This window comes from Temnothorax nylanderi, unplaced genomic scaffold (genome assembly GCF_030848795.1).
Source record: "Temnothorax nylanderi isolate EJ_2023f unplaced genomic scaffold, tnyl_v1.0 TNYL_tig0640_pilon, whole genome shotgun sequence".
NCBI lineage: Eukaryota > Metazoa > Arthropoda > Insecta > Hymenoptera > Formicidae > Temnothorax > Temnothorax nylanderi.
The window spans coordinates 32,631-91,630 of NW_027249702.1; the positions used below are offsets into that span (position 1 = coordinate 32,631).

General features: G+C 36.9%; 3 protein-coding genes and 1 long non-coding RNA gene across 8 annotated transcripts; 2 read left to right on the plus strand and 2 right to left on the minus strand.

The window, feature by feature from the left end:
- The first annotated feature begins 4,523 nt into the window (after positions 1-4,523).
- LOC139784527 (uncharacterized) lies at positions 4,524-15,071 on the plus strand. 3 transcript variants are annotated; one of them, XM_071723707.1, is made up of 13 exons: positions 4,524-4,585; positions 4,680-4,839; positions 8,564-8,640; positions 8,730-8,839; positions 8,916-9,130; positions 9,221-9,329; positions 9,407-9,504; positions 11,025-11,088; positions 11,161-11,239; positions 11,330-11,557; positions 11,737-11,842; positions 11,923-12,151; positions 12,509-15,071. In XM_071723707.1, the coding sequence occupies exons 2-13, from the start codon at positions 4,784-4,786 to the stop codon at positions 12,647-12,649; spliced, it is 1,512 nt and encodes a 503-aa protein (XP_071579808.1). In that variant the 5' UTR covers positions 4,524-4,585; positions 4,680-4,783; the 3' UTR covers positions 12,650-15,071. The 3 variants fall into 3 exon arrangements, with proteins under 3 accessions (XP_071579808.1, XP_071579810.1, XP_071579809.1); XM_071723709.1 differs by having other exon boundaries at positions 11,330-11,467; XM_071723708.1 differs by lacking the exon at positions 4,524-4,585 and adding an exon at positions 5,048-5,151 and having other exon boundaries at positions 4,802-4,839.
- On the minus strand, positions 14,405-57,635 carry LOC139784528 (GPI transamidase component PIG-S-like). The gene is made up of 5 exons (XM_071723710.1): positions 57,337-57,635; positions 57,144-57,282; positions 56,779-56,926; positions 33,184-33,530; positions 14,405-15,007 (listed from the first exon to the last, which is right to left on the minus strand). Exons 1-5 carry the CDS (start codon positions 57,518-57,520, stop codon positions 14,845-14,847), a joined length of 981 nt encoding a protein of 326 aa, XP_071579811.1. The 5' UTR covers positions 57,521-57,635; the 3' UTR covers positions 14,405-14,844.
- Positions 15,391-22,022, minus strand: LOC139784529 (uncharacterized). 2 transcript variants are annotated; one of them, XR_011721599.1, is made up of 4 exons: positions 18,066-22,022; positions 17,770-17,961; positions 16,992-17,672; positions 15,391-16,847 (listed from the first exon to the last, which is right to left on the minus strand). XR_011721599.1 is itself a non-coding variant. In XM_071723711.1 (3 exons), exons 1-3 carry the CDS (start codon positions 18,130-18,132, stop codon positions 17,134-17,136), a joined length of 798 nt encoding a protein of 265 aa, XP_071579812.1. In that variant the 5' UTR covers positions 18,133-22,022; the 3' UTR covers positions 15,391-17,133. The 2 variants fall into 2 exon arrangements, 1 of the variants encoding a protein (XP_071579812.1); XM_071723711.1 differs by having other exon boundaries at positions 15,391-17,672.
- LOC139784530 (uncharacterized) lies at positions 26,279-28,368 on the plus strand. Of its 2 annotated transcripts, XR_011721601.1 has the most exons (4): positions 26,279-26,860; positions 27,145-27,242; positions 27,524-27,766; positions 27,852-28,368. It is a non-coding gene; the product is annotated as an uncharacterized lncRNA (long non-coding RNA). The 2 variants fall into 2 exon arrangements; XR_011721600.1 differs by having other exon boundaries at positions 27,145-27,766.
- Positions 57,636-59,000: the final 1,365 nt, after the last annotated feature.

Consider the following 59,000-nt stretch of genomic DNA (forward strand, 5'->3'; position numbering starts at 1 on the left):
GTGTGTGAATTACTACGTTTACGCGAGCTTTACTTCTGTAGTAACTTACGATAATTCCTTCGCGTAAACAGGATTTTTCTTCGCGTAACGGGATTTTGTAGTAACTTACGATAATTTACTTCGCGTAAACGAGTGATTTATCGTAAGTACTACAGAAGTAACACTCGCGGTAAACGTAGTATATGTGTGTGTGTGGTGTGTGTGTGTGTGTGTGTGTGTGGTGTGTGTTGTGTGTGTGTGTGTGTGCATATGATCTAGTCACCACGAAAATCAGGTTCCGAAGGCGCGCGTGCGCAGCATGCGCGAGTGTGTGTGGAGCGGAGCGGCGCAACGGTTCGAGGAGTTCGTGCGAACTTCACCGTGTGTCGTGTGTGACATCACGCTTCATTGTTGGAGGTTTACGTCATTCCCCTAGTCCGCCGGCGCTTTGAGACGACGGACGAGTGCACGCACGCACGCACGCACGCACGCACGCACGCACGCTTGTACGCATGCACGCATGCAGAGACAATCTCTCCTCGTCGTGGGAAAGACAACAAGCGATAAAATGTCACCCACCCTGTCGTTGCTGATTTGAGTGTGAATCGAATCGCTCGCACAGCTCGCTCCAGTGCCCGTCGTATGTAAAACGGAAAGAAGGCGTTCCGCGTTTACGGAGGTGTCACGTACGAACGTTTGTTCGCGACTGCTGCCCGAAAAAGATCAAAAAGATCACTTGGTGTCTTCGTAAAAAAAAGAAACGTTATTCTCGTTCGGGAATGTCAGCGCTCGACGTGTCGAAGTCGAAATAACTGCTCGAGTTCCTCGCTCGGTGCCGTGGAGATACGGAGATTTTTGATATTCGAGAGCGAGATCCGCAATCCGCGCGCGCGGCGTCGAATGACTTCCGCGCAATTTGACGCCGCGTGACTTCGTCATTGCTCGCATCGCGTCGCGCATCGTCGACGGCGTGCTAGCCCAGTGAAGAATGTGATAGATCATCGTCCACCATCTCTTCTAGCGTCAGACAGTGCTCACACGACGACGACGACGACGGCGGCGGCGGCCACCGACGCGCCTCTCTTTCATTTTAAATATAACAGTGTATAAATAAGTATGAGCAATAGCGAGAGTGCGCGGCGAGGCTCCTCGCGTCGCCACCGCCGTTGATTTTTCTCCCGTCCGCGGCGCGTTGTTTATCTACGCGCTCTGCGCGTCAGACAGAGATAGATGTATGTAGGGGAATGAGAGCGAGAGCGAGATAACGAGTGGTGCGGGTCGTCTCGTCGGATGCACTTGGAAATTCGTGACTTTTTTTCACTGTACGTACGTGTTCGCTCCACGGGGTCATTGCGCGAGGACACGCGACATCGAACACCATAAAGGTTAGTGTACGCGACATTCGTTTCGACACTTCGTCCCGACACTCGATCCCGCGCGATTTCTCTCCATTGCCGAGTCGTCAACATGGGCTACGTTCCGATATTTACCGTCAGTACTGAAAATCTATAATTTACGTCGCGTACACTATATATTTTCAGTATTGGCAGTGAATATCGGAACGCAGCCGAGGACGATAAAACGGAGGACGATAAGTGACAGAAAACATGACAGGGAAGGAAGGCAGATGCCCGTTTAATGAATATCGCTAGTTCGATAGAGTTTCTCCGATTGAGAGTTCGTAGTGTTGAAAGTGACTCAAAATAGGTTTCGTTCGATTAAACAATGCTGTTCGAGATTTGTGAGTTTGGGCATTGTGACTCGACGTGCGTCGACGTTCACGCCTATTACCTTCCTTTTTCTACCTATCGCTAAGAAAAAAAAGTGATAGACGTGAATACTAGCCACTAGCGAATTCGATTGGATGCACTCAGTGCGCAGTGGTGCACATTAAAGCCGTCGTACATAACAAATCAACGTAAAATGTACGTTTAATATAAACGGGTTAAATCACAAAATTCTCAATATTCTTTATTGTACTATTTGGTAAAATATGTGTTGGACATTTTTTCGTACAACCCACTGAATATATACATATTTCATACATATTATATACATATTGGACGCGCGCTGGCGTTGAAACGCGAGGGAAGAATAGATGCTGTCAAAGGGGCCACCTATCCTTGGCTGCGGTTCGATTCACGCTCACAGCGTGAACCGGACCGCAGCCCTTGTCGTACACTGGCATGCGTACCAAAGTTAGAAAAAGACAGGTGGAAGCGTTGAATAAAGCCTTGTGTCCACGATGCTAGAAAATCACTCCGAGATCTCGGACGGAGAAAGAATTAACCAATCGCATTGGTTAATTGCCGAATTGTTTAAATATGAGTGGCCAATTTTTTCTTCGTCCATAAGACAGTATGTGGCGTTTAGGGCCTGAGCAGAATAGCTAACTAATTATTAAGACAATGTTGTATGCTTTATATCTTTGTTTTTAGCAACGCACAATACTGTCTCGTGTCTCAAGTCTTAAACGAGTGTACGAAGTGTCAACATTTGTAAGACTTTTGAGACACAAGACAGTATTATGCGTTACTAAAAACAAAGGTTTAAAGTATAAAACATTGTTTTAAAATTATAAGTCAGCCAAGCCCATTCTGCTCAGGCTTTAAGAGTCTATCCTTCCCTCGTTTTCCGCTTAGCTGTAGCATAGGCAGTGCGCGTTCCAGTATGTATATTTCAGTGGTGCAACGGCTTTAATATGTACCAGTGCGCACTGAGTGCATCCAATCGAATTGCTATAATACACATCGAGTCAATGCTCAGAATTACAATCTTGGTCAGCACTAGATTAAAAGATTATGAGCCAACTTTATCTGCATCCATAATCTTAAATAATTCTGATATTGAATTTCTGAGAAAAATAGATTAATCGTTCGACGACGACGAGCTCATGTGATATCCGATTTTTCTACCCCTTTCGTAAAGAAAACGACAAGGAGGTGACACGAGATGTGGTTGGTAGTATGTATGTATACACAAGCGTCCGTCAGTCATTATATATGTTCTGTGCCGTCAGTCGCGATTTTGAGAGGACGGTGGCACTGGTGATCTGCTGACAGGGGCATTCGACCTTTTACAATTCTCTGTGACGCGGAGAGAAGATTGTCACTTTTTTTTTCACATAAAACAAGTTATTCGTATGACTCTGGCTGCGGTCCACTTGGACGCTACAAATGCTTCGAAGCGTTCTCTTCTCCTTCTTTCTTTATTGAAAGAAAGGAGAAGAGGAATGCTTCGAAGCATTGTAGCATCAAGTGGACCGCAGCCTCTTGGCCGCGTTCAGCAGACACAACTGTTGAGTTCGTCTTATCACACACTCTACGTTGATTGGTTGGTACTAAAAGTAAGAGCCAATCACGTTCGACTGCTACTGAGCGGCTTGGTCTGCTGAACGCGACCAATGAATCATTTGTTATTAATTAGGAATTACGTGAGATATGATTCTGTATAGACGGTGTGCGTTTCTCGAGAATTTAGTGAGTAATCGCGATATTGTGATTTGACAGTGAGAACATCAATACAACTATTAACCTTTCTCACTCCCTCTACCTCTCCCCTTCTCTATTTCTACCTCTTTCTATTTCTATTTCTCTCTCTCCCCCCTCTCTCCCCTCTCCTTCCCCTCCTCCCTCACCCTCTCTCTCTCTCACTCATAAATAAATATAGGTAGATATGTTAAGGTAATTTGTTGTGACAATACTGTCAAAAAGTTAATGACAGACAAATGACACGTAGTATTTGGCTAGGATTGTCCGCGTTATGCATGTGTGTGTAAGAATCTCATGTGTATGTACATATATAGAAACTAATGGTGTTATTAGATTAGGATCACTTCAAAATTAACTTCAAAGGTTAGCTGTCATATGCGTCCACCGCTAAGAATCAATTACTTCGAAACTAACGGTCAAAGGTCTTGTATTTTTACAAGTCTCTTGTATCGTCTTCTTGTTTTTCATAAAAGTTGCCAGAGTAGTTTGATACTACAATTAGAAACGTGGTGTCGGAAGCCGTTTTCATACCTGTAATACATGTAAAAAGTACTAACTTTGATTTCAATTATCTCAACTCGGTACGGTCAATTTTTTTCTAATTGCACAGGTGTGTAAATCGTGTTTACATTAATATACTGTTCAAATTTTATGAGGTTCCCAGAAAATGAGTTTACGGACTAACTACCTTAAACATTTTCTTTGTATTGTATTCACAGATGAGCTTGATGAACCATTTTTAACGAGAAGAGGCCAGAATAAATTTTTATTCTTGATAGGAAGCATTTAATGCACTGGCATGTCTAACCAAAATGTCATCAAGGTTAATTATAATTATATATTTAAAATTGAAGATAATTGTTAATATTTATTATATTGTATATTATATACTATAAAGTATATTCTTACTTAACAAAATTGTTTTGTTTGCCTCAGTTACACAATCCTAATTTATATATATTTTTTATAGGAAAAGCTTGAAAATCCCTATGAGAGGAACATAAATACGTATTTCCAGAAGTAGGCATTTAAATCACCGCATAGTTTAATGATGAGGAATATTTATCGCCAGATATTAATTGAGCATAAACTTAACGATCACCAGTATCTCCAGTGTAAGGGTGATACATTTTTTTCTTATCTGCATTTAATTGTTATTTAATCAACGATGCCGAAACAGAGAGAAAGGAGAATCACTTGCTGTTTCAGATACAAGAAATATACGTGATGCTGTTACTTCCAAACTGCTTGCAGCTGTGCAACAAGCTGCGGCTGATGCTGACGATTGTCCTGATTATACCGATGCCTGTATAATGTTAGAAGAATTCTGCATATTTGCCGCAGAACTGGCACGTCTGTGCGAGCGAGGGTAACATAAAAACTTTAAATATATTGACAGGTTTGACTTTGTTAGGTACTTCTCAGCATTTTTGAAGACATCACATATAATTTTCTTATGCAATAACTTCCATTCCTTGCAAGCTAAGTTATTATTTGCGCTAAAATAAATCAAAGTTTTTTTCTATGTATCTTTGATTAATCCATTATCAGGTTGAACGGAAATCTATATGTTTCAGGCAAAAATATTGAACATTTAATCATGATTATAGTAGGGATATTTAAAAGCAATGATGAAACGCAACGCGATGTCTGTCGTTACAAAATTATTTGATATTTGGAAGTACGTTCAGTTACAAAACGATTAATCCATGCTACTATTTATAACATACTATTTAGTATGTTATATTATCACACTCTGATGAAATTTTATGATATTTACCATTGATATTATTGATGCTTTTTTGCTGTTATATAGACTGATACATTTTTATGATTTGGAATAACTGTCATTTTTATTACCATAAAAAATTATCAAATATTTATTGCATAGCTTTGAATAATAAATTTTCATTAACCCTTAAAGTGCGTACGTTTTTTCGGTACCTTCTAAGTGCATGCGTGAGTCTGTCACGTTCAACGCTATTTTTCTTTACCTTAAAGTATTTTAAAAAATCTAAAAAAATTCATGAAACATCTGTCTACATTGTAGTTGACGATTTTATAGTCATTTTGATAAACATCGTTTATTTAATATCTTCTGACAGGCTTGCAAGTTTTACAGTTACGAGCAGATATCACTTTGGTTCGGACGCCGTAGACCCACGTATGCACCTTAAGGGTTAATAATATTGTTAACGTACTTATCTTCCGAAGCATTATGATAACCGTTTACAGGATATTTATTCAAATTGTAGAAACAACTTTTCTTATTTTCCAGGCATTTTCGTTCAAATTTTCAGGCAAAATTCAAACATATTTTTATATTAAATTTTAAAATTTGATTATCTAGAATGCTTAGTTATTTCTTATTCATGCAGAATATTCATATAATTCATGTGGAAAAGACTAGAATTATTTGTTTCAAATATCTAAGGACCTAAGATTTATGCATTTAAAAATGCCTGATTATGCTTGAAATTTTATTGAAATTATGCAAAATTATGCGGTCTAAAATAAGCTTAATTTTAGTGTGTATGATCTTGTTTCTTAGTATGTACTTAAATACCATTATTGCTTTGGGACAAACCACTGTCTAGCAGTAGAGATGGAGTTTAATGAGTACAATTTTTCGATGTACTTTGCACTCTCCAGAAGACACGAATTGGCACAATATACGTCGCGCTTTTTAATAGATTACGACCGTTACGAGATCCCTCCGTTTTCTACCGAAGAGCACACCAATGGATGCATCCAGAGCACCGCCGCTCACGGTGGCGCTCCTGGATGCACCCAATAGGGTGTCTGTGAAGTTGGCATATCATTTTCCAGCAGATCAAAAATAAAAGGGAGTTCTTGTCGCATGCAGTCGAGTTCTATAGTTCCTGATACTAGTGATACTTTTTAGTAATAGTTCTGGTGATTTTATCCAAAAAACAGTCGATCGAAAAAATGATCTGCTAACTTCCCGTATTAATTTATAAAAAAAATCATACAACATTGCCAGTGTCGGGAACTCTTTAGAAAATGCTCTAGTATGTTCAGAACTATTCGAAAAAATTTTAGATAAACCGGAACTGCGCCATTTCGTACAGTATATCACCCTATTCTCTCTAAATACTCGGCTTTCGGGCGGTATTAATTTATAAAAAAATTATACAACATTGCTAGTGTCGGGAACTCTGTAGAAAATGCTTCAGTACGCTCAGAACTATTCGAAAAATATTTTAGATAAACCGGAACTGTTACATTTCGTACAGCATATCACTCTTTTCTCTCTAAGTACTCGGTTTTTGGGCGGTATTAATTTTTTAAACAATCATACAACATTGCTAGTGTCGGGAACTCTTTAGAAAATGCTTCAGTATGCTCAGAACTATTCGAAAAATATTTTAAATAAACCGGAACTCCGAGATTTCAGAAAACTAGCAGATAATTTTTTCAATGGACTTTTTTTTGGCAAAATCAACAGAACTATTACTAAAAATTATCAGGAACTATAGAACTCGACTGCATGCGACAAGAACTCTTTTTTATTTTTGATCTGCTAGAAAATGATCTGCTACGGGAAGTTAGCAGATCATTTTTTCGATTGACTGTTTTTTGGGTAAAATCACCAGAACATTACTAAAAAGTATCAGGAACTATAGAACTCGACTGCGACAAGAACTTCCTTTTATTTTTGATCTGCTGGAAAATGATATGTCAACTTCACAGACATCCCAATAGGTTCACGGCGCGAAATTTGAATGTATATCGATTAAGTGTGATTAAACTCGTGAAATTATGATATGTTATGATGAAAGACGGTGTTTTGGCAACATTATGCGAAATTATGCGGGAAAATGACATTATGCTGCGAAAGGTCTCAATTATGCGTTATTGTGCGCATAAATAATCGGGTTCTACTGGTGTCCCAACACTTAGAATAGTGAAAAGAGTTTGTTTCAATAGGTTTTTACAAATTATGCGATTATACGCGAAGCATAAATCTTAGGTCCTTACAAATATCAAAATAATAAGAAGAAATAGAGAAAAACGAGCAAAAACGATAATTTGGGTTTATTTTATTTTTCGAAATCTGCAATCTTTTGTATTGATATATTTCGATATATCGATGCCACATCCTTTATTTGTAGCATTTATTTGAAATAAATCATTGCAAAGAATGTGAGATAATGACGTGAAATAATAACAAAGCATTTTCTTATAATATTACATTTTTAGATTTTTATGTAGCTTTTTCTTGGAAAATACTAAATTTTTTTTATAATCTCTTCAGGAATAAATGGACTATTTGATTGTTTGATTTTTAAAAATTATAATTTTATAAAAAATTATAAGCAAAGTTGCAAAAAAAAGAATACACTAGTGGAAATGGAAAATAGAATATCAAGAACACTTTATGATACTCGATATGTCAATCGTACGGTCGAGCACGGTGCATGATAAAAAAGACAAGATCGTACAACATATGGAAATCTTTATTGTATTGGGGGTACCTTACATGTACGTTAGTAGTGAATACATCAGCCCATCATGGTGTTCTTTTTTCCATTTCCACCAGTGTAGATTACTTTCCAAATTAAATATTATTATTTATTTAGATTATTTCATAATTATAAAATTTAAGAAGAGTTGATTTAAAAAAGAACATTAATCGAAATGTAACCAATTATTTTGGAAAAAAGAATAAATAAAAAGCTGATAAAAAGGAATATAAAAACGGATAGTTTGGCTTATGATAGGTTTGCAATTACATCTTCTTCTCAAATGTTTTTCCAGGTAGTAGATATCTTGATATATGTTTTCATACAAAAAATTGTAAAATGTATTTATAATGGTTATGTGCGGTCAACGTAGTGATGGTTGCAAAACTGAAAAAGTTTATTCCTAATCATAGAATTTCGTGAGTCAGTGTATATACACAGGCTTATATGCACAGTCGAATGGAATAATCATTTAAATATTATCATTTAAACATAGTCCTGCAAATTTAAGTCATTATATATATGTCGAGTGTGATAATACTGGATCGGTATATGAATTAAAAGATTGAGATTATACTACATACATTTATTCATATTCACCTGTAGAACAGCAGCTGTTCCTATGAACGCCTCTTGCTCATTACACGGTGATGGAAAAGGCATTAATCACAAAACTGGCTCAAGTAAGTCAACAAAGAATGTTCGCGGAACACCGTTCAATTGTGTCGATGAGGCAACTTCATTATTACTTATTTATCGATTAATTGCTTAGAGAGGATGGCATATGAGGTATTTTTGGGCGGGTCTTGTAATCCAACTACCTGGAGATCAGACATAGCGATACCGACTCTTCAGAACCTTGGCATTACTTATTATAATCCTGTAAGTAGTTTATCTTCCTTGTTTTTTTTTGTTCATAATTGCATGTGAGATATCGTAATTGGATTATGTATCGCAGCAAGTGTCACAATGGGGTCCGGAATTAATAGCTCAAGAGTACGAGGCAAAGCAGACGGCGCGAGTCTTGTTGTTTGTCATTGACAACCAAACACGCAATAGCGCGGGCATCATCGAAGCAGCTCAACTGGCAGCTACGCGTAGCGAGTCCTTGGTTCTTGTCATTTATCCATATCGTCAGGGACAGACTATACTCGGAGAGACTGTTTCCACGCAGTACGTGTTGTTTCAAACAGATTAATTGATTTAATGCTTTCATTTGATTGCTATGTTTTTTCTCTTATCAGTACATATTTTATTTTTCAGGGAATATTATGATTTGATGAATGGCTTGTTAGTGCTTCAGTACCTAATGGAAAGGCAAAGGATACCAATATTCGAGAGCGTATCAGTTGCTCTTCACTGTACGTCCAAGGTAATGACTCTAATTAATAACAAATGCATCAAAATTAATGATTAATATACATATATATATATACTATGTACACATAGATGTTACGTGAAAAGATCAACGTGCAGGATTGCATGAGCACTGAGGATGGCATTAGACCTATAAGAATCTCGCTTACTCAGAATGGAATGGATGCAGTGTAAGTTTCTAATTGCCTGTCTATATTATATGTAAATATGTGTAAGATAATTTAACAATATCTTGATATAAACAGTAAGATGTAATAAGAATTAAAACAAACAATTGTTGCTCAATAATATATTCGGAAATGTTTAATTTCGGAAATATCACGTCGTGTTTGATGTCTGAAAGTTATGAAATTAAAATCATATTAAATAGATTAATAAACAATGCTAGTTTTTATTTGTAATAATTTAATAAAAAAAACAGTTTAATAAGATATTTGGAAAGAGTAACACAAATTGCATTCTTTGGGATTGTTCATGTTTAAGGGGTCATTCTACTTTGACGGCCCAAAAACTAAGGCTATTTTTAACAATTTTTTTCACAGTAAATACACCATATAATGAAATGAATCTTTTTGGGATTTATTAGGGCACTCTTAAATAACACCAAAAATTTTTGTCATAATTAAAAAAATTTTTTACTTTATCGTTTTTACAGCGTCAAAATGGCGTGTCAAAAAAGATGCAAGTCCGCTGCGTTGATCAGTTTTTTATTCAGGCTTACCTGAAACAAAAAGTCAAAAAGATTCTTAATCTGTATGAGTGTCGCTATGTCCCGAACCTCAATTAATAATTTTTGTTTAAAAGTAACAAAATGGCGCCGGTTTGAAGAAAAGTTTGAAAAAATCACCTTTTTTGGGGGGTATTTTTTAATGTAAAAAGTAAGATAAAATAAACATTTTGACCTGATTTTAGTTCGGGACATAGCGACACTCATACAGATTAAGAATCTTTTTGACTTTTTGTTTCAGGTAAGCCTGAATGAAAAAACTGATCAACGCAGCGGACTTGCATCTCTTTTTTTTGATGCTGTAAAAACGATAAAGTAAAAAATTTTTTAAATTATGACAAAAATTTTTTGGTGTTATTTAAGAGTGCCCTAATAAATCCCCAAAAGATTTATTTCATTATATGGTGTATTTACTGTGAAAAAAATGGTTAAAAATAGCCTTAGTTTTTGGGCCGTCAAAGTAGAATGACCCCTTAAGCGATTACTTAGTAACAAGTAATAATTTGACATTACAGCCATCAACTCTGATACACAGATTGATGTGTTTCTATAGCACTTATTCTCAATGTTTAGTCACTAAGGCGTCTAAAGAAGTCGGCTATAGGAGACGGTAATTTCTGAGCTTTAGTAATAAGATGTATTCGGTAAATAACGTGGCATTTAAATAAGTTTGCTGATCAGATTCTTGAAAGTTTGAATGAGGACATTGTGTTGATCAAAGTGCTGCGTAAGATATGCGAGATATATGTGTAAGAATATTTCATATATTTTTTTATTTGATATCTAGGTATTCCGAACAAGAATATAGTTAAGCAAGAATTGTTTGTTTTAGTTCTTTTTATCTCCTCTCCAAAAGTTTCTCGAATGTTTCTAAATCGGCATGTGCAAAAATATCATATCATGTAGGAATAACATAAAGAGCATTTACAAATGATTTATAAGGAAATTTTATTTACATGTTAGAAAATTGCGGGAAATTTTCAAATCTATGGACGTTGATGATAGTGGCACAGTAAAGTTAGGGGAAGTATGTACATTTTATCACATCAAATATTTTGAAAAATTCATCAAAGTCAATACAATTTCTTTTTATTTCCAGGCCTGGATAATGTTGCAGTCGAACACAATGTGCAACAATGTGTCTCTTTCGGATCTGCTCAACACGGTGAATAAGTCCGGTAATGTTCGCGTATCATATCTCATGGCGTTTAACAGATTTGTGTTTTGACAAAAATAAACTATTAAAGTACGATGTGTTCGCCACGCAGAAATCTACAGGACATTGATAGACGGATTCCCGGCGAAAGGTGACCCAACTGAATTGCGAATCAATTTCGAGCAGTTTTGCGTTCTAGCCAGCGAGTCATTGTGGACGCGGACGAAGAGTAATGGCATCTCTTGTGAAAGTGAGATACCTTCAGTATGGAATATATTATGTAGGAAGACCTCAAATTTCTTGCGACGAGTTATCGTACATCCTTTTAATCACTTCCTAGGTATTTCTGATTTTCAACAATTTCCCACGATCTTCGATATACTCACTGTCTATACTTCTTGCCACCTGAACTTTTCATTTTCTCACTTCCCAAGATTGAGCGCTCGATTTCATCTATTTCGTAGAGCAGGTAAAAAAACGGAGTTTGCGTTCAGCTATGAAGGATTTAAACCTTTTCAGATTGGACTAATTCCTTTGTCCAAGAGTTCGAGAAGAGGGACATTTATATTGGCGTTGTCAGTAAAGATCTGTTTTGGTTAGAATCTTCCGCAGTACCGTTGATAGAGTGAGTATCAGTAGTAGCCTAATGATGATCACTTCTCGACCAGTTAAACGTGGTCTTCTTTCCCATTTACGATCTTCCAGGTCGATGAGATTGTCTTTGCACCGACCTAGCCTGAATGAGTACAACGTAAGAGTATTGCCGCAGGAATTGCAGAAGATAAAGAACTCACGACTGATCCTGTTGATAGTGCCGCAGCATTCGCGCGGCATCGCCATCATGGCATTGGCAGCTCATTTGATTGGACTGCGCGCTAAGCTCGTCCTCTGTGTTCAAACTCTTCCCGAGGGTTCTATTGTGTCTGATGACCAAGTACGACTGATATATTTTATACCCCCCCTCCCTTTCATACACAAACACAACAAATAAACAAACAATTACTATAATATATAATGAATATAATGAATAACAAGTCTATTAACAATAACTCAACGCAGATTTATCGAATTACTTAAGACTAACAATAAGAGATCATCTTTGGGAAATTAAGCTTCAAGTGTCGTATAATATGTAATGTAGCAGTTAATAGAAATTAACTTCCATATATTATTGAAAAGTTGTGCGACCTACTATACATATTTACACTAGGCATTTGTAGGAAAAAATTTCTTTTTTTTCACTACTATAATAGAGATGTGATATATCGTTATTTTCTTTTGATTTATTTAGCTGACTGAACAAGCCCGAAAAGATTACAACCGGGGGAGGATGTACCTGTCGGACTACGCAACGCGTGAAGGTGTACCTGTTTTTCAGAATATCGCTGATGCTCTGCAACATGCGATACAATTAGTTGAAAGTCCTTGTTGACTTAATTGCTCTTTACTGGTTTTTCTTTTTTCTATCTTTTTTTCATACAGATAAGTTCATTGGTTCGATAAACTAATTTATTTTTACCCTTAACAATGTCCAGCTACCATTTGAGATCGACGCGAACACCATAGATATAACGATGATGCTGTATTGTTGTTATATTTATAATAAGCGATTGTTAGTTATAGCAATTATTAGCTGCTTTTGCTAATAAGATTGCTTCTTTTCATAATGTCTCTCATTAGCAATGTTCATCGACATATAGCTCTCGCGTGTTATTTTCGCATTTTCCATTAACAATGTCATTTATACATATAGTATTATTACTATTATCGTTTTTTAAGTTCTTGACAAAGTTAAAACACACGCAATCAAGACTTTTTATTTACGTCAAGATATTCTATTTATTGTTACTATTTGTCGTGAGCACAGCATTTCTGAAGCAATTATTTTACTTTGTTGACCGTATTACGTATGGTCCTTTTATTTTTTATTTTTTCTTTAAAAAAATACATTTTATATTGGCTAATGAGTGTCGAGCAGCTATTTTATTATTACTTGGTTATTTTTTTATTACTATGTTCTTCTCTTATCGAATGACGTTAAACTCTTATATAAATTATTGTAGATCAGTAGGAAAGCAGTCTCTCACGGTAGATGGACATATACGATCTTTCTCTCTCGTTTTTTTATAGCAACTTGACGTTCGTAATTTTTTGTAATGTTTTGATAACGTGGTTGAGGATTGATTTGATATACGCGCGTGTATATAAAACTCATAATTCTCTAACGATCTAATCAAATTATTAACTTTTGGAATCTGATCGCTGAAGAATGCGAGAGGGAGGATGTCGTGTGGAATTTGCTTGTATTTTGAATGCGTGGTGTGTATCTCGGCTGAGTATGTGTATGTATATCGATATGTATGCGTGGGATATATCATGAATTTGCATTGTTTGATGTATTCCAATAACCGCAAATGTCAAATTTCAACTGTCGATGATAATTTCAATAAGCCGAATTGTGTCTTATACAAATCAGTCTGTAACATATGAGTGAATAAGTGAATGAAAGAAAAAAAAAAAGAACATAGGCAAGAACGAGATGTTTTAAGCGTCGTCTACAATGGCAGCAGGAGTATACAGTAAGACGTAAGCAGTAAGTTATTGACTAATGGGATTTTTACAATTCAAGAATAATCGACTGTGGTTGGTCAATAGCTTACTGCTTACGTCTTACTGCATACTCCTGCTGCCATTGTAGACGACGCTTTAAGGCCGTGGCACATAGAAAAACTTAAGCAGTAAAACTCAAGCAGTAAGCAAATCAGCCAATTACAGTCAAGAACTTAAGGCACGGCCCTAAGCGGTAGCGAATCCATACCGTTGATTTCTTATACTGCTTAAGTTTTACTGCTTAAATTTTTCTATGTGCCAAGGCCCTTAAGCTATTGACTGATGGCAGAGAACGAAACGTAGTCTCTTACGTCTATCGTAGTCATAGACGTAAAACAAGGCAGAGAACAGTGTATACGTAACTACGTAAACGTAAAGTCATCGTGTCGATACGTGACGATACGAACGTAGTTACGTATACGGTTTTCTCTGCCTTGCTGTACGTCTATGACTACGATAGACGTAAAAGAGCCTACGTTTCGTTCTCTGCCATCAGCCATTCAACATCTGCGGATTACTCAAAACCTTGCTAAGAGATTTCATCGTTTGAAGGAACAAATGAGAAAAAGAAAGTAGCTCAAGAGAAAAATCGTTTATTATATTTTTTTGCATAAATATATACACTCGTACACACGTATCTTACCAAACATTTCTCTTTTTGAAATAAAACAAAACTGTTATCGGTTCTCACATGTTTTCTTTCAGCATTTTTGTTTTCGCACGAAATATTGATACGTCTGTTGTGTGCGACAGCTAGTAAGAAATTGTTAGAACTGTGCTGGTATTTAACGATCGTCAAGATTATGTGATCCTAAATTTATGTTGCATCCAAATTATATTAAAGATACTCGAAATGCGATACGTTTAATGCTACAACGCGTGAATAAAAGCTTAGATAGGAGCCCCCGCTTGAAATTATATTTTTGTTATCGTAACACATTACCTTTCAATTGAAATAATTTTAAACGAGCAATCACACGACTGTATGAATGTAATACCAGTCAGAATAAGTGACTTTTACTCGGTTTTCGATCTACTGTCCTCGTCATTTTTACTTTCTCTAAGATCTACCATTTTCTCTGTACTATCCTTTCCAGGGAAGTAGTACCTTCGTATATTCTTGAGCGACAACAACACCGGTATCATAGCCGGTAGAAATAGGGGAATGTATACAGCGTACCTGTAATATCGCAGAATTATTATTTGTAATGTAATTTAAAAAAATATATGCTGAATTTTCATAATGTCTTCTATTAATTTTATACGAATATATACAAGACCATCTAACAAGGTAACCCACGGAAGTGTCCCTCTCCGATTTTTATGAGCTTTTATTATGTTGATCTCTAGATGAAAATAAGGGACTGTATTTTTTTATACGTTCCCATGCAGCCCATGCGCGTGTTTAGGATTTGCCCTATACACTACGCTGAAGCGTAGGGCCGGCAGATTTGCGGCGAGATTGTAATTTTTCTTTCAAAATTTGGTGAGCATATGGAAGTGGTAGGTAGTTTATCATTCCGAAAAATGTTGAAAAACTCTGAATAATACCTACTATGAAAATTGATTAATCGGATAGCACAGAATTAAGAAATGTTTTATTGTTTACTTTTTTATATTCTGCGAAAACTTTTTAATTCGAAGGAATACAGGGGAACGGCGGGTAGTATGGAATATTCGATATTTCTTGTATTATCCGATAAATTGTTTCACTCCAAGTGACTACACGTGGTAAGTTGGCTTCGGTACTATAACATAAAGGTGGTAAAGGTCGTTACAACAGGCTATCTATGGATGTATCGGATAATACAAGAAGTATCGAGTGTCCCATACTATCCAATGTCTCGTACTCGCCATTCTCCTAATTATGAGATTACCGTTAAAATTCATAAACAAACTGATCAAACATAAACGAATCATAATTGTGCAGCACATTTACATACGCAGGGGCACACCGTGTGCTTCTGTTCCCAGGACAGGGTTTAAGTTCGTATGGAGTTTCGCGCTTCGCTGATTGATCCATGTAAAAAATGCAAAAAAAAAAAACATTTTGATAACATATATTGATAAAATACATTTGGTAATTATGCATAAAAAGACCCCACCCGCCAATGACCTTGACCTTGACATATGTTGTCAAGGTCACCACCTTGACCTTGACATATGTTGTCAAGGTCACCCTCCTGAGTGACCTTCAGAAGTTTTTAGCCGGCGGTCGTTATTTGTTAAAAAGTTATTAACAAAAAAAGTTTGGAAAATATAGCAGCTATTTTCAGTATTGGAAGGCATAAACGACTAATATTACGTTTTTTTTTTTAAGCAGAGAATACTTTATTTCGCGAGAAAGTCGCTGCTTTACCAAAACACAAAACATTTAAAGCAGTAAATTGTTGATAAATTGAAGTCTTTTTGTTAAAGCAGAGAATACTTTATTTCGCGAAAAAGTCGCTGCTTTACCAAAACACAACATTTAAAGCAGTAAATTGTTGGTAAATTGTATATTGAATATATGTGAGTATTAGAAGGCATAAATGACTAATATATATGTTGAAATAGTTCACGCATACACTTTCCACGCGAAACGAGGCGCCACATGGGTTCGTGGCGTGCTTTACAAGCTCGTTTATTGTATATCGCCACAAATATTCACACAGATGATCAACTAACTTATCTTGTTTAATACCACCTCTACTTAAATGTTTCGTGACCATTTCGTGACGACACGACAAAAATTCGTGACCAACCGATATGCGTGAAACTTTACTTTATACTCTTCTCTAATTTCCGAAATGTGCGACTTTTCGAATTCATCTTATTGCGATTTTTCAATTTTTGTACTTCTCTGACTGCTGCAGACCTTGAGTGGAAATGTCCACTATAACCGTGCGTACCAGCTCGCTTGTCACGACATATCTCCTCAAGAAAGGAGCTTTCTGCCTCGAGCTCTGCAGGAATAGAATCTTCTTGTCTCAATAAATGCTGAAGATGGCTCGAAAGAAGAGCCGAAACGTTCATCACACCTGAATACATGGTTTTTTAAGTTTTATTTGCGCACCACGTTCCGCGCCCGACTCGCATTTCGCATTCGCCGATTTTAAATTAATTACATTTTAATCGCATTGGTTACAAACTTCCAATTTTCACAAAAAATTTTAAAATCTCACCTTGTACAATTCCTCATATTGCATCTTACGCAATGCACTATGCGAAAACCAATTTCGCGACTCTCTTAACAGAAACTCTAGGCTTTCTGGGAGGGATTGACTTGCTTTACTGGTGCACTTATCAAGGCCGTGGCATATGCATTTAATCAAGTGTAGGCTGGGGGCAGTCATATCGTTTTAGCAATGCATATAATGAATAGTTAGAGCCGCACAGATTTGCGGCGCCATCAGTTCCCAGAGCAAGCAAATGTTTCAAGTCCAGGCCAATTTTTTGCATATAGAGCTTGAAGACATTATACAATGCTTGCGCTGTAGCTTGCGGGGTTACCACAAGCCCCAACAAGTCCGTAATCATTTTCTGCTTGGTATAACTGAAATATCTCACCATTAAAGCCAAGTGCTTCACAGTTGCATTGTCTGTTGATTCATCCAAGATTACAGAATACCAGCTATCGCCGATATCTTCGATTAATTCCCGCAGCATACATGGTGCTAACACTCTGCATATTAATTTTGAGCATTTTGTTCTATGAAGCCTTAACTCATTTAGCTTGCTGTCCTTTCCAATGTTCTTGAGTAGCACACCCAAATGATCAACAGTTTTGACACTGGAGTGACATGCAACATGTGCCGCAAGTTTCAGATCGATAATTTTTAATTCAACCGTTTTGGACTTGAATCCTTAAAGAAAATAAAAAGTATGACAAAGTAAAGCAAACACCAAACCAAACCACGTATACATCTAAAATAAAAGAACTCGAAAACATATATTGCACACCATAAGACTGAAGAATAGTCTGACCGCTGCCTTTACGAGAAGGTAGAGCACTTTCGGCTTGTTTGTGCTTTTTGGCTTTGGTATGGTCCATTAAGTCTGTTCGATGAGGCCTTAGGGTTGTGCGGCATAGTTTGCAGTAAGCCTCAGGCTTTCCTTCGTTTATGAGAACCTCTGAGGTCCTTTGAAGCCAATCTAAATCACAAAAAGAGAGAGAGAGAGTACTTTAAAACTATTATAAATATATGCAATAAATTCATAGAAAAGTTTGGTATTGAGGTTAAGAAGATATCACTTACGAGAAAATATAGGTTCTTTCTCCCAGTCTTCATTATATTTCTTTGTATATTTTGAATACTTTCCCATTTCTATTCACAGGATGAAAAAACAGCATTCAAAGTTGTTACGTACGAATCGTACGATTACCGCCTCTCCACATAGAAGCTGTGTTCTAAAATGCACTGTGTTTTACCCGTATTGGCCGTATTACACTAGCCGCTAACGATTGGTGGGTGACTGCGTCTCTTGACCAATGAGAAAGAAGCTGTTGGCGATTCGGGCATTTTTCATTGGTCAAGAGACGCAAACGCAGTAATTTTTCGACATGTAACGATTTTCGCCCAAATCGCGGATTTTTCTTTCCCATCCCGCCCATTTGGCGGATTTCCGCAAATCGAAATTTTGACCCGCCAACTGACCTCACGTTTCCGCCCATTCGGCGGAATTCCGCCCAATCTGGCAACACTGGCCGCTACCGAAATCCCGCGCCACCCGAGCGCTGTTAACCAATTAACGCCTCTAGCCAATGGGCGTTGCCGCCGCGCACGCCATCTCAACCCGCGCGCCATACCTGGGCGCTGTTAACAACTAACGTCTCTAGCCAATGGGCGTTGCCGCTGCGCACGCCATCTTAACCGCGCGCAATACGAATGAGGCCTACGTCCTTGGCTGACGTTTACATATTCAATATACAATTTATCAACAATTTACTGCTTTAAATGTTGTGTTTTGGTAAAGCAGCGACTTTTTCGCGAAATAATCGCGAAATAAAGTATTCTCTGCTTAAAAAAAAAAACGTAATATTAGTCGTTTATGCCTTCCAATACTCAAAATAGCTGCTATATTTTCCAAACTTTTTTTGTTAATAACTTTTTAACGAATAAAGACCGCCGTCTAAAAACTTCTGAAGGTCACTCAGAAGTTTTTAGACGGCGTCTTTATTCAGGAGGGTGACCTTGACAACATATGTCAAGGTCAAGGTCATTGGCGGGTGGGGTCTTTTTATGCATAATTACCATAATAAAAATAATAAAATAGTTAATAATAAAACAAAAAAATGAGTTGATAATTAAAACTTATCTAATACCAAGTTTGAGGGGCGGCAAAATTTCAAATGTGTAGAGCGGCAAGTTTGATAAATCCGTCACTGGTTTAGGTGGTGAAACACCCCTTTGAAAAAATCGGTTTTTCTCTTTCGGGCTAAATATCTCCGAAACTATAAGAGATAGAAAATAAATTTTTAAACAAAAGTTGAATGATTTAAAGAGCACTTTAGAATAATGACAAAATAAAGTTTTTTATTTTTATTAAAAAATTAAAATTAAAAAAATGTTTTGCCATTATTTTAAAGTACTCTTTAAATTATTCAACTTTTGTTTAAAAAGTTTTTTTCTATCATTTATAGTTTCGGTGATATTCGGCTCGAAAGAGAAAAGTCGATTTTTTTCAGAGGAGTGTTTAATCCCCTAAACACGCGTATGGACACGTATAAAAAAAATACCTGTCCCTTATTTTCATCTAGAGAACAACATACTAAAAGCTCATCAAAATTAAAGAGGGACACTTCCGTGGGTTTCCTTGTAAAAGTTTCTTAATTTTTTAAAAAGAAAACACAATGCACACAATTTTTTGTAGTACTTTTTACGAGATATTTTTTAATCTATCTTTTCTAATTAAGGTATGATATTTTTAACATGATTTATTCCTCTCTCGTCATTTTATATAATTTTATATAAATATATTTTGTAAAATATCCATGTTTTTGAAGATTTAGCTATACTCTGTCCAACGAGAGATCATGGTTGGATCGGACGAAGACTCGTCCGTTTCGCGCAGTCTCCGCCCACATCTGCTTCTTCTTTTCTTTTTAGATGGCCCCGGCCCCCCTACGGGTGCGGAATGACCACGGATCTCCGCCCACAGATCATCTGTTTAGAGCCACCGCACAAGACTTTCGTATGGTCACATAGCGTAACGTAACGTGAGTCAACGCACAAGAAACGTATCGGTTAGAGCCTCCGCACAAGCTCTCGCATGGTAACGTAACGTAGATCAACGCAAGAAAAGAAACGTATAACGCCGTAACGGCCGTAACCAATACGTTTCTTGTGTGTTGGCTCACGTTATGTTACGCTACGTACGAGAGTCTTGTGCGGTGGCTCTTACTAGAGTTCCTCTAGTAAGAGTTAGGACACCTCGGTCTGACTCCTGATTGGTTCCGCCATTTATAGGGAAGACGTTAGTGGGAGTGAGACAAACCTATAAGTGGGAGTGAGACAAAAGAATGAGAGACGACACGGCCCGGTTTTAGGTGATCCGCGAACGCGATACGCCCTCTGGGAACGACGTAAAACGTGCAAATACAATACTTTTTTAAATCTATTATTGTTTTATTGCATCTTATCGTTCTGTCATTATGGACAGAAATACTTTCTACATTGTATCATGACATTGCATCCATTATGTCTCGATAGAGGCATATATGTTTGCAAGTCATGTTACTTTGCAACGAGTATGAATTTCCAGTAATGAGAAAAATAAGCATAAATTTTTCAATTTCATATAGAAGACCGCAATCACAATTGAAATAATTGCATAAATCGTAGACTAGCAGGTCTTATCACGGAATATATAAAAAGTTGTAATATGTGATCATGCTACGAAATTGTAAAATCATGCATTTTCTTGTTATCAATGATGCGTAATAAGATGCAAATTATAATAAAGATTTAAAAAAGTATATTTAGATTTATTATATGCTGCTATTAACATAAGCATATTAAGTGTTGCGCACGTTATTCTACAACTATAATAACTAAACTATTAAAAGTATTACTACTAAAAGTACTACTAAAACTAAAAAGTAACGTACACACGCACTATACATCAATGATTTTCATAAATCATTCGCAATAACAAACGTCGTAAAATATAAATATGAGAAAAAAAGACGTCAAAAATACAACTAATATTTTTATTAAAGGAAACCTACATTTATGTATATTTCCCCGTGATGAAACCTGTTAGTCGAAGATTTATGCAATTATTTCAACTGTGATTGTGGTCTTTACGTTATGCTCATTAACAGCAACACAAAGTATTGAAATAAAACTTCTAAGTTTAAATTTTTTTCTGCGTTTTCTGATAAATTTTTTTAAAAATGCGTTCTATGTTTAAATTGCACATCAGCTAAATATAAATAGTTTATATAGCATAGCCTTAAAAAATTATGGTTTTTAGTGGGTGCAAGCCCCACACTACCCCGCCGGACGGCCGACGCGGGTGTGCGTCAGGCATTTTCCCCTCCCTGCTAAAAAAAAAAAAAAAAAAAAAATTGCGTGTACATACATCGTCGCGTTAGAAACAGTATAATATATAAGTGTCACAGTAGTACTATAAGTAATAATGAGTAACAGTTATAGCGAGTTGCATTGAATAAAATTATTCTCGATTCGTTGTCGTAAATCGTTTATTATAATATAATTATACATGTGTATCCCGGTGTATATAAAAAATGTTAAATGTGATAATTTGCATAAATTCTAAAGCGTGTCGGTCTTAAAACACAGCTGTTACGTGAGCGAGCGAGAAGGTATAAAAGTAAGCGAGTCGTCAATAAGAGCGAGTAGGACAGTAACAGGAGTGAGCGAGATAAGAACAACGGCGCGCAAGGAAAAGACTCGATGCTCGATCCTCGATCAGATCCCCACCCCAGAGCCTTCTGCATGTGTTATTCTCATCTCGCTCACTCCAATTACTGTCTCGCTCGCTCTTATTGTCATCTCGCTCACTCTTATACCTTCTCGCTCGCTCACATAACGAAAAATCAATAACTTTGCGTTACCGACATTAGCACGGAACGCAACCTAAATCGTGCACATATGTGTTACCCCGTGGCCCAAACGTGCGCATTGGCTACGTAGTTCATGTGCACGTTTTACGTCGTTCCAGAGGGCGTATCGCGTTCGCGGATCACCTAAAACCGGGCCGTGTCGTCTCTCATTCTTCTGCTCTTAGGCCCAGTTCAACAGTGGCCAGTTAGCTTAACTAGTAGTTAAGGGTCGGCAGGAGACACGGTGGAGACCTCTGTCGGGTTGGCTTAGCTGCGACTTGCTGCGAGTCCGTATTTTATTTATTATAAATTTTTAAGAGCAAAAATGCAAAATCGAGCTCTTTACCTCCCTGTATTATTATATAAAGAGTATATAAAAAAAAATTCACGAATCTATGTAACTTATTTTATGAGAAATCTGGATATTACGAATCCGTAATTCGTAATATCCATATTTCTCATAAAATAAGTTACATAGATTCGTGAATTTTTTTTTATACACTCTTTATATAATAATGCAGGGAGGTAAAGAGCCCGATTTTGCATTTTTTGCTCTTAAAAATTTATAATAAATAAAATAGGAGTTAAAGTGCAGTTTAACGTGCACTTAGTGCATAAAGTGCACCTGAGTGTACCTGAGTTTGCCTGGGTCTCCTGCCGACCCTTAACTCTCACTCTCTGTCTCTTTCTAACCTCAAAGGTTAGAAAGAGAAGGAGAGTGAGAGTTAACTACTAGTTAAGCTAACTGGCCACTGTTGAACTGGGCCTTACGCACGAAGTAAGAGCTAAAAAGGTCGAACTTCATAGCGCGCGAGTCGAAAAAGTGGTCCCGATTCGTGGCACCTAATTGAGAGGGAGTCCGCTGAAGGGAATGGATTCTTATCGATGGGCGCCATTTTCAACCTATAGTGCATGTAACATATACTGTAGGATTTTCAGCACTCGTGACGCACCCTAACCTTACCCGGCCAGCCCGGTCTCTTACTTCGTGCTCCGTTTGTTTACGTGCATTTGCATCGTGAAATCACGTGCTTCGTGCGGGAAATAGAGTCCGTTGGTGACTGTTGGTGACCGTAAACGTATTCGGACGTGTTCTGTTCTGTCCTTTATTATTTTGCTGATATTTTGTGAAATTTGCTGATGCTCAGCGTTGAGTTTGGACTAATTATTTCGAGTAAGGAAAGAAAATACAGCTCGCACGAAAAAAATGTTGCAATGTTGGCGTGACAATGAAATTGCTGCAAGAGGCATCAATGAATTGAGCAAAAAAAGTCGCATCTGTGAGTTGCATTTTGAGAAAGATGATATTCTCAGAGAAGATATTTTTTATATGGCAGATGGTGCAACTATTACGGTACAACGTAAAATACCAAAGTTGAAAGAAGATGCTGTTCCATCTATTTTTCCATCGGAGATCAGTTACTGTCGTTTGAATCTGTTTAAAATGCACTAGCTCGCTCAGAAGCCAGGTCTTATGATTTAATGAAGGAAGCTAGAAACAATACAAAATGGATGGTTCAGAGACTGTGCATTTGATTTAGTTCGTAATTCAATGTACTTACTCGCAGGAAAGTAGTAGTATAATAAACATAAAGAGAGATATTCAGATATCATACATAAAAGTACGCAGTATCAAAGATAATGAAAACGAAATTATTAGTAAAGAAACAATCCTTTCTTTCGAAATGTTTTAAGAAACACGTTGGAATTCACCATTGTAAACTTATATCCAACAAAAGATTCTTTGGAAGAAAAGTATCATCTCTGAATAGTCATATATCGCCATTAGTAATTTAGTACAGTGTAGCTCAACTTAATTATATCAAAGAAAGAATCGTTTATATCAAACAAACATATGAAATATCATACAAGAGAATATTATCGCACAAATACATGAAATAATTATTGAAGTAATGCGTCAACCTTCTTTTATTCATAACATAATCCTCATTGGCATAATAATAATCAATATAGAATTTATCTATTGCTTCGTAAAGAGACTCTTTAGACGTGATTAAAGAATGAATAAAGACAAGATAAGTTGAATAACTTATTCTGACTAATAGGAATAATATGCCTTTGTTTATAGATTGACACATTAATTCTGAAGCAAAGAAACAATATGCAAAAGTAAGGATTCGCAGAATAGTTCGACTCAGATTACACTAAACTAATTATATCTTAATAACACAGAAAACGTTAGTTATAACGTGGCTCGAATGCTACGAACGCACATACAATATTGAATACAAGTAACGAGTGTAATTACACTTCTCGTTTATATCTTAATTAAGAACTATCGAAGGATACAAGAGCCAATGTAACGCAGAATTCAATGTATTGTGGACTATTAGAAAGTTATCTCGAAAGAATGCATTTAGAGATTTACAATAGTCGTTCGTTATTGAAATGGTTGCAACCAAACAAAAGGAGAGAATGTAAAGGAATCTATACTGAGCTCAGTTTTCTTAATAATGAGTAATCAATCACGAAGAGTCGACTCATTTTTCTTAAGGATGAAGAAGCCTCTCTTTTAATTAGAGCTCTCGACTTATCTGTAACCAATGATCGGAGAGTTGAATAGACCATGCGGTCATCATCACGTTAGACGTAAATCTAACGCCGTCCCCGTTATGATCACTGATTAAATGAAATGAATGTAATTTGTTACCTTAACACTGTCATTAATCGGAATTACTTCCTCGTATGATTAGTCGGATTGACTAAGCTCAAAAAGAGCGCTCTCTCAATTGTAGAAAATGATATCTTCCTTCATAATCGAGAGGACATTCCAGAACGTTTCGATTGCGTCGTAGTTTTCCGTCTCTCTTTCTTTCTCTGAAGTTCGGTATAATAGTAGATTCTCGATGATCAATGTGATGCAGCTGTTCTCTCAACGTATTAAAACCCGATAGAAATTAATTATCGGTTAATCTACGACTCGTTAATACTGTACGTATTACAAAAGACGGTGAAGCTACAATGAACTTAACGGACGATCCGTCGTAGAAGACGTTCGGAACGAGAATGGCTGCTCGCCGTGCTGCCCGCACGAACACGCCCGTGCCCGCATGCGCATTGATACACGCTCAACCGTAAGCGGTTCCCGGGCCGCCACGCGGTCTTCGTCGCGCGCATTGATACATTATGACGCGTAAAGCGGTAGCTATAGCTATTACTATAGCCATCTATGAAAGCTCTTTCTTATTAAATGTAAGTCCGATTCTATAAATACACAATCTCTGAACTGACCTTACTTTATCTTTAAACAGAATCCCATTAACGAGGAGAAACCGAAAGAACAGCAGAATGGAGAAACGAGCATTACGGCTCAGTTGAAGAGTACGGTTAATTGTTCCGTTTCCGTGCCAGCTGAATGTGAATTAGACAATCCTATTTTACATCACGAACAAGGCGAGTTGCAAACGTGGACTGAAATAAAGAAAAATCTGACAAGTCTTACTCTTATATCAGAATACTGCATGTCCGTGATCACAGAGGAGATGGTAATGTGGGTCTACTGGAAGGAAGATTTATCTTCCTGTACATGGCGTGCTATACTTGACAAAAATATGACACTTTGTTGCTCACTAGATGTTGAAAAGAGACAGAATGACGCTTGTGTCGACTTGAGTCGTTAACTGGAAAGCACCTATAATCTTACAATATACCCAATGATAGGTACTTACATGAAGTGTCATATTTTTGTCAAGTATAGCACGCCATGTACAGGAAGATAAATCTTCCTTCCAGTAGACCCACATTACCATCTCCTCTGCGATCACGGACATGCAGTATTCTGATGTAAGAGTAAGACTTGTCAGATTTTTCTTTATTTCAGTCCACGTTTGCAACTCGCCTTGTTCGTGATGTAAAATAGGATTGTCTAATTCACATTCAGCTGGCACGGAAACGGAACAATTAACCGTACTCTTCAACTGAGCCGTAATGCTCGTTTCTCCATTCTGCTGTTCTTTCGGTTTCTCCTCGTTAATGGGATTCAAACGACAGTAACTGATCTCCGATGGAAAAATAGATGAAACAGCATCTTCTTTCAACTTTGGTATTTTACGTTGTACCGTAATAGTTGCACCATCTGCCATGTAAAAAATATCTTCTCTGAGAATATCATCTTTCTCAAAATGCAACTCACAGATGCGACTTTTTTTGCTCAATTCATTGATGCCTCTTGCAGCAATTCCATTGTCACGCCAACATTGCAACATTTTTTCCGTGCGAGCTGTATTTTCTTTCCTTACTCGAAATAATTAGTCCAAACTCAACGCTGAGCATCAGCAAATTTCACAAAATATCAGCAAAATAATAAAGGACAGAACAGAACATGTCCGAATACGTTTACGGTCACCAACAGTCACCAACGGACTCTATTTCCCGCACGAAGCACGTGATTTCACGATGCAAATGCACGTAAACAAACGGAGCACGAAGTAAGAGACCGGGCTGGCCGGGTAAGGTTAGGGTGCGTTCACGAGTGCTGAAAATCCTACAGTATATATTACATGCACTATAGATTAAAAATGGCGCCCATCGATAAGAATCCATTCCTTTCAGCGGACTCCCTCTCAATTAGATGCCACTAATCGGGACCACTTTTGTTTCACGGAGTTCGACATCCTTCTCTCTTACTTCGTGCTCTTACGTATACGGTATGCCACACTCTAGGGATTTTACCCCCACTTTGCTCGCCTATGCGCAGAACTAATGGCCTCCGCACAATGAAAAATATAAGGAACAGATATTAGTTGCTTTCCATTTACATCAAAACTCAGATAATTCTCACTTGTGACGTCATAACTCAGTTAAATGTACGTTCTTTTTGCATGCTGGCAAGTGAGATTCAACTGAGTTTTTATCCACAATCGAGACCATGTGCTTTAATGAATCTAATAAACTCACATTAAAAGTGAGGCTATGGACCTGTATTATTTTATTATGCGATAGCTTTGTCACCAAAATAAGCAGGTAAATACAAAATGACATATCTTACCTGAGTATAAAATACTCACATAAGTGAGTGACTCATACTACGTTTACGCGAGCTTTACTTCTGTAGTAACTTACGATAATTCCTTCGCGTAAACAGGATTTTTCTTCGCGTAAACGGGATTTTGTAGTAACTTACGATAATTTACTTCGCGTAAACGAGTGATTTATCGTAAGTTACTACAGAAGTAACGCTCGCGTAAACGTAGTATCAGATCACTTGAGTGTAAATCACTGATATATATATAATGGATTGCCGATAGGCCCTTGGCGATGTACCCAATTGAAGGTTCGCCATTTTACACGTCCGAAGTACGCGCATGCGTGGTGGACTCTGTCGGGTGCGTACGGGTGCGCGTAGGTGCGTAGGTGCATAAAAACACTTATTGAATAATTGTTTTGAGAAATGGTGAGATGTTGCTTTTGTCAAAGCGTAAAAAAAAAGGATGTGGACGAACATATCATAAGTAAATATAAATTGAATAATCTATACACAACATTTATGAAATGTGACAACTACAGGTTATGTTTTCGGGTTTGTCAATTAATTATTTTCACATTTCATAGTATAGATTGCTAAAGAAAACTAGTTATTGAAATATTTAACATTTTGTTCTATTCTGTATGATCCATCTTTTACAGGTTTCCTTTAGCAGATATATTTCTACTAAAACAATGGGTTAACAATGTACCCTTAAAGCATTGGAAACCTAGTAAAGAAAGCTTATTGTGTTCAGATGACTTTACTGAGGACTGTTTTGACAGATCTGAATTTAGAGTACGCTTGAAACGTAATAGTGTTCCAACTCGTTTCGAAGATCCCTCGACATCCTGTGTAATATGCAAGCGCAAGCGTTCGCATCAATCTCCTTACTCATTCTTCAGGTATATTCTCCAAATGTTGTATTATTTGACATTAGTTCTAGAGTTTTACATTTCATTTACATTTATTCGATATTTATTTGTTCAGGAGTGCGGTAGTCAAGCCCAGTGAGGTGGCAGCACCTCCTGGACGATCGTGCGGATCGTTTCGAATAGCGATGGCACGTGATGCTAGCATGCTCCGGCCTTCGCCTTGCCGATATCGCCGGCATTCCGGCAGTTACTCTCTTGCTTTCGTGAACAATGGCAGTCTAAATTCTAACGCTCGCGTAATCATTTATTCTGTCGGGCACTCAGTAAGGATAAACCTCATCTTTGAGGCCAATGGACCTCATTAAGATTGTTACGCGGATTAATTAAACTGAGGTCCAGTGTCTCGTTGGTTAATCTCGTGAAACGTCTCATTTCTAAAGCCACGTGGCTGCTGATTGTAATCGGAACGATTCAACGGCCTCACGTTGTACTCTACGCAAGTAAATCAGTTTAGCACGGTACTCATCGTTGTTGTATAAACCGCTCACGCTCGGTTAATTAGTACTTAACGCAGTGTATATAGTGTATATAGTGATTTACGACTCTGTGAAAGAAATAAATCCTGAAACTCAGTGCCGATCTGTTCATTTCAATTACCCCGTTGTATGATCTACTCATCCGTGTGTTAGCATTCTATCAGACAAGCTCATTCTCAAACATTATTCTATATAGGTTTCCCTTGGAAAAACCAGAACTCTTCAATAAATGGTTGGGGAATATGAATATGCTATTGCGAGTTGCCAGAACTACTGAGTGGTTTTTCACAGAATGCTATTGCTTACATATGTGGCTATGTAGTTCGTAAGGTTTGGACGAGAATTAAATGTGAAACATGTCGTGGAGCTCTTATGTGTTGTGATATTGAACCTAGTCTTAAGAACAATATTGAAACTAATTATTCAGATAATGCTACAGAGTATTTATCGCATAAAAATGCTTTGAGATTAATTGTGACTAAAAGCAGGGGTAATTTGATACCTCCATCGTTAGGCGTATATACACTAGCTTTAGCGACAGAGAAGTTGTTCAGAAGGACAATAAATTGCAATAGAGGTAAAGTTCTAACAGAGCCTTAATTTGGTGCTATGTTATGCTCAAAGATATTGAGAGAACTGTTATCAGATTCTAGGAGTAATCTTTTTCCTGATTTAAATACTCATATTTGATGATACGACTGAAGAACTCTCTGGACATGTATTTTTATTATCAAAGTTAATTTATATTATCAAAGAGTATTTAGAAATAAGAATGAATGCTTTAGCTAAGATATGTACTAGTCGTCAAATTGGTCGCAATGTTAGACACTATAAGAATCGAGAAATGGTCTGGTTGCACATATAAGGAGCGTCGCATAACTTGAACTTTTATATATATAAAGAAACCTTGTACAATATTATTTGCTTTTCTTCTATTTTTATATGTTATCCAGAATTTAAGTCTGTTTTAGAAATAAAAAAAGTTCTTATATATTCTTCTTTCCAAAATTTTATATCTTTCTTTGCATGCAATCACCTTTCACCCTTCACAAATTATTTACACATTGATATAAAAGAGAATGAAACTTACAATTGATTCATTTCTCAGGTGACTGTCATTCTTCAACCTCCTCTGAGGACTATACAATTTAGGCTGCACAAAGTGATGACATCACCTTCTTATAGTAAAACAATAATTTTGTTTAAATGTTGAGGTAAATTTTTTTAAAATTAATTTAATATAGGTGAACGACAATGGAATACCTCGAATCACGACAAGTTGATTGTAATATCGCAATTACAACGTATAATAGAAATCTTTGTTGTCTGAATAAAGAATTATTGTCTTATTAAACAAAATCTTGTAATAAATAAATACGTTTATTGACTCCCCTCAGGGTTGCAAGGCGTTTTGTAGGGACGTTCCCAACCCTTTATTCAATTCTCATCCAATACTACCCTTCTCCTCTCGCTTAACCCTTTGGACCAACGGCTTAACGTCTCATTTCGAAAGACGGAGCCCAGTTTGTTCCGCACAAGAGCCTATCTTGCACGGAGGGCGCAGCTTTCGGAAAAAACTTTCCATGTTTACATGGCTCTAGTGGACTCGAATCTGGTTCCTCAGATTACGAGTCTGGCGCTCTACCACTAGACCACACTGCCGCCCAAAATCTTGTAATATTTGGGCTATTTTATAATTTGTTTCATCGGTAATGCTAATTTTTTTTATTAATAATTGCAAAAACGTTACATAAACGTAAGTTTCAGTCAAACTCATTTGAATTTCCCACTCGGAGGCAAATTGCCGGGTAAGATGGCGGCCGTCCATTTGGGGACGCTACTGAGTCCTACGGATAAAGGCGGTCGGCAATCTATGTATATATATCAGTGGTGTAAATGGAAAGCAACTATTGGTCGCGTTCAGCAGACCAAGCCGCTCAGTAGCAGTCGAACGTGATTGGCTCTTAATTTTAGAACCAACTAATCAACGCAGAGTGTTGATAAGACGAACTCAACAGTTGTGTCTGCTGAACGCACCCATCGCCTGCGTTTGGAAAGCGCGCTATTAAGGCCCGGGCACATAGAAAAACTTAAGCAGTAAGACTTAAGAAGTAAGCAAATCAGCCAATCACAGTCAAGAACTTAAGGTAAAACGTAAGCGGTAGCGAATTCATACTGTTGATTTCTTTACTGCTAACGTCTTACTGCTTAAGTTTTTCTATGTGCCCGGGCCTTTAGCGCTATTGCATCATTCTATATCTTTATCGCTCATCAGGTGTAAAACAAAGATAGAATAAGCAAATAGCGCTAATAGCGCGCTCCCCGAACGCAGCTATTAGCGATTAGGACTAAGGAATCAGGAATAAAGCTGAAGTGAACAGATTTACTAGATTTCGACAAATGAAATTGTAGATTCTCTAGTGAATTTCCTCACTTTTGTAATTTTCACCTCGGGGTCGATTCTGTATCTTGGGACGAGGTGAAAATTACAAAAGTGAGGAAATTCACTAGAGAATCTACAATTTTATTTGTCGAAATCTAGTAAATCTGTTCACTTTTGTAATTTTCACCTCGTCTCAAAATACAGAATCGATCTCCTTGTCCCAAGATACAGAATCGACCCCATAGCACACGGCTTGATACACGACTTCCGATAGGTTAAAAATCTATTGCCTGTGTTTTTCATTGTGCATCCAGTTTTATTTCTGATTCCTTAGTCCTAATCGCTAATATATATTCCTTGCAGAGATGGCGCAGCAATCGAACAAAGACAGATGTCATTTCGTTAGACAAAGACAGATATAGGAAAAACAAAATTAGAAATGTTGACATTATCGACATCGAGGAAGTTCAGCCGTCACTCCAGCATCCCCTTAACCATGATCTCTCGTTGGACGGAGTATAGATAATAATTATTTTATGAGATTAATTTATGAGATAATACATATTTTATAAGATAATAATTTTATGTAAAGTAATTGATTTAAATAAAAATATATGAGAAGTAGGGCAGTAAGGGTCAGACGCAGATCCTTGCGCGTAAATTCAATAGATTTATTAATCCTCTTCGTACATTAATCCGAACAATTTCCGGACGTTTCGGCTCCGATTCGAGCTATCTTCAGCAGTAGCGAGAGTTTGTCACACGTTTTTCGTGCCAAAAGGCGAGTTAACTGATTAAAATGTCAGAACCCAGGACCATTTGATCCATATCTGTAATAGTGTCAATCAGTTATAAAATAAAAAAGAAACAAGCACAGTAACAACTGTGCCGCAAGCAACAACGTAGAACTACGTCGACTGTCACTATTTCATGTTAAAGTATTCAGCGAAGGAAAGTAGACGTAGGGCTACGTCAACTGTCTTTTTCTCATCGTTTGACCCACGTATGACGCGTCACAATTTTTACAACAAATTTTGTACACCACATTTTTCCTAGATTGAATTGGGAGGATATCCTTCTGTACTCTAATAAAACTCTTAAGTTTGTTGAGGCTATAAAAAGACAAGTTGACATTTTGGTCTCGGAGAATGACTATCCGTTGGCTTTCATCTTTAATACAATCAATACTAGACTAAAATCGTTACTCAACAATTGTACTCGCAAACAAAATGAGTCTTCACCCACGCGGGAAGAGGAGCGACGTACTTGATTCACGGTTCCATATGTTCCGGGCATTTCCGATGAATTTAAAAGGGTTGTTAAAGACCAAAATGTCAACTTGTCTTTTTATAGCCTCAACAAACTTAAGAGTTTTATTAGAGTACAGAAGGATATCCTCCCAATTCAATCTAGGAAAAATGTGGTATACAAAATTTGCTGTAAAAATTGTGACGCGTCATACGTGGGTCAAACGATGAGAAAAATAAAAACTAGAATCTCAGAACACCGTAACCACATTCACAGAAATACATCGACTCAATCGGTTATTACAGATCATAGATGGAATTTTGATCATGAATTCGATTGGGAGAATATCCAAATCTTAGACAACGAGATATATTTATCCAGGAGATTAGTCTCTGAAATGACTCGATCACATCAAACTTCAAAAGAATGGTATTAACTCACAAAATGACACAGAGTTCTTGCATATCACGCATATATTACGGTTCTGAATAAGTTGTAATCCATGCTCACGGATATGACGTCCTCAAATTCTGTTTTACTATTGGTTTACCAAGTATCTTAGTTTATCTTACTTACTTGACACACTATGTACAAACTCGTCGTTGTTTTGACCTATAACAAGCTTTGCAAATTTGTCATTTCATCGTTACGTGTTGTGTCGACGAGAACGTTTAGTCTCCTCGCATATTATCCATGTTATACATGACGTCTTATTCCACGTTTTTCGGACCGCTTGGTGAGTTTTAAAGGTTTCCTCTATATATATTTTTTATAACTGATTGAAACTATTACAGATATGGATCAAATGGTCCTGGGTTCTGACATTTTAATCAGTTAACTCGCCTTCTGGCAGGAAAAACGTGTGACAAACTCTCGCTACTGCTGAAGATGGCTCGAATCGGAGCCGAAACGTCCGGAAATTGTTCGGATTAATGTACGAAGAGGATTAATAAATCTATTAAATTTACGCGCAAGGATCTGCGTCTGACCCTTACTGCCCTACTTCTCATATATTTGAATCTCGAGGGTCCTTATATTAATTTATTTAAATGAAAATGCTATAGCGGTACAAAAAAAACATTACATTGGAAAAAAAGCAATTTGCAATGTGCAATTAAAAAATGTAGGTCACTCTATAATTATAATATTTCCTACTTTCTTCTTTTAAGTTATGAAATAACATTGTTTTTCTTTACCAACAATATTATCTTTGTTTCATATTTTAAATTAAATCGTTTTCACTTTTTTAAAGATAATATTATACTTAATATTTTACTCACTTTTGATCCTCCGGAAAGTAAAGAAGAGCCAAGAGTGTTGGATCGGAAAAGGCCGCCTCAGAGATAACGAAAGCTTCTTTGCTAAGGATGAAACTACGCTTGAGATTGCCTCGTCGCAGATACTCGGCGGACTCGTGCACCAATTTGAGCGCGGTCTTGATTCTGTTTCCTACTACATCCGTGATAACGATATTACTGATTTCTTTGAGTAGCCGCGCCAGTGATTGTAGAGTTAATTTGGCCGAAGTCAACTGCTCGACGGTGCGATATCTCAACAACGAATCAATTTCCCAGTCGCGTGATTTTAGCCCCACCAATGGCACCGCTGTCACTCCGTCAATAGATTTCTGAAATTGTTTGCTTCTTATAAATTGTTTAGACTTTAAATCTTTGTATGCTATTACTGAAATATATATATATATATGTCGTATATATATAGGCTTTTAGAAAAATCAGCCCGTTAGCTAAAATCCTAGGAACTTAGCTAAACGCCGGCCAATAAAATAATCAACCGTGGATTAGTGTAATAGCCTAGTAAATTCAGCCTCTTAAGCTAAAAACCGGCTGTTAGCCTAACGGCCTGACACGTTTTGGGCAGTTAGAAAAATGATCATTGGATAGCATTGCAAATGTAAACAAAACATTTAAAAAGATTCGGAGAATTCAAATATAATATATGACAAGGTCATAACGGCTATATAATTATACTTTTAATATTTGTTATGACTTACATGTCATTGTTTTTAATATTGACTCTTTAGATCAGTTCAATTTGAATTCAAATGGCAGAAGAAGCGATAATTTGACGTGCAAAACTTACATTATGGTCTTTTGCGATTTCTGCATGACTACCAATTATTATTTCATTTCACCATTGACGATATACGAATATGTAAGCATACTAAATCAATTTTATTTAATTCACTTATTAATTTATTATTTATCTATTTATTTATTTTTGTTGTTTGCGCATTATCCATATTAACCATTGTCTTCTTCTTTTGTCTATTCTGCCTTTTTATAACAAGTGAACACATGCTTCGTGTGATTAAAATGTTAGAAGAGCTTGAAAATTCCAATTCAAAACAGACTATCTCTCATTATCACTATGGTAAGACGTATGAACTTGCGAAAATTGGATCTGAAACGCGAGTAATTGTAAAAAGACAAAACGCAAGCGAACCAGTGATTTATATGGAGGCACTTGAGGATTATTATGAGAAACTGATGGAAGTTCACATCCAAACTGGCCACGGAGGTAGAGATAAAATACTTTATTATATCAAAGAAAAATGGCGAATTACCAAATCACATGACATATTTCTCACCTTGAGAGAAGCTACTGCAAAGCAGTCAGCAAGTGGTGGTCAGGGGTATAAAAAAATGTAATTGTAAAATAGCCAAGAATCAGTGTCGGACGAACAGGTGTGCTTGCTTTAAAGCAAAGATTTTGTGCAACTCTCGTTACCACATGAGCTCAACTTGCATTAATAAATAATAATGTATATAATAATGTATATGTGTAATTAAATGTTTTGTTTACATTCGCAATGCTATCCAATGATCATTTTTCTAACTGCCCAAAGCGTGTCAGGCCGTTAGGCTAACAGCCGGCTTTTAGCCTAAGAGGCTGAATTTACTAGGATATTACACTAATTCACGGTTGATTATTCTATTGGCCGGCGTTTAGCTAAGTTCTTAGGATTTTAGCTAACGGGCTGATTTTTCTAAAAGCCTACGACATATACATATGTATATAATACTAGAACGCGCATATATATTGATTCGATGATGTTAGCCGACAACTGACTTTTTTTTTAATTAGGTGTGAAATCGATTGTATTTCGTTTGTAGATTATTGTAGTGCATTTATTTTCGTTTGTTAGTTTATAATTAATTTTTAATTAATTATTTTTAATTGTAGACCATGAAACTAGCCGACTATAGAGTAAGCGAACGTATTTCGGAACAGCACCTAATCACACTTTAATTTTTCTCATGTTAGCCGTCATCATAATGCTCTTTGTCACTAACATCAAAATTTGATATTACGTGACGGCTAATATGAGAAAAATTAAAGTGTTCCAAAATAGGTGCTGTTCTGAAATATATATATATATAGGTTCGCTTATTTTATATACAATTAAAAAAATAGGTGTGGAATCGGTTGTATTTCATTTGTAGATTACTGTAATGTATTTATTTTCGTTTGTTAGTCCATAATTAATTTTTAATTAAATATTTTAAGTGTCAGTCGTCGGCTAACATCATATGATGCATCAACATATTATAAAATAAAAAAAGCTCTTTGTAGTTAATTGTATTTTGTTTGTAGAGTTTTGTAGTGAAGTTAAGAAGTTTTTGTAGTCTCTTCAAATTGTTTATAATTAACAAATACATTTGTTGAACTGTAGCAAAGAACAGCAGCTATCGTTGATTAATTGTCGGATAATCTACAAACAAAATACAATCGATTCCACAGCTATTTTTAAAATTTTATAATATTCTATACAGCACATGATATCATTCGAATGTTCTGTACTCGTACTATAAATATACGTACCGTATATAATATACTTCGAACATTTCTATAACATCTCTATAGTAGTATATTATTTCTCATAAATTCTCAGGACATACTTGTAATATTTCACAGTAGTATGTTATTTTTCGTAAATTCTCGTATACTACTCAGAATATAGAGTGAGTTATTTTAAGGTGGTTCTTGCAGTACTTTGAAGTCACAAAAACAACTATTGTTACTAGTGACAAATATGAATGATTTAGTATGTAAAAATCCGCATACATTAAAGTTAATTATTCCTTAAGGTTTTTTCTCATTTAACCGTTGCTATAAACTGAAAATATCAGAGCAAAGTTACAAATTTGACTAGAGTTGGTGATATAACCATAAATATGATCACGCCGGTAAAGAATAAAATATACTAAAATAGAAAAAATATATGTCACAATTTCTACAATTCCGCGATAGTGAATATATTCATACAACTGCCGAAAAAGATATGTTATCCTTGTAACCTCCATTCAGCGGTGGGAGAATGGTAGGACACGCGTCTTGTACGTCAGCTGACGCGTGCGACGTTGCCAAGCAGCCACTCAAGACGGCCGCCATGACTCTCGTGTCGTGTCGAAACTTGCCGAAAGTTTGTCGAAAGTTTCGCTTTATTTATATACGGTACGGTCAATCAGTTTGGTGTCGCGTCAGTATCTTTAGAAATGTTTATTGCATCGATTAAACAGTTTTTTATTCGTTTATCTATTCGAGAAGTATGAACGTATTCTATAAATGTGCGATTTGACCCTCCTTTCCCTATTATCACCGTGTAAAATTGGCAAAGTTTACGGACATATATCTCCGGAACCAAGCGGTAAAAAAATTCGAAATTTTTCAGACACACTCTAGGAACGTTAACCTTTCATTTAATATCATATTTTCCGGGTTATCTAAATTTGACCTAAATCCAAGAACCACCTTAATCGACGCAGGCAAATATCTCGAAAAATATGAAAGATATGGAAAAATATTTTGGACAAAAGTTGTATGGTCTAAAGGGGACACATGATATGAGTTATTCCTTATAAAAAAGTAGTACTGGTTTTAATACTGGAAAAAGTATTGGTGAAAGTACTGGAGACATAAGTATTCAAAGTACTACTAAATTCGACCATACTGACTTCGTCAGTACTCTTTCCCAGTACTCATCCAATACTCATTCAGTACTTCCTTCAGTACTTCCTCTAGTGTACTCCGTCCAGTACTCTTTTAGTACTTATCGAATAATCGTGGGATACTAACGTGTGGTACAGGCGCAGTAGGGAGAGTGGGCACCCTTGAACCACGTTTTTTCAAATCACATTAAAAATAATTTTTAATAACTTCATTATAATATAAATGAGACTATTCGATGTTTAATATAATAAACTTTGTTTGTAAATGATTTAAGAAGTAAATTTTCAGAAATATTTTGCAAAAATAATGATATTTCGAAATGCTGCGTTTGTCACAGTGGACCCCACGCGTGGGGTCGATTGAGCCATAGCGTAGGGTACACTGTAATATGTAATGTGAAAGGTAGGGTACCCTGTGACACGTAGAAGAGATCTGTTTAAATCCTGTTTATTACAAATCTTTGGTCAATTGAAAAACCAAGACTGTGCCAGAGAACCAATTTATCAATAATCGTGTCATATTTGTTTCATCAGATGACCTAAGAAATTGAAAACTGAAAACAAAGTCCTATAACCTTACTTTTTGTCGTAACCTAGCAGAGATCAACGAATATTGCCTCACAGCGACTCGATTACATGTGATCTGTAACTAAAGGGTGAAAAAAAGAGAAAATGAAAGTGTGGATATGATTATCGATGGAAATTATTTCATTTTATAGGAAAATTTAGGCACTAACATTTACTATTCCGCGATCGAAACACACTACGGAAACTCGCGCTGTCACGTAGGTAGGTTAGGTAGTTCTGTAAGCGTGGCACAGAGGACCCCATCAACCTGCGTCACATTGGACCCCACTGAACATCGATATTATTTATCGTAAATATTTCAGATACAGAACAATTAAACGTTTTTATGCGCACGTTGGTATTGAACCTAGATCCCGACAAACGTCTTATACATTTTTTTTAACTGTAGAATCTCTAGAAATCCATATTATACATATCAAAAAGTTATGACAAGTAAAAATTTACTTTGCAAGGCTGCAATTACATATCTGCCTTTAACTAAAGTATCTATGCTTATTTCGGCATAATTTTTTGATGGAAGTTATATGTTTTGAAAACGAAAGTTTTCATACCCACCGTCACTATTTTGTAGAACGTTAATACAGAAAACTCGCACTGTCACATTGGACCCCGTGGCTCAATGGAGCCCACTCTCCCTCTACCAGAACGCCGACGTCTATAGACGTCGAATCGACATCAGCGCTCCGGCTGGGCCCCTACTTACGCAGTACTATCCAAGTAGAACAAAAAGTCAAGATGATATCAAAATAACGTCATATTGATAGTTTAGTGTGTTAATTTAGTATTTTATTAATTTAGTATTTTCAAGATACGTTACGAAAAAGTAGTACTAGCAATCAGTACTCAGTACTGAGTGATCAGTACTCGTAGTATTGACAGTATTAGTATGTTAATACTCATGAATATTGCAGAATGGTCAGTACTGTGCCTATTAGTTTCTTACAGTACTGGCAGTACTATCATGATAGTACTCCGAATATTAATCTGATAAAGTACTGACCACTTCAATACTTTGAAGTACTAATGAGTATTATTGCTTGTAGTACTGCCAGTACTGTAAGCACTGACAGACACAGTACTGACCATTCTGCAGTATTCATGAGTATTAACATACTAATACTCTCAATACTACGAGTACTGATCACTCAGTACTGAGTACTGATTGCTAGTACTACTTTTTCATAAGGGATGTCATCGTTTTTAAGAAATTTTAAAGGCGACTAATTTCTCAAATGGAATTTGATTTTTTCTTTAAAATAAAAGTTGTAGATCTCGTCGAGACGTTTTCAAAACACTATAATAAAGTTCTTTTTCGTTAAAAATTTTTTGGGATATTTACATTTTTGTTATAATATTTTTAATATAAAATATGAAATATCTCTTAAAGTATTCACTTTTCGATAACTATACCTTCATACTTTTATACGTAGAATAATGAAAGAAACCGATTGTTGTAAAAAAAACATTTAAAACATTATTTAAAAAAGATTGCATTTTGTAGACGCATTAAATTTTGCAAAATTGCAAATGTAAAAATTAATATTGTTATTTGATTCCTTTATTATTCTACGTATAAAAGTATGCACGTAAAGTTATCGAAAAGTGAATATTTTACGAGATATTTCATATTTTATATTAAAAATATTATGACAGAATTTGAAATATCTCAGAAAATTCTTAACGAAAGAGAGCTATATTATAGTGTTTTGAAAGCGTCTCTACAAGGGCTATAAAAATATGCAATAAAAAATAGGGGGTCCCATTTAAAAAATTCAAAGTGACCTTGTCCTGACCTTGAAAAGGTCACTCAAGGTCAAGTCCATATTTTCATCATGTGTTCTCCTCCAAACCATGCAACTTTCGACTAAAACATTTTTTTTTAAATAAAATTAGAATAAAGGAAATACTCGCTCGTATGTGTACAAAATGATAAAGAAAAAAGGCCAGTGATCGAACAAACAATAAATTATTAATTAATAAATAAATACATAAGGACATTTCGACTACACCGAGTCATCTTCAGACATAATAATTTAAACTAACGTACATATAATTAACTTGGAAAGGTCAATGAGAAACATATATAAAAGTAAGAAGAAGAAAGAAGAAAAAAATTATTAATAAATACGCTGGGAAGTCATACACCAATAAAATTAGCATGAAACCACATCACAGTTCGAAAGCTTGAATACATATCTGAAATTATCTGAAGTCAAGGATAAACCGGAGATGGAATGTAGTCAAATCCATAATTAATTCCTCGTTCGGTAGCGAGAATAAATCGGGTCCAAGAATTAAAGTCCAAAAAAAGGTTGTTCGTTTCGATTGTGTAGTCAATGTGTAAAAAGACATTCCATCTCCGGTTTATCCCTGACTTCAGATAATTTCAGATATGTATTTAAGCTTTCGAACTGTGATGTGGTTTCATGCTAATTTTATTGGTGTACGACTTTCCAGCGTATTTATTAATAATTTTTTTCTTTCTTTCTTCTTCTTACTTTTATATATGTTTCTCATTGACCTTTCCAAGTTAATTATATGTACGTTAGTTTAAATTATTATGGCTGAAGATGACTCGGTGTAGTCGAAACGTCCCTATGTATTTATTTATCAATTAATAATTTATTATTTGCTCGATCACTGGCCTTTTTTCTTTATCATTTTTAAATAAAATCATTAGTTGATGAGATAATCGACTGTATCATTTAAAACAAAACACCCTGCATATTATATGTATATAGTAATAATACCGTTAGAACCCGAATTCCATCAATACCCGATTTAACTAGTCAAAACTAGTTTTATCAAAGGCCTTTCGTCAATACTATAAGTATTAACTGGTCAATACTAGAAATAACGATGGACTGTCAGTGAAAACTAGATCTGACTGAAAAATCGACTTGTTAAAATGTGTTTTAATAGTTTTTACTAGACAAAACTAATTCTCACTGAGTTAGGTCAGTTAAAAGTGTTGGTTATTATTTAGAATAGGGTCTTTTCCGAATTTTGATATTTTTACGTCAATACTATAAGGGAAGTAATTTGCTGATATGTGTGTATAGACAGACATGTAGGCGGGGGAGGGGCTCCGCCTGCGGCTCCCCCGCATAAAAAAACTAATTCAAGCCTATTTCAACCAAATTTTAATTTCAAGTTTTTAAAAGTAGCTTTGGAGTTAGATTAGTTTTTTGGTAAATATTTCCCTTTACACAGTCACCCCCAAACGACTTTTAACTGACACTGATGTTGACCTTGACCTTCAGGAGTTCAAAGTCATTTACCTTTCCCATCGCTCGTTGTTTATTAAAAAGTTATTAACAAAACAATTTGCTTACAAGGCAAACGAAAGAATATTGTGTGGGTGGACCAACTATTATCTGCTTCAACAAAGCGAGTGGAAAAGTGTATGCGTGGATGCAATGGGTTCCGTCCCCGAGGCTCCACTTCGAAAAAAATTAACGACAAAACTAACCTAACCCAACCCAATTGTTGTGTGGGAGTTGCGTGGTAGCCGCCGTAGCGTACACACGTGTTTTAACCTAGCTAGCTTGCGATCGTGAAAGTTGATAGTTTCGAGGTCTTCTAGAGGGTTACGAGAGTAGCTTAGGGGTTATAAGGGGGTTATAAATAGAATAAAGTATAGGGAAAGCTAAGGGGGATAGGATTAATCCCTCTCCCGGAGGGGGAAATATGAGTAAAAGCGTAATAACGAGAAAGTATAGGAAAAGATCCCGCTAGCCAAGAAAGAAACGTTAAATGTAGCGGCAGTTAACGGCAAGGAAAGAATAATGGCAGGACAGAAAAGATCAGCGGGCAACGAAAATATGGAAAATAAGAAGGAGATGTATACAGAGGGATACTCGCAGGAAGAAGGAGATTGGAAGATAGTAGAAGGGAAGAAAATGGCGAAGGATAAGCGCGCCAAAATACAGGCGGAAGTGACAACTATGAAGATGAACAACAAGGAAGACGGTAATGACCAATTAAAAGGGAGTGACGTCAACACAGAAGATCCAATGGACCAATCAGGAGTGGCCAACCTGGAAGAGACTAGATACGATACGGCTAGTGAAATGGAAACGGACACTGTAAGTACAGAGTACAGAACACGTGAATACAGTTAAAACGAGGAGTGAAAATACGGAACTAAATACGAACAAAGTAAGGATGGCAGAGGGGGATACAACAACGAAGAAGAAGTGGTCGAGGGATGAGTATATTTGTTATAAAGGAATGCTGGAAAGGATAAGTGAAATAGACGCTTCAGAAGTGATGGGAAAGAAGCAGGTTAAGTTTAAAGAAGGGACCAACGATACTTATAAAATAATATTAAAGTTAAAAAGGGATGGGATACAAACAAAAAGAGGTAAGAATTTTTTTAAAATATGGAAAGTACTTACACGGGAGGCGAAAAAACCGGACGAGATAATAATGTTATCATTTTCATCAGCATTATGTAAATTTAAAAATTGTAACGATGCTAATATCTGTTTAGAGGCAATCAACAAAAGCTCGGATACCATAGGGTTCACTGCGGAAATTGACCAGAGAGGCTCGAAATTTGTAGGAGTTATTACAGACTGGGGTGATAGCATAGTGGACCTGTGGGACTCAATGGATGATCATGACAACGTGGAGAAGATTGGACGCATGTATAGAAAGAAATGGGACAAGGAAGAGAACAAACTAATAGAAGAAGATACAGGAAATTTAATAATTACATTTAGTGGAGATACAGTGCGGAAAAAGCTAGATCTATTTGGAAGAAGGACGGCGATTATAAGATTAGACCATTTATTTCCTCAGTGAAACAATGTTTTAAATGTTTCAGATACGGCCATATTAAATCGGCATGTAAGAGTGAGGAGAGATGTATTATATGTGGAGAAATAGCACATGGAAATTGCACGAAGGAAAATAAATGTAGAAATTGTGGAGGAAAACATAGATCCACATATAGAGGGTGCAGAGTATATGAAACGAACAAGAATATTAATCTGACAATGGGATATTCAAATGTTTCTCGTAGGGAAGCAGAACGAATATTAGCAGGGAAAGAGAAAGACCAAGACCAAGAATATGATAGATATGAGAAACCGACCGAATGGCCAAAATTACCACCGCAAAGAAGAGAAGGAGAGAAAAGCGAAGTTCAGCCGGTAATAAGGAAAACAATAGTATACGAAGAGGAAAGGGAGGATAATAAACAAAGAAGAACAATAGCATATAAAGACAAAGTGAAAATCAATAAAAATCATCAAGGTAGAAGAGATAACGAATACTATAAACAATTCGATAACAGAAGTGAGGAGATAACAAAAGAAAAAAGAGGAATTGCATACAAAGATACGAGTAGACAAGACGAAAGATGGGATACTGAAGTATCGGAAAATAAAATGGAAACAACAGAGGAAGAGGCACAAGACAACAGAGCAGAGTCAATACAAAAGATCCCGGAGGGATTGAATAGAGAATAGGATATTATTATAAACTTGGCTGCGAAATTGAAATACTATACAGATCATGATTGGGAATTCAGAAGGATCATACAGGAAATGATACAAGGACCAGAACAAAAGGAATTAAGAATAAGTGACCAAGAGGAAGCAGGGAGAGTTAAAGAAGAAATTATACAAAGAAAAAAGGAATTAGAATTAGAAGAAAAAAATAGAAGACAAAGGATGATAGTAGGCGATATCAAAAAAGATTTTTGGAAAGGAAGAGGCAGGGGAGTGGCACGTGAAGGAGACCGGGTACTTCACAGAGCCGCTTCTAAATATTAGTCACGTTCACACTAAAAATAGCAATTTGGAACTGTAGAGGATATCAAGGAAAGAAGAACGAAATATATAAAAGAGTACAAGATTACGATATTATGATTTTAACGGAAACAAAGAGTAATAAAAATAATATAAATTTTTCAGGATATAGAACTTATCGTAAAGATAGTAGAGGTAAAAGTGGAGGAGTAGCAATATGCATTAGAGATAACATAGAATTCGAAATAATAAACGGATGGAAGAAGATACATGAAAGTTTGGACATAATAGGAGTAAGACTGATAAATACAGCAGAGAAGATGAATATAATAGCAATATATAGAAGACCAGGAAAACTCACGGAAGCAGCATGGAAGGATATATACAAATTTGAGAAAAAGGACTTGGAAACAATAATAGCAGGAGATTTCAATGCTCATCACACACAGTGGAATTGCCAAGACATTGATCAGAATGGAGAGATATTAAATGAGTTAATGTACAATCGGGAATATATTTGTGTTAACGAAGATACGCTATCTAGAATCGGTGCGATTGGTCAAAACTCTAATAATTTAGACTTAGCATTCGCTACTACAAATATATATGACAACATGGAATATGAACAAATAAAGGACCCGTGGGACTCGGATCATTATCCAATAGAGATTAGAATAGGATCAGAAATTACAAGCTACAATAAGAAGACAAATAAAATTACCACAAAGAAAACGAAATGGATAGACTACAAAGAAAATATGAGAAGACTCATAGATGAAAACAAGGACAAGATTAAGGACGCGTTATTTGACAATAATACCGACATGGATGAGAAATATAGGGCCTTTGTGGAAATTATTAAAACAACAATTGAAAAAATTACACCAAATTATAGGAAGAAAAAAGAAACGACTAGCGAAGAGGAAAAGAAGAAGAAGAAACAAGAAGAAAGACCAAGGGGAAGAAAAGTCAAGTGGTGGGATGCGGAGTGTGAAGAAGCTATAACGAGAAGACAAAATGCATTAAAGAATTTAAAAAAAATGAAAAATTTACATTCATTAATGGAATACAACAAAAGGAAAGCTGAGGCGAAGAAAATTATCAACAGCAAGAAGAGAAATAGTTTTGATAAATTCTGTGCATCAATCAATAGATTTACTAGTCCGACATATGTTTGGAACACAATAAGAATATTCAAGAACGTCAAGAAGAAAATAAATTGGAACAGCTGGACACACAAGAGTAGAGAAGAAGAAATTAGGAAAGAAATACAGAAGCTAGCACCACCAAGCGTACCAACGGAAATGATGGGAAAGGATGGAGAAGTATACAAGGAAACAAGTCTGGAAGACAAGTTTACACGGGAAGAACTGAACAGAGCACTGGAGATGATCAGAAAAAATTCAGCACCAGGAAGAGATGGAATAGAATATAAAATGCTGAAAGATATGACAGAGGAGATGGAAGAGGCATTACTGAACATCTGTAATGAGGTTTGGACAACAGATTGGTACCCGGAAGATTGGAGAAAATATCAGACAATGTTTATAGATAAAATAGGTAAGGAAAAAGTGAGACCGATTGCATTATCATCATGTGTAGGCAAGGTAATGGAGAGAATGGTTAACGAACGCTTAGTTTGGTGAGCTGAACGAGAGAACAAATTAGATAAGGATCAGAATGGATTTAGAAGAGGACGGTCATGTGCGGAAAATCTAGTGAAATTGACGACGGATATCAGAAATGGTATGTACAAAAACCAATACATACTGGCAGCTTTTTTGGATGTGTCATCGGCGTATGATAACGTAATATACAGTATTTTAATGAGAAAGTTAAAGAAACTCAAGTGTCCAAAAAATATTTTGAGATTTATAGGTAAATGGCTAATTTATAGTTAATGGTCAGGAAACAGAACATAGAAGAGTTTATAAAGGGTTACCACAAGGAGCAGTACTTAGTCCGATACTATATGCTTTATATACTAGCGGTATTAAGGGCGGCAGTATGGTCTAGTGGTAGAGCGCCAGACTCGTAATCTGAGGAACCAGGTTCGAGTCCACTAGAGCCATGTAGTATGGAAAAAGTTCTTTTCCGAAGAAACTGCGCCCTCCGTGCAAGATAAGATCTTGTGCGGAAAAAACTGGGCTCCGTCTTTCGGAAGAGACGTTAAACCGTTGGTCCAAAGGAAATGGATGAGAGTGGGATAGGGTTGGGTACGTCCCTGCAAAAACGCCGTAAGATACTGTGAACCCTACGGGGATATACAGTAAATAATAGTTTACGAGTTTTACTAGCGGTATTACAAATAAAGACGAGGTAGAATATGAATCGGTGCAATTCGCGGACGATATAGCGGCATATGTTATAAGTAATAATAGAAGAGAAAATAAGAGTAAGTTGGAGAAGGCTGTGAATAATATAAATAAGAATCTAGAAGAACTAGGTTTACAATTAGAACCGAATAAAACAGTTCTAGTACAATTCTCCAAATGGGGTGACTGTGATGATACGTATATAGAAATACAAAATACAAAAATAAAGGCACAGAAAGAGGCCAAGTTTTTAGGAATATGGTTAGATAATAAGCTAGATTTTCATATTGGGGAGGGCGTCCAGCACGCGAATGGTCTTCAAGATCGAAATTTCCTTCGCGAAATCGTTGATACCATCTTTTACACGTAGAATGTGTTACGACATTCTCACCATATGCAGCACAAATCATTTTAGTGGCTTCAGCAGCGTTTTTCTTCAAATGAAACGCAAAGTGGATGGAAAATCGAATATGCTCTTTTGTCATTGCCATTGTAAACACCACCGATTTGTAAAGTTATATGCATCAAATGCCAAACTGTGTGGCATTTTGAAAAGCTATATGTCAGCACTTTCAAACCGCAAAAGAGCGGGAGAATAACTAAAATTTAAAATGTATCGTCGTCTCCTTATCATGATCGCGGTATATGTCATAAGCGTAAAGTTAAAACCGCATATAGCTCCCGCGTACGGCTATCGGCTAAATACTCGAGCGAAACGGTCGCGAAAGGTAGACGCGTCGCGAGCAAATTAGCCAATTAATAATAGTTTAGTTAATAGTAGGTTTCCGGTTCTGCGAATACGCGGCTCTCGGAGCGCATACACGTCTGCGAAAATAAATCGTAGGTTGCACCATACGAGGCGGGCGGAATGTTCGCGATCGAACCGTAGTACCCCGTGAATAATCGCGAGGAGAATACTCGCTCAAGCCTAGCATTGTTTCGGGAAAGACCGTCGCTATTCCAGAAGTTCTCGAGAGGCCGAGAGACGATCGCTTGTTTTTCCACGCGTACTTGCTCTGTCCCTTTTGCCTCAGCGCGCGACGTAAACATTAGGGACGGAGCGCATGACCATGGCGAAAACAGCTGAACGGTTACCGACTCCGAAATTCGACGAGTAAATCGAAGGACAAGTCAGTGGGTCGGCGGCCGATTGGCTAATTGTTCGGCCCATTATCGGGGACGCGTGACGCGTGGGGATGAGGAGGGCGTACCCCCGCGCGCGCCGGGACGAGCAGATACGTACTCAGAGGCAAACGAAGCGTTGATTCGAGAAAGCGAAACGTTTGCGCAAAGTCTCAACGACGACTCGATCCGCGTCTCGCTGAACAGTTCGCGCGACGATGATCGAGTCGCGAAGGATCGATTCGATCCTTCTTCCGCTCTCGCACACCCGGTCTCCCCTATATTATTTTACTTGACAATATCAAATTAATATAAGATATTATTTCTAGTTTCAGTTTAAATGATTGCGTTTTAAGTCCGACAAAGTCCATATTGGGGGAGTAGAAGGCTGGTAAAGGGTACCTATGGGGCTCTCCTATGCCGATGTGGGGAGTTCCATACAAAAGTCGGTTAATGCCCACTGTTCCTATCAAATAAGATAGAACTCGTAGAAACGAGTCAGCTCTACCAGCAAATCTGATTTCCAATCGTCCTAGAAGGCATGCGTGCCGCGTTACTCCCGCACAATGCTTGGAGCAGATTGGAAGAAGGTGAAGGGCGAATTTCCGGCGCCCTAAAACGGGAACACCTCGGCTAAGGGCAGGCTACCCCGACAGAAAAGCTTCCGGTCCTCCAGGCTGGGGGGTGAAGCTAACTACCTCATCATGTAAAAAGTATGGTTCAGAAACCGAAAAGAGAGAATGCCGGACAGACCTTACGAAGACGACGTTTGCTAGCGAAAAAGGACGAAGATTTAAGACTGTACACTTGGAACGTAAGATCATTATACAGACCCGGAGCTCTAAGATATCTACTACATGTCCTGGACCAATACAGGCTCACCATAACAGCAGTACAAGAAATCCGCTAGACGGGTACCAAAATATTAGAAAAGAGAGATCACATAATATATTATAGTTGCCATCCTAAAGAGCACAAATTAGGGACAGGGTTTATTATAAATAAAAGAATAAAGCAATCTGTAATTGACTTCCAAGGTTACACGCCCAGACTATGCAGAATAAGAATAAGAGGAAAATTCTTCAATTACAGCATCATAAACGTCTATGCACGTATTGAAGATAAATTAGAAGCTGAAAAGGAGGAATTCTACGAAGCTTTGGAAACGCGGTAATGCAAAGTATACCAAAACATGACATAAGAATTATAGTCGGGGATTTAAACGCTAAGGTAGGAGAAGAGACGGAATACAGACCAACGATAGGAAAATATAGCCTACACCCGATTTCGAACGACAATGGAACCAGATTGGTACACATGGCAGCAACACTTGGAATGGTTATAGCCGGTACGTTTTTTGAACATAAAGACGTACATAAAGGTACGTGGAAATCGCCGGATGGAGACACAGTCAACACCATAGACGATGTACTGATAGACGCCAGACATTGCACAGGCATACTAGATGTCGGAAACAGACGAGGGGCGAACATCGACTCTGATCACTTTCTTGTGGAAACGAGGATCCGAGCAAAAATTGCTAACGCAAAAAAAACAGAGGAAACAGAGGAGAACTCTATGACATCAGCAAACTAAAAGATCCAGCAATAGCAGACACCTATGAACGAACTCTAAAGGAAAACCTGGAAGATCAAATAAGAAATCAAATGGAATCCAGAATGGCCCAGAATATAAACCTGTACTAGAACAAGGGCAGGGAAATTATTGAAGGAGTGGCGACGGAAACGATAGGTAAACAGCAGCCACGGAGATGCACACAAACCTGGTTCGATAACGAGTGTGAGGAGATAACAAAAAAGAAAAACGCAGCGTGTATGCGCATGCAACAAGTACGCAGAACAAGGTACGCCGAAGAGGAATATAGAAATCTGAGAAGAGAGGAAAAAAGAACGCACAGAAGAAAAAAAGAGAATATATAGAAAAAGAGATGTTGGAGTTGGAAGAGGTAAACACTCAAGTTGAAATAAGAAAATTTTATCAAAGAATTAACAGAAATAGAAAGGAATTCAAACCTAGGACAACGATGTGCAGAGACAAAAAGGGAAACATATTAAACGACAGGGACGACATACTGAATAGATGGGCGGAGAACTTTGAAGAAAGATTAAACATAGGACAGGCAAGACAAGAGGAGGTGGGATACAATAATCTAGACGATAAAGAAACGGACGTGCCTATAAGAGAGGAAATACAACGCGCTATAAAAAGACTAAAAAACAACAAATCGTCAGGATCAGATGGGATACCAGCCGAGTTGCTGAAAAAGGGAGGTGAAATACTGATCTGTTACATACATAGAATGATACAAGAGATCTGGGAGAGGAAAGAAATGCCGAAAGAATGGAACAGAGGGATAATAGTTCCTTTACACACAAAAAAGGTGATCAACTTCAGTGTGACAATTATCGGGGAATAACGTTACTCAATGTCACGTACAAGATTTTAGCAAACATACTATTTGATCGATTGCAACCTTACGCGGAGAAGGTTATTGGAAAATACCAGAGTGGTTTCCGCAGGGGCAAAGCAACGGTAGACCAAATATTTCAGCTAAGGCAGATCCTCGAAAAAACCGATGAGCACAACATCGAAACCCATCACTTGTTCCTCGACTTCAAGAGCGCATACGACTCGGTTAATAGAAGCGCATTTTATAAGGCAATGATCGACTTTGATATCCCATACCATTTAATATTTCTGATAGAAATGACACTTGCAAGCGTTGAATGCCAAGTACGGGTACAAAATGACCTATCCCGGCCTTTCAAAACCAGAGTGGGATTGCGTCAAGGGGATGCTCTTTCGTGTCTGCTATTTAACTCAGCCTTGGAGGGTGTCATAAGAAAGTCAAAAGTAAACACAAGAGGGACTATCATTAACAAAAGCGTGCAAATATTGGCGTACGCTGATGATGTAGATATAATAGCCAGATCCATATGATCCCAGGACTTCTTGATCGGGATGCATGCGTGATCCTCCTCCAGATCCTTCAGACAAATCTCGAGATGCAACTCACCGGCACCGGCGATAATGTGCTCGCCGGATTCTTCGATGATGCACTGTACCATAGGATCGGATTTCGCCAAACGTTTAAGACCTTCGACCAATTTTGGCCAACATATGATTGAGGCATGCACAGCAATTATAGAAGCGGCTAAGGATTTCGGACTCCTGATCAATGCCGAAAAGACTAAAGACTAAATATATGCGTGCTGCCGGAAAAAATCGAAAAGAAAAAAGAGCTCATTAAAACCATAACATAAATGGATATAACATTGAGGAAGTCGAAGATTTCATATACTTAGGCACACTGGTCACGACAACAAATGACATATCAGCGGAAATAAAACGCAGAATATACCTGGCCAACAAGGCCTATCACGGCCTTCTCAGGCACCTAAAATCGAACGCAATAACCAAAAATACAAAATGCAAAATATATAAAACGCTAATTGGACCAGTGATCATGTATGGATCAGAAACCTGGACGCTCAAGCAGAGTGACGAAAGACTTCTAGGTTCCTTTGAGAGAAGAGTACTGAGATGTATCTACAGAGGGATATGCGAAAACGGAGAGTGGCGGCGACGTTACAATTTTAAACTATACCAGGCTTGCAAGAAAATAGATTTAGTAAGGGCTATAAAGATTGGTCGGTTGAGATGGCTGGGACACGTGGAAAGGATGGAGGAGACGGAACCAGGCAAACAAATTATAAGGCAGACGCTCATTGGAAAAAGGAAGGTTGGGAGACCAAAGGCAAGGTATATGGACCAGGTGGAGGAGGATCTCAAGAGTTTGGAAGTCAGGAACTGGAGAGGGAGAGCAAGGAACAGGTCGGAATGGAGGGACCTCTTAGAACAGGCCAAGACTTATGAAGGGTTGTGGAGCCAAAGCTGATGATGAAAGTCCATATTGGACGCAGTTTAAAAAACTTAAACATGTATTTAATAATAAATTGATGTTGTGAAATATTATTAAGGACCAAGATCCGCTTCAATCGAAAACGGCACTTCTCATTGGTTATGTTATTTTAAGTTTTCTTTTTTTTCTAATTTTGCATAAGATATTTAATTTTTTTTTAATTGACATTAATTTTTATTAAATATTTTCGTAAACAGTGAAATTAGGGGAGACCGGGGCAAACTCGACACGATTTTTTCAAAGACAATTTTCAACAATTAATTAAAATTTTCAAGCAAATTCAATGGTACTTTTCGAGAAATATTATTGTAGTGTTGCATGTTTTCGTTGCAAAAAATCATGGAGATTTGTTAAGATAGAAATTGGTAACCCCTTTCGAATGACACCTTATTTATTACTCTACGATTATTAGTTTCGAAGATATAAACGTTCAAAGTGTGACATGTTTTCGTTGCCTAACAAAAATTAGAGCAATCATGGAGATTTGTTAAGATAGAAATCGGTAACCCCTTTTGGAGACTTTGTAGACTTTAGAGAGAAAATGGGACTATATAAGCTATCGAATGACACCTTTATTTATTACTCTACGATTTTCGAAGATATAAACGTTCAAAGTGTGACATGTTTTCGTTGCAGGCTGTGCCTGGATTTACCCCCCCCCCTTACTGTCGACAAAGACGTAGTTCTACGTCAAAAAGCGCACACACTTATGTGCCCTACGCTCGCACGTTTCTCGTCAGCTCTATTCTGTCATCTCTGCGCACACGCAGCACATATTATCCAAGTCCTCGCCGGAATCCGACCACTGCTGCTTCTTTGACTTTGATTTTCGCCGGAAGTCTCCATGATATGGTTTGGTGACGACTTCGCCCCGGACACAAGTTTCAAGTTTGGTCGCTCATAAAATATTAGAAATCAATGAAAATAAAAAAACTTCACTGGATTCGTGTTCAGCATGCATTACTCTTTAGAATCACTTACTTTGAGATTCAGAGACACAATAATATTTAAGATATTACAAATTTTCGACGCGCAAAAAATTTTACTTTCGACCTCCGAAAACACGTTTGCGATAAGAATCACAACATGACACATAACCTCACTAAACTCCGTTGGTCACTTGGGCACCATAAGCCGCGTTTACAGTATTAATGGCGAGTTCACACAACATACAGATTTCGAGATAATTGCAATGACGGCTCCGCCCCGGTGACGACTTCGCCCCGGTCTCCCCAACTCTCATATATGGCCATATAATATTGTTTAAGATTATATTTTCCATTTCTTATATATGATCATATATAATCATATATCTACTAATATAAACTAATATGAACTAATATGAACAAATAAGAGGTTTTTTTCCCGGGATAATACCGTCTGGACTACAAGCAAGATACGGTTGCTGAAGTAAAATTACTAAACATTTATTTCTTAAATTTAAAACAGATTAATTTTTAGTTAAGTTTCTTTTAATATTTATCGAAAGAAAATTTGATACAAACTACTCTTTGTATATTTATGTTTGACGATGTACTGCCACAATCCATTTTTTTTTCTTTTTTTTTCTTCCCATAGTCCAGGAAATCGATAAAATTGTAGCTCAAGATTTTTTCGTTCACTATTAAAACATCCAACTACACAACACATATAATTTGCTCAATTTTTCTTTAACCAGTTCACTGGTGGACCCAAAATCAACGTTTTGTACCAAAACTGGTGAGAACGAATAATTTTGTATTTTACATGGAAACTTATTTATAAAGGTTTTTTGGGTCGCTGGTGACCACAGGGTTGACGATTCCAGAGTCAAAATTTCAAAATTTAAAGTGGCGGATCCAATATGGCGGCTTCTAGTAGCTAACTTTATGGAAATATATCACACTCGTTATGTTTTTTTGATCGCAAATAACGGATTGGTTCAAGACATTCAAACTTTATTATTTCATTTTAAGTATGCACTCAAGACTGATATAATTAATATCTTTTGAATCGTTCATTACGGATTCAGGGTCAAATTTTCTCTAAAGTCAGTTCTGAATATTTTTATATTGTTTGATACAATAAAATTTCTGTTGAAAAACGTTAAAAATAAATATTCTTCAAAAACTGACAAAATTGAGTATTTAAGCGCCGCCATATTGGATCCGCCATTATGAATTTCTCAAATTTGACTCCGGATTTATAGTTATCGACCCAAAAAACACAAGTGTATCATGTTTAATGCAAATCCGTTGAAAATTGGCAGAGTCACAGTATATATAAGTACATACAGTAGGGACACTGAGCGTCGGCACTAGAGATCCTTAACCAGAGATCAAACAAACCGTTAACGATCTTTGATTGGTTCCGTCGTTTGGGCCCAAACCGGAAGTGTGAGAAAGATATATAAAGTTAACCAAGATTTCCTAGTCGACCTAGCCATAATTGTTCGTCAAAACTAGAGCTCGGAATACCCGAGTATCCGGAGATCCATCCGCTCGCCCGTTACCCGGTATATAGATCTGAACAGGTTCCGCGGGTACCCAGAGATAATTCGAGTTAGGTTAGGTACCCGTACGATGCAGGTACCCATACGATACGGGTACCCGAATTATCCGGATATACCTGCGGAACCGGTCCAGATCCATGTACAACGGGTAAAGGGCAAGAGGGCGGGTACCCGGATACCCGGCCGGTTATCCGGTTCTTTTTCCGAGCTCTAATATTTATTCAACAGTCAAAATAAACCGCCATCAAAAACGTCATATCCGGTTTGATCTCACGACACGGCACATTGTCCGATCTCTGGTTAAGGATCTCTAGTCGGCACCTTTGATGTAGTGGGTCCCCAGGTCACATGACCTTTCTGAAGGATAGGGGGCTGTAAGAGAGAAAGAGAGAGAAGTATCTTTCTCTTTGTCATACATACAGACCGCCATATTCTGTGTAGGATATACCGATCATGCGCACTGGAAATTGACGACCACTAAAAAAGTTCAGTGGTCCCTACTGTATGTACTTATAATGTGGCAGAGTTATTCATGGTGCTCATATATGAGTCATTACCAGTTGTGACACGGATTTGTTTCATCCATATATGAGTCATTACCAGTGAACTGGTTAATAAATGATTAGAAACACTTGGAACATTATGTTCATTTTTTGATTTTATTAACTCCCAGCGTTGCGGAAAGTGACCGCTAAGCGGCGCTGTCGGAGTTACTTGCATAGCTTGGTTATTTCTAGAATTGACTAGTTAATACTAGTATTGACGAAAGGCTTTGATAAAACTAGTTTCGACTAGTTAAATCGGGTATTGACGGAATTCGGGTTTTAACGGTAACATATAATATTGTTACGCCCTGATCGCTTTGGCCCTGAATCGAGCTGCGATTAGCAGAAGACGTGCGGCGTCTTTACCCATACAGCACAAAATGTTTTCAAAAAATATTTCTAAATATTTCTATAAAAATATTGCGAGAAACATTTTAAAATAGTTTTAGAAATATTTTAAAATGATTTAAAAACCTTTTGTGGTAACATTTTTAAGAATATTTTAAAAATGTTCTTTTTTATCACTCAGGCAAAATTTTCTTAAATATTTGAATTATATTTTTGAAATATTAATTCAAATCTACATATTTATTGTATCATAATCTTGTTTCAAAATATTTAAAAAATATTTTTATTTTTTATTGGTTTTATAATCTTTTTTCAAATATTTTTAAAAATATTTTTAAAATATTATGAAATATTCTTAATTAAGAAAGATGCATGGTAGCACATCTTTCCGTGCTATTTCGCAATGACCCGCTAGGCGGCGCATAATGGTAAGACTAACTCGCAAGTAAATTTCAGTTGGGATTTAATATAAGCAGGCGAAGCAAAATCATGACATTCGCGACACATATCTTCGCCAGCAATACAACGCAAGGCTTACCCAACACCACTGCGATGCTATAAATATACGAAATATTTTCCAAAGTAAGATATAAAGATGTATATTTTTCAAATATTAAAAACATCTTTCAAACGTGAAACAATTATTGCTGATTGGGTCAAACATATTTTATTTTTCGAAGCAATATTTCTAAAAGATTTTACAAATATTATTGAATATATTTATTTGCAATCTTTTAAAAATATTTTTGAAAATATTTTTTTGACATGATCTGGCGGACATAGAAACATTCTATAAATATTGTTGTAAATTATTTTAATCGTCCTAAAAAATATTTTAAAAATATATAGGGGAGACCAGGGCTAAGCCGACACTATTTTTTCAAAGGCAATTTTTAATATTTAATTAAAATTTTTAGGCAAATTCAATGGTACATATTTAAAGAGTGTTTCTTCAGGTACAAAATTGATTCAGGAAGTTTTGCTGTACGTCGCTTTGTTTTGCCGCCAGGAAAGAAAAAGTGACGCGAAGACAAATTTTCGAATTGAAAAATGCCGGGGCAAACTCGACACCCCGCCGGGGCAAACTCAACACTTTGTCTGATCGACACAATTTGATCTGGAACTTATTTTTTACTGTCTGAAAATGAAAATACATTGTTTATTGTGTATTTAAAAAGTACAAAAATTCGGAATAAAGTAGCTAGAACAATCATTTGAAATAATGAGAACAAAAATTGTTGAACTTTCAATTATCTTCATCTAAACTCATGTCTGAAAAACAATTAATGCAGGTAAACTCGCGATCGGACGTGCGCATACATTTGTCATGAGCCATACGGCTGCATGACAAGCATCGTTTGTTACTGGGAGCCGACGAAACGGCGTGGTGTTGACTTTGCCCCGGACGTCGTTTTTCACTTTTGTCACTTCAAAAACATGAAAATTTTGAAAATATCCAAAAACGATTATCGGATTCATATAGAGCATCAAATTTCCCATCAAAATCACTTACCGGTAGATTCGCAAGAGTAAAGCTCGATGAAAGAGTAGACATTTTCGAGAGATCAGAAAAATTACTTTTCACTATCAAAAACGCTTATGTCGCGTTAAAAATTACACTATAACTCAGAATGTTACCAAATTCCGTTGATAATACTGGCACATAAAGACGCATTTACAGTAGGAAAGGCAAGTTTCTACGATAGATTTAAATTGGCAAAAAGCCTAGTGTCAAGTTTGCCCCGTTGTCGGCTTAGCCCCGGTCTCCCCTATTTAAAAATATTTTGTGCTGTATGGGTAGCAATGGAGTTGCTTGGCAACGGGTTGAACGAGTTCTCTCCCGGCTTTCTGGACGTACAGACGTGTTTCCGAATTGTAGAGAGAGTTCGTAATAAACGTTATATTTCTATATACAAACGAGAGTGGTTATTCTTTTGCGATCCCGGAAATACGCGTTCGCGAGTGCGCGCGACTCTTAGGGTGCGGCACATGAACTGATATTTTCCGCGGAATGCGTATCGCGTAACCAATCAGAAGCGCGAATATGCGTAACCGAAAATGCGAAACGCTTATAATTGGTTACGCGGTTACGCGTTACGCGGAAAATACATGCCATGTGACTTCAGCCTTAGGGCCATTCTATAATTTATCGCAAAGTCCGGACACCGCCGCAACTGCTCTTCGCGCTCCAATACAATAAAAAATGGGGGTTTTTATTTAAAAAATTAAAACTGACCTTTTTACATGATCTTGATACCTACACTCAAGGTCAAACAAATATTACTATGTCATATGCCCCTTGCAACCCTTCAACTTTTATCTAATTATAAGACATTTTTTGGTGTGATGGATATTTTCAGAGATAACAGCTTGTAACTTGTAATACTTTAAATGCCCCATCCTGTGTATGTTATATACATAAACGTATACAGAGTAATTATTAATTATTGACGTAGTGCTTTTGTGCAGGTAGAGCAGATTAAACTGACAATGAGTACTAAAGTCCTGTATCATTTTGCGACTTTCGCAATAATTAACAAGAAATTAATTAATAAAGATCGGCGAATGAGCGTGCGTCTGTGCGATTCACTGACGAATAAAAGCCGCGATGAAGAAGAGATAGCCCAACTTCACGTGCTGATTGTGGCTGATTGCGACAAAAATCACAAACGGAAAATAGAAGATTTTTCTATTCAATTCAATCCGCTTTATCTGCCACAAAAAGTAGTACAATAATTTTAGCCATCCTATTTAAAAAAATTTATAATACAATATGTTAAGAGGTTGCCATTACCGTTTCTGGGATGCCTAGTAATAGTCGGAGCTGTGCCAGAAATGTGCCTACTATAGCAGTTTCTTCAGGAACAACAGTAACTGCTTCATCCTCTTGCGCGTTCTCACACACCTCTGATGGTGGATTAATCAAAACCACGCCGCCCCATCTATATTAATTGTACAAAATGTTAATAAAAATTAACTAAACTAATTTCGAAATAATGCATTTTTCAAAAAAGCGATTTTATAGAATATAAATATTGTATTACACAATATATGTAATAAACATTAGCAGTCTTGTCATTTATGCGCATTTAAAATAAAATTATAGGAATATTTATGATAATAAAAGAAAATAAAGCATGAATCAGGAGTGAAAAATACCTTGGAGAGAGGAAGGCTTCTACATTGCTATCCGTTCGCGATCTGTGCCCGCTGCGGGTGTAGATATGTAGAGGCGCGTTGTCACACGGTACCATATAAGCGACTAAATTGATACACGGATGGAGACTAACCTGCGACGCTAAAATTTAATCAGATATGATTGGCGCGTGTACTTTTTGCATGCGTTACGAACCTAATTTTTTCTCCAACGGCGTCACGAGCTGCGGTAAGACGCTCTCGCGCAAAGCAAAGTGTCTGCGGCTTGGGCTACTGTCTGGTACACGTCTGGGATTCATATCTAACGGTAACAAGTACAGCCACTGTGATTTGACCGAAAAGTTACTCAGGATAGATAGCTCGTCTAGAAATGGTTGCATGTATTCTGCGACAGTAAATTAAATTTCAGTCACAAATATGAGTTATACTTAGTTATACTAATTTAATGACGGTTAAAACCGTCGGTATAATAATAACCTAGCTGCAATATTTAATAAAAAGAAGTCATTGTAGAATGTTTAACAAAAGAATTTTTGAATATTTTGTGCAGCATGGGTAGATGGCGTAGGGGAGAGCTGAGAGGGCGCGGCGGACGGCTTTGTTAGCTTTGAAAACTGCTGTTAAGGCATCTTGAAACAAATAACTGTAAGGCAGGCCTTGAGACATAAGACTTTTTAGGATAAAATGAAACATCTTTAAAAATAACTGTATTTTAAAAGGTTCTTTCTTGGTTTAGATCTGTTGCTTATTGAAGATGGTTAGACAACGGAAAAAACCTCAAGTAAAAGGTAATCAGTACAAAATTACCTTTTTCAAAAAAAGGTAAAAAAAGGCGCCAAATACACGCGCAATGTATGTTGTAAATCCAAAATTCCTAAATGGTAGTAGCTTCATTTCTCCCTAACAAAATAATTCACAAAATTGCGTTACCTAACTCAACCCAAGTGATATGTATTTCCAAAAAAGATGTGAAATCTTTAAATTGCGCCAATTGCAAAAAAAATATATATATTGCTTTGAAAAATTGTTGCGCAACTACTTTTAAAAAATAAAACTCAAGTGGTACGTATCTTTATATTCCTATTTAAGGATTTTCCCATTCCAACCCAAGCTTTAATTCTTTTTAACTAAATTATAATATTACAAAGAATTATTTTAATCACAAAGAATTAAAGAGATAACAGTACTACCCGGGAAAAAAAGATTATATATAAATATATATAATTATATATAATACAATTATATATGAATTTTGTCTCTATATCGTATACAATCATATATAATCATATATGAACATATATAATGAGATTATATATATGTAAATAGATATAATCATATATGACTATATATAGTCAATATATATTGAAAAAGAATTGTTAACTTCGATAATAAAACATTGATAAATTAAGATTTATATTTTTTCAAAAACTATAGAATCAAAAGTGAAATGAATTATTCCATATATTATAACTTTGGCACTGCTTGACGTGAGACATTTTTATACCACTGTCTGTCAAATTTTAAATACGAGAAACGAATCCTATCGAATGCCATCTATTGGATAATCCGAATTTAAAGTTTATATATGATTATATATAATCACTAGCTGGTTACCCGGACTTCGCCCCGGAGGACATGTGTAATAAGACACGCAAATAGTCTCTCCCTCTCTCCCTCTCTCCCTCTCTCCCCCTCTCCCTCCCTCTCCCTCCCTCTCCCTTCCTCTCCCTCCCTCCCTCTCCCTCCCTCTCCCTCCCTCTCCCTCCCTCTCCCTCCCTCTCCCTCCCTCTCCCTCCCTCTCCCTCCCTCCCTCCCTCTCCCTCCCTCTCCTCCCTCTCCCTCCCTCCCTCTCCCTCCCTC

Excerpts from the sequence above, each read along its gene's own strand:
- LOC139784527 (XM_071723707.1), top strand. The coding sequence starts at position 4,784 with ATGTTAGAAGAATTCTGCATATTTGCCGCAGAACTGGCACGTCTGTGC. Across the intron at positions 11,089-11,160 it reads GCACAGTAAAGTTAGGGGAA|GCCTGGATAATGTTGCAGTC; the intron begins GTATGTACATTT and ends TTTTATTTCCAG. Across the intron at positions 11,240-11,329 it reads CAACACGGTGAATAAGTCCG|AAATCTACAGGACATTGATA; the intron begins GTAATGTTCGCG and ends TTCGCCACGCAG.
- LOC139784529 (XM_071723711.1), bottom strand. The coding sequence starts at position 18,132 with ATGGGAAAGTATTCAAAATATACAAAGAAATATAATGAAGACTGGGAG. Across the intron at positions 17,962-18,065 it reads GAAAGAACCTATATTTTCTC|ATTGGCTTCAAAGGACCTCA; the intron begins GTAAGTGATATC and ends TTTGTGATTTAG. Across the intron at positions 17,673-17,769 it reads GACTATTCTTCAGTCTTATG|GATTCAAGTCCAAAACGGTT; the intron begins GTGTGCAATATA and ends ATTTTCTTTAAG.
- LOC139784528 (XM_071723710.1), bottom strand. The coding sequence starts at position 57,520 with ATGCAACCATTTCTAGACGAGCTATCTATCCTGAGTAACTTTTCGGTC. Across the intron at positions 56,927-57,143 it reads GAAGCCTTCCTCTCTCCAAG|ATGGGGCGGCGTGGTTTTGA; the intron begins GTATTTTTCACT and ends CAATTAATATAG. Across the intron at positions 33,531-56,778 it reads TACTAGGCATCCCAGAAACG|AAATCTATTGACGGAGTGAC; the intron begins GTAATGGCAACC and ends AAACAATTTCAG.